We start from the raw sequence: 72,089 nt of genomic DNA, 5'->3' as shown, positions 1-72,089 counted from the left end.
CGGTGAGGCCGCAGCGAGGCCGCAGCGAGGCCAGCAAACACACTTCGCAACGAGAACGTTATTATTTTAACGAGGCAGGAACAGTGGAACAAGGTGATCAGGTCGATCAAGGGTTCTGTGATGGCTGGTCCGGGGCAAGAACTACCGCCGTCGACCCGGTGAGGAGTGGTGGTGGTGGCGGCGGGCAGGACGTCCCGCGCCTGCTGGGGGAGCCAGAGATCTTGCTGGTGTGTGTCAGCGCCACATTACAGTATTAATCAAACTAGTTACGAGAAAATGTATTATTAATGTGTACATGAAATAAAACAATTGAATTTGCTAAATTTATTTTTATGAATTGTGTTATTTATATATAATTATGATTACCGATACTGATTATATATATATATATACACTGATTATATATATATTATATATATATATATATATATATATATATATATATATATATATATATATATATATATATATATATATATATATATATATATATACAGCTGGCACCTTAAGCTGCTCCTGCTGCTGTTTAAGATTCAGATACCGGGAACAAAAAAAGTTCCAAGTAGCACGGGCTATGGCGAGCCCGTTGTGGACTTACCTGGCACAGGAGCGGGGCTGTGACTGGCGTCCCAGGGAAGGACTACACACTCACAGTATGATACTAGACAGGTGTCTCTGGTGTCCTTTCTTATTGCGGGCGCTCATGGTATGGTTGGCAGGTCTACGGCCTTTCGCTTTTCTGGTAACGGGGTCGAGACTCCAATGGTCCAAGTGAATGAAATATTACCCGCGTTACTGTGGTTATAATTATATATATATATATATATTGTTTATATATCTTACTTTCTATATATTATGAATATACCTTACTTTCTATATATTACGTATTATATTATTATTATAAAGAAATACTAAATACTAAAACCTTAAATATGAATACTTTTGTTATAATAAGTCAGTAATCAGTATAGAAACTCGAGATGAGAATTACTATTAAAACTGGCCCCATAGTGTACATATACATGCATCACACACCATCATGCACTGTAACATGCGCACCACACACACACACACACACACACACACACACACACACACACACACACACACACACACACACACACACACACACACACACACACACACACACACACACACACACACACACACACACACACACACACACACACACACACACACACACACACACACACACACACATACACACACACACACACACACAAGGACCAGCCTGGCCACACACGTGAGAACCCGATAATGTTAATTAGACACGAGCATCTATAATGGGCAACCGTCCGCTCTGTCGTGGCCTCAGATGTGATAAGATGAAATATACACCACCACTGGCACACACACCACTGGCACACTCCACCACTGGCACACACCACCACTGACACACTCCACCACTAACACGACACCACCACCGAGACGACACAGACACGACGGCAACACCGACACAACCCCACCGACACAACACCACTGACACGACACCACCGACACGACACCACCGACACAACACCACCGACACAACACCACCGACACGACACCACCGACACGACACCACCGACACGACACCACCGACACGACACCAACACCGACAAACTGGGCACCACTGAAACAACACCAGTGCACTCACCATCACCGACACAATAATGAGGTGTGCAATACACGTTGTTTGTGTTCTGCTGCTGATGCCGCCCTAAGCCTCCGTGGCAGGGAGATGAGCGCAGCACGGAGGGGGACCACACACACACACACACACACACACACACACACACACACACACACACACACACACACACACACACACACACACACACACACACACACACACACACACACACGCACGCACACACACACACACACGTGTCAGCCTCGCCACACACACACACACAAATATAGAATATTGATATGTTATGAAACAAAAGTTGCAGTAGCCGTATCTATCTCTTAGACAGGAAATTAATGGTGAAGGGACGCGCGCCTACTGACAGACAGACGGTGATATGTGGGTGTCTCCCATGGTAAACACAGGCGGGCCGGGAGGCTGGTGTTGACCTGGCCGGGCCAAGGGTCAAGGCGGCCCACAGCTGAACATGGCAGCGTTGTTACTGCCAGCGGCGGTAGTCTACTGTGCCCGTGATATTCCTCCCGGGAGCGGTACACGTGATCAAACAATCCCAGTATACCCATTATGGCTTTTATTTCCTTGTATACCCATTATGGCTCTCTCATCTCCCAGTATACCCATTATGGCTCTCTTATCTCCCGACGATATTTCTTATGGCTACGTCATGTGCGTTCGTGAGCGCGCGATCCTGGGAACGTCTTTATGCGTACGGGTTGTTATTGTATGGTTCGTGTGCTTGTATGGTGTACTGTGCATGCATGCTCACAATCAACGAATGGAATGAGAAATAAATTCCAAGCAGCCCGACAGGTTACAGCGACGCTATCAAACTACAAATTTTTTAAATTCGTGTATATTGTCAAGGTATAAATTGCAGGAGGTTAAGAGGCGAGGGTTTGAGGCGTGCGGCGCAGGCCTCCCGTGGGAGACGCGGCCGGGGAACACACCCGGGACCCACGTGCTCCTCACCGAGCCTCACTCACCTATGAGGACGACGGTGAGGTACCCCATGACGGCTGGGTGGTAGCGGGGGTGAGGGCCGACACTAGCAGGCGCTGACGGAGGGGTCTTCCTCTCACGGAGCACCGGCGCCTCGCAACTTGTGTCGTAGAGATGCCTTCACCTGCGCGTCTCTCACCACTGTTTCACAAGTGTTCCGTTCACCAGCAACACGACTGTCTGTCAACCACACGCTACCACAAGTTGAGTCGTTCCCACTACATCTTCCACCGTCTTGCCTGTCTTGGCCTCACTAGTCGCAGCTCTGTCTATACCTCTCGCCGTCACTCTCTGTGTTGGGCTGACTGTGGCGGCGGTGGGGTACTGTCTGCCAGCCTCGCCTGTCCCTACTGGTGGTGGTGCTGGTGTGTGGTGGGTGTTCTGCACCACGCCAAGTGGTTATCTTGTGAAAATTATTCCAATATTAACACAATTGTTAATATTCCAATATTAACAATTGTGTCAGATATGTAACAAATTACTTGTTAAGATTGCGTGTGAGGTGCGAGAAGTATGCAAGAGATCACATTCTAATGTGTGCATATGTAAGGTGAAGACTTGTAAGGTTAAACTTCAAAGGGAAGTTCAGAATGCACATAAACGACGTAATTATTACTGAAAAGTTAACTCGCTCATTCAGTGAACGATGTCAGCTAATTACTGAATGAGCCAACTGCAGTATACCACGACTGCTTAGCCTGGGAAAATCGCCAGCTCAAAGCAATAATTTTAATCAACACAAGTCATGGACAGTATTAAACTATGATCTGTCACTCTAAGGTCTATCCCCATTCCGGCGGGTAACTAAGGACCATCGCCTGGTACCGAGGACTTCCCCGTCACCACTCACAAATTCCTTCCCTCCTGTGACACACGGCCCCCGCAATAGACTGTCACAGCCCCGTGTTCACTAAATGACAAACACCGTACCACTGACTCCTTCCCACTTACTCAAGCGCTCCGCCAGATTCTGAGTAGATCCTGAGGCTCAACGGCTAGGCGGCGTCAGCTGCAGCCTCCCTTAGAACGTTTGCTCTCGCGCCGGAGCGAGTCGTTGGTGCGGCTGACCAATGGGAGAGGAGCGCGGGAGGAGTGAATGAGAGTGCCAACCTGGGCGGGAGAGTTGGATACACTCCGCGGGTATAGCACGCCACGTTTGACTTAACACATTACTCGCCTTTCTCTACACTTGGTAAACTTATGTACTGCATATGTGGGCGTTGAGTCACGGCTCTTGGGTCCCGCCTCTCAAATATTATTCGATTGATGCATTGGTTCCTTAATCGTATTTAAGCGTCCACGGCAGCGCTGTTATGTAAACAATGCAGCACTGTTATGTAAACAAGACAGCACTGTTATGTAAACAATGCAGCGCTGTTATGTAAACAAGGCAGCACTGTTATGTAAACAAGGCAGCGCTGTTATGTAAACAAGGCAGCGCTGTTAGGTAAACAAGGCAGCGCTGTTATGTAAACAATGCAGCACTGTTATGTAAACAATGCAGCGCTGTTATGTAAACAATGCAGCACTGTTATGTAAACAAGGCAGCGCTGTTATGTAAACAATGCAGCGCTGTTATGTAAACAATGCAGCGCTGTTATGTAAACAAGGCAGCGCTGTTAGGTAAACAATGCAGCGCTGTTATGTAAACAATGCAGCGCTGTTATGTAAACAAGGCAGCGCTGTTATGTAAACAAGGCAGCGCTGTTAGGTAAACAAGGCAGCGCTGTTAGGTAAACAAGGCAGCGCTGTTATGTAAACAATGCAGCGCTGTTAGGTAAACAATGCAGCGCTGTTATGTAAACAAGGCAGCGCTGTTAGGTAAACAATGCAGCGCTGTTATGTAAACAATGCAGCGCTGTTATGTAAACAAGGCAGCGCTGTTAGGTAAACAAGGCAGCGCTGTTAGGTAAACAATGCAGCGCTGTTATGTAAACAATGCAGCACTGTTATGTAAACAAGGCAGCGCTGTTATGTAAACAATGCAGCGCTGTTATGTAAACAATGCAGCGCTGTTATGTAAACAAGGCAGCGCTGTTAGGTAAACAAGGCAGCGCTGTTATGTAAACAAGGCAGCACTGTTATGTAAACAATGCAGCGCTGTTATGTAAACAAGGCAGCACTGTTATGTAAACAAGGCAGCGCTGTTATGTAAACAAGGCAGCGCTGTTAGGTAAACAAGGCAGCGCTGTTATGTAAACAATGCAGCGCTGTTAGGTAAACAAGGCAGCGCTGTTAGGTAAACAAGGCAGCGCTGTTATGTAAACAAGGCAGCGCTGTTATGTAAACAAGGCAGCGCTGTTATGTAAACAAGGCAGCGCTGTTATGTAAACAAGGCAGCGCTGTTATGTAAACAATGCAGCGCTGTTAGGTAAACAAGGCAGCGCTGTTATGTAAACAAGGCAGCGCTGTTATGTAAACAAGGCAGCGCTGTTAGGTAAACAAGGCAGCGCTGTTATGTAAACAAGGCAGCGCTGTTAGGTAAACAAGGCAGCGCTGTTATGTAAACAATGCAGCGCTGTTAGGTAAACAAGGCAGCGCTGTTATGTAAACAAGGCAGCGCTGTTATGTAAACAATGCAGCGCTGTTAGGTAAACAAGGCAGCGCTGTTATGTAAACAACGCAGCGCTGTTAGGTAAACAGGGCAGCGCTGTTAGGTAAACAAGACAGCGCTGTTAGGTAAACAAGGCAGCGGGATGGAGGCTCGACTCTCCCCTAGGGGTCCAAGTAAATATATATATATATATATATATATATATATATATATATATATATATATATATATATATATATATATATATATATATATATATATATATATATATATATATATTTTTTTTTTTTTTTTTTTTTAATATGATCGAAAGGGTAAGATTAATTATTCTAAAATGAATCTTCCCAATATTTCTTATGTTTTTCTTCATTGTCGAGGAAAGTTTAAAAATTAACTCTCCAAAGTTCATTTCCACACTTTAGTATGGTGTGACGCCTAATGATGTGTTTCGCAAAGCACTCCGTACATTTCCAAAGAGAACACCCACCGAGGGCGGGGCTGAAGGCCTCGTGGAGTACGTCAATGCCAGACTTCAACCAACAATTACTGATATCCGGCACAAGAATTTATATTAATTCAGAGAGACCCTCCGCTCTGTGTGGTGGTGTACCCTCTACTCTGTGTGTGGGCTTGTTCTATATAACCCGCTAATAATCACAGCCCGGTTGATCAGAATCTCTTTAGTGATGCCAAGTAAGTTCTCTTGAACGCCCAAATAGTTCGTCTAGTTATGTCACTCATATTTAGTGTTTAAATCCCGCGTGCCCTTAACGTTACTCAATTGTCACTTAAAAATACTTATTGCAAACTAACTTTTCAACGGGGGTATTCTGCACATCCTGCCATGCCTTCTGGTCTCGTGTGATGTTATCTCTGTGTGTGCAGGTTTGGGACCAGCCTCTCTAAATATTTTCCATTTGTAAATAATGATGAATCTCTCCCGCCTACGCTCTAGAGAATAGAGATTTAGGCATTTTAGTCGGTCCCAGCAATTTATGTGGTTTAGTGGGTGGATTGTAACAGTAAAGGATTTCTTCACGCTCTCCAGGTCAGCAATTTATCCAGCTTTGAAAGGGGCTGTTATTGTGCAACAGTATTCCACTCTAGAGAGCATTAGCGTCTTGAAAAGTATCATTGGTACGGCATCTCTAGTGTGAAAGATTCTTGTTATCCAACCTGTCATTTTTCTTGCAGTTGTGACGGCAATTTTATTGTGTTCTTTAAAAGGTAAGGTCTTCTGACATTACACCCAAATCCTTTTCCTTGCTTTTTCGTTCTTTGGTATGATTTGACTGCGTTTTGTACGTGGTTTCCGTTTTTATATTTAATTTTTGTTCCATAGCACAAGAGCTGGAACTTATCTTCATTAAATACCATATTTTATGTGGCCCATTGAAAGTCCTGATTTACATCAGTTTGGAGATTTGCCGTGTCCTCTATGTTGTCCACTCTCATAAAAATCCTGGTGTCATCTGCAAAGGATGATACAGTACATGTATACAAAGGATGATACAGATACAGTTTGTGTCCTTGTCTGTATCCGATATGAGCAAGCACAGTACCCTGGGAGACTGAGCTCTAAACAGTTGGTAGCGATACTGGTAGCACTCGAAATTATTGACAACACTGAAGTAGACAGCTTAATTATTTCTGACTTCCTATCCTCACTACGAGCAATAAACAGTTTGCAATCAAGTAATAACGTGCTTGTCTTGGAAGCTAGACGTAGATATATAAGAATACTTAGCAAGAGGGTAAATATAAAAATGTTGTGGATTCCTTCTCACATTGGCATGCAGGAACATGACAAAGTTGACGCCCTTGCTAAGGCTGCAGTAAATAAAGACAGTATTGAACGGAATCTTGAGTTATCAAATAGGTCCCTTAAAAGTGTCATTAGACGAGAACTCCTGGATGGATTTGAAGAAAGTAGAACAGTGCAAACTGGAACTAGCAGGTCCATTATTCATCACAATGAAATGTGTGAAGCAAAACATGTGTATGGGGCAAGTAACAAAGTCAGTAGACTAACAGATGTTGTCACAGCTCGTATAAGACTTGGCTACAAGTATCTCTGGCAGTTCGGCTTGTATTTGGATCTAGATGATGTAAAGTGTAAAGTGTGTGGACATAGGCAGGGACACACACTCGAACACTATATCTTGTATTGTTGTAAAATTGAGCCTTTTAGAGATAAATCTAAGCTCACTCTGTATGATATGGCAACCTATCTTATTACCATGGATAAATTACCTGAAATCCTTGCACTGTACCAACATTTTGCTTCCAGTAGATGAACGACATATGAGATTCAGAAACAAGTAGTGTATTGTGAGGACTAATAATAAACAGAAGCTCCCCTATGACTCTGTAATATCCCCATTGGTCAAACTATTATGTATTAGCGATAAGACCTACCATTAATGTATGATGACTTACTGTAAATATGTAGCTCTTGTAATAGCACTTTCTCTGTAACTAGCTGACATTGTAACTATAAGGTGTGAAGGATAGAAGAAATTGTTTCTGTAATAATCTAATGATGAGGTCTGATAAAGACCTTTTGTGCCCTCTGTAATGCTTTTGCGCTACCGCTCACAGGATGAGTATGGGGTGCACAATAAACTAGCCGCCTTCGGCGGCAACAATCATAAACGGTTGATGATCCAGCCTTTACTTTGTTGACTATTATTGATGGCCCATTAGAAGACCTGATTTCCATCAGTTGGAGGTTTTCTGTGTCCTTTACAGTTACACTAACAAATCTGGTGTTATCTGCAAATGATGAAGCGGGACTATAGTTTGTGTCGTGTTTATATCAGAGATGAGACTGAGAGCACCTGGCCAAGTACCTTGTGGCTCCCACTGTCATGGTCGATCATCCAGATTTTACTTAAAATGTTACTCTTAGTTCTGTTTACATACTTCGTTCTGCTTTGTAAGTTATTCTTTTAGTACTTCTGTGCAATTCTGTATGAATATGTAACGCCAGGAGTGTGAGCGGGAGTGCATGGGAATGGTGTCAGTGGTTGTGTTCAGGTCCAGTTTAGTCTCACATCTAACATACGAGGCGAGGCGAACATCAGAGATACGAGGCGAGGCTCACATCTAACATACGAGGCGAGGCGAACATCAGGCTCTTATAGAACTCACTTGGGGTGTGTTTAAGCACTTCACCGGAAACATTATTTTGGTGTAATATAACCAATTTCTTCGTTGTCATCTGTGAATGTTTTATTTCTCTTATGCAACGGCTCAATAGCAGAATAAACATTTGGATGCCTTTCAATTTGTGAGAGTTCAGTCCCTGAGCCCATTATGTGCCTCTGTAACCCTTTCCACTACCGCCCACAAGATGGGTATGGGGTGTATAATAAATGAACGAAACTATCAATATTTTTTGAAGGCCTTTTGCTCTCAGTCTCTTCGGGGATTTCATACTATTCTTTCCATTTTAGCTCTACTAAAATGCTATTTTAGCTCTACCCACCCCACACATCGGAAAATTAATAAACAACCACGTTTCTTAACTTTCAGACGTGTGGGCTGGGGATGAACTCGCCAGCCTCGCCTCACCATTGACTGACTGCTGATGTTCACCCACACAGCCTTGCGTGCGCTCTCAAGACGGTGCGGCCAAGTCAATCAAATAGACTTGGCTCTGCCAGTTTAATACCTTACACATTAGCACATATCAGGTGTTAATAAGACGGGGATGGCACGTGGTTAAGGTGGGTGTGAGAAGCCCGGAGGATTCATGGCGAGTATTTACCCAGGCCGGGTTACGGGTTACCTGTCAAGCATATGTTTGACAGCATCGAGAGGGATAATCTGTCCGTTTAGTATGTAAGTATATACCTTACGGAGGGATATATACAGCCAACGTCAAACTAATTATATAAGAAACGCTTCGAGGCGACTAGAAGGGACGGGTCACGATAGACAGGCTGCGCTCCGTCACCACCGCCACACCTGTCAATCTTTTCAGAAATTGAATTCAAAATTATGGTGCTTTATTGCTTTTTGTGAGCGGCCTTCTCCCGCCCCTCCGGAGGGGAGCTGTTTCCCGACCCCACGCGGGACCCCTTCCTCCCTACCCCTTCCAGGGGACCCCTTCCTCCCTACCCATTCCAGGGGACACTCACCCTGCCGGAGTCCCAACAATTTTGTTTAATTTAGTTCATTTATTATGCACACCATACCTATCCTGAGGGCGGGCGGTGGAAGGGGTTACAGAGGCACATAATGGGCTCAGGAATTGAACCCCACAATTCCTTAAGCTGAGCAAGTTGCGTAATTAACTAGTTACACACTTCAATGTATACTGACAATAGGTACGAGACCGACCACAAGCAAGTACAGGCTCTAAGCTTAGCAACTTACGTGTGTGGTGAGCCAGTTTCATAATTTGATTTGCTTATCCTGGCCTCGACCCCATCTGGTGGGCGGCGGTGGAGTTAATCACCCACAACTAACACCTACAGTTTGCAAACTGAGGATTTGGCAAAAATTCAGATATTCTACTATTTTCAAATAAATATTTACACGTTTCTTGAACATTTGCTTTCCAGCTGTCCTTAAATTCATGCATCTTTTCGCACTTTATCACACAGTGACGGAGGGTGTGGGAATAATTTTGCTAACACGGTTTAGATTTAATCAGGTTTACATCAACTAGTAGTGCAAACTCGTCATCATATATGTACACCCTTACACACACACACACACACACACACACACACACACACACACACACACACACACACACACACACACACACACACACACACACACACATCGTGGCACCGGGCGGGCGGTCCGCCTCGCTATCATAACTCGCTATATATTTCAAATTCCTACAACTTCTCCCCTCACCTGCCCCCTCTCCATCACGTGATGTGGCTGGCATTGCTGCCCATCCACGCGTGAGGTCAGGGGTGGGGCGCCGCCCCCTTCACCAGATACCATCTCACGACGCGTTCTTTACCTCATTCTTTCATACCCGGTACGCCAAGGTGCATAGTGCTCCTGGCTCTCTGGGGTTCGAATCCTTCTGGGGTGTGGCATTTTCGGATGCATATTGGCTTGGGAACCATTCAAGCTTGTTCGTATTTGTGTTGCTCACCTGGGCCTCAGAAAGTGAGCTGATTCGATGACACATCTGCGCCGAAGTTGACCATCGAGCATTGTCGGATGTTGGGTAAATAGTCTCAGTCTCAGTCTCTCTCCCTCTCTCCCTCTCTCTCTCTCTCTCTCTCTCTCTCTCTCTCTCTCTCTCTCTCTCTCTCTCTCTCTCTCTCTCTCTCTCTCTCTCTCTCTCTCTCTCTCTCTCTCTCTCTCTCTCTCTCTCTCTCTCTATATATATATATATATATATATATATATATATATATATATATATATATATATATATATATAGTTAGGCTACTCTTGTTGGCGTAACTTGGACACGACTCAAGCATTACTGGTGGCAGCTACGGGATACAACAGCTTGGGGGGTGGGGGGTGGGGGGGACGGTGACCAATAATGTCCAGGGACTGATATCACCTGTCTTCTGGGTGAGGGCACCCTACTGTCCTTCATGCTTGTCTGTCAAATTACCGAGAGACCAGATAGGGGGAATAGTGTGACTGATTCAGGAATGTTTATACACACGCACACACACACACACACACACACACACACACACACACACACACACACACATACACATACACATACACATACACATACACATACACATACACATACACATACACACACACACACGCACACACGCACACACACACACACACACACACACACACACACACACACACACACACACACACACACACACACACACACACACACACACACACACACACACACACACACACACACACACACACACACGCGAGTAGGGGGATGGGTGGCCGAGTGGACAGCGCTGTTGACTCGTGGACTAGGGACCACGAGTCTCGACCGAGGTTCGATCCCCGCACCCGGCGGAGACAGATGGGCAGAGTTTCCTTAACTCTAATGGACCTGTTACCTAGCAGTAAGTAGGTACCTGGGAGTTAGACAGCTGCAGCTACGGGCTGCTTCCTGTGTGTGTGTGTATTTACCTAGTTGTGTTTGCGGGGGTTGAGCTTTGCTCTTTCGGCTCGCCTCTCAACTGTCAATCAACTGTTTACTATTTTTTTTACCCCCCCCCCCCCTCCACACACACACGCACCAGGAAGCTGCCCGTGACAGCTGACTAACTCCCAGGTACCTATTTACTGCTAGGTAACAGGGGCATTCAGGATGAAAGAAACTTTGCCCATTTGTTTCTGCCTGGTGCGGGAATCGAACCCGCGCCATAGAATTATGAATCCTGCACGCTATCCACCAGGCTACCAGGCCCCTTGTGTGTGTGTGTGTGTGTGTGTGTGTGTGTGTGTGTGTGTGTAAAAAGTTAGTAGTTAGTAACAGTTGATTGACCGACAGTTGAGAGGTGGGCCGAAAGAGCAGAGCTCAACCCCCTCAAGCACAAATAGGTGAATACAACCCCCTCCCCCCCCCCCCCACACACACACACGGGGAGGAGCTGAGTGTTGGACGCGTAGAGAGGGGGAGTGATGGAGGATTTAATCCTTGGAATTAAAATGAAATATTTCAACAAATACAGGACGAGATTGAGAGACAAAAACAAGTGCTCAAGGGCTATATTCAGGGGGAAATCAGGAAGATGGGGAGAGAATGGGGAACCATGTGTATAATGCTTGACACGGAGCGATGGAAGCATTAATACGAATGTGTGGGATGGACTAGCGTGTACGGGAGGATCAGGCAACAAATGGGTACAAGACAGTGAGGCTAGACTACGGAATCTGGAGGAGCAGCTTCAGAAAATTGCTCTAATACAGGACACTGCAGAAGATACAACCAGAAACAAGCGGGGAAATGATAGGGACACAGTAAGGGCTGCAACACTGGGGGGGGGAGAACCAGCATGCAGGTGGATCACACAGGAGGCCAACACTTGTCACTCATGCAGTATGTGAAGCAATGGCAACATTATAACGTGAAAGTATACAGATATAAAGCTTTGAACTATGAGAAATATTGAAGTGTTTAAATGTTGAGATGCAGGAAACGAGATTGAACTCACACTCCGAATTGGGCCCAATAATAAACGTAGACTTGTTCTGGTACAATTTTCTAACGAAGATGCGGTCGACTACATATTAAGACAAATATTTACTAATGGGCAGCGAAGGTAATTATAATGTGTTTATAATAATGAAGGTGAGAAAACTGACCCACAGTCGTGACCCCTCGCCCCAGCACCCCTCCCCGTCTCACACACCCCTCAAATCAGCCCTCCAATCTTTCCCCTCCTCGTCTACCCCCAACAACTTCACTACCCCCCCTCCACCCCCTCGGCAACCAATCCCTTCTCCTCCATTCCCCCCCCCCTCTCCACTGCCTTTAAACACCCATTCTCGTGCCCCACTCCCACCCTGACGCCTCGCCTCCCACCCCAAAACCCAAACCTGCCCCCTGCTTCCCCCCTGCCCCTAGCACACCCTCGTTCTGACTCCCAACCTCACTCTACCTCTCAGAGGCATAGGCTCCCCAATACCTCTCAGACCCACTACTATGCACTTCAGACACCTATTCGCCCCCCCCCAGGACTCCCTAATTGCCCAGACCCCATCTGCCCCCCCCCCATTTCCCTGGCTCCCAGATCCCCCCCCCCCGCCTCTCGACCCCCTTCTTCCTGGGCACTCCTCACGGCCGAGTGGGAAGCGCTCTGGGATCGTAGTCCTAAGGGTCTGAGTTCGATTCCCAGTCGAGGCAGAAACAATCCGGCAGAGTTTCTATCATCTGATGCCTATGTTCACCTAACAGTAAATAGGTACTTGGTAGACACCTGCTATGGGCTGCATCCTGGGATGTGCGTGTGTTAGAAATATGTAGACAAAATTGAAAAATAAGTCAAGAGTCAGTACATTAGACAACCGACGGTTAGAAAGGCGGGGTCCGAGAGCTAACAGCTCGATCCTGCAAGCACAAATAGTTAATACACACGTCGTAACTTAGTCACAAATAATGCAGTTTACAAATATTCTTCACCTCTCTTGTCGGCAACAAGTGTCTTTTCACACCAATTTACCTCTTTTGTTATTTTAATTTAAACCCAAGTTGTGTGAGGCAACAGAGCCACATATGTATGCAAGTAAAAAAAAAAGTGGATTATCTTGGGAGGTGACACAGGACGCCTGAACGGCGCCAAATTTAAAATGCCAATCGCTCTCACAGGCCGGACGGTTAACGGCAGCTGGCTAGGGGGAGGGGGGGGTGCCCAGTATAACCTGGTGCTCCGCTGTTGGCGATGGAAGGATTAATGATGTGTGTGGAGACGCGTGAGGGCGAGGCCGTTCGTGTAAGGGTTGAGTGCCTCCGTGTAACTTGGTCCTCCAACACCTTACCAAGTACACAAGCACACGCGCACATATTTCAACTCATCCTCCTCTTCTGACACTATTTTCTGTACGTCGTCGACCGGACCATGTTGTAACGGAGCCCCAGTAAGCCACTGTTGTGCACTTTTTATAGTCCGGAAAAACAAACTTAAATCCAAACTTAAATATTCCTAGGCCTAGTATAGCACATGCGTGTACTATGTTAGTCCTCAGATATTGTGCAATTAGGCCTAGGATACTTGGGTATTATTAGCAACAAACATAACGTTCCCGGCTGGTCCAAATTCAGTATTTTAACATTTAATTCGGCACAAGAAACGTCTACTGTCTGGTGGTTCATGACATATTTGTACTTTCCACCACCTCGTGGCTGGAAGCTAGTACTGTCATTTAAAGGGGATGGGCTGTTATATTTATTCTAAGTGGGATACCCGCCGGTTCCCGGGTCGACCCGGGCACCCTAGATCTCTCTCTCTCTCTCTCTGTTTGTATCTGTATCTCACTCCCGTCCCTCCCTCGATTTAAGTCAAACGTGTATGAATATACTCTGGCTTCCTGTGCCCCGACACAATAATTATATAAATTACTATAAGAGCACGCTTCAGCTTCAGTATGTCATTATAATTAACAAAAGATACAAAGACTACAATAGTTCCCGGCTGACTTGGAAGCTGTGGGAGGCTTCCCGAGAACAAGAGTTCTCCCTGATAATGCAATTGCTTGATGAAAAACGTATTCGGACCTCTTCCCATTTCTGGCGTCCTTGGGAGATCGAGATGTTGGGCATAAACTCCAGTTTCGATCTAGATTTCAAAAATGCCTTCAATTTGGTGCGGAGGGATGCTGTACTCCGTGCGGTTCATAGTCATTTCCCTTCCCTCTACCCTTTTGTACATTCATGCTACAGTATGGATCTTAAGCTACTTTTTGGCGAACATGAAATTGACTCGCGAGAAGGCGTCCAACAGGGTGACCCCAATGCTCCTCTCCTTTTCTGCTTAGTCATCAAACAAGTCACAGAGGTCCTGTCCAGCGAGCTTAACATCTGGTTCTTGGATGATGGTACCCTAGCTGGTTCCCAAGACTCAATCCTGGAGGACATCAGAAAAATCCAGGAGCAAGGTGCAGTTTTAGGCCTCACCCTGAACCCTTTTAAATGTGAAATAATATGTTCCAACCAGGGCATCGTAGAGAGAATAGAGGGTCTTCTGCCAAATATCCATAAAACTAAACCTGAAGACAGCACACTCCTAGGAGCTCCCCTGGGGTTGAAAGCCATCGATGAGGTCCTTGATAAGAAAATCGCCGACCTAAAGAGGATGGATGGGAGGATTGAGGATATTGATGCTCATGATGCACTCTACCTCATCACCAGATGTCTGTCCCTCCCCAGGTTAACCTACTTTCTGAGGTGTTCACCATCTTACAGTAGCCAAAAACTAAGTGAGTATGACCGGTTACTGAAATCAATGCTAGAAAAAGCCCTTAACCTCTCTCTCGATGACCTACAGTGGAAACAAGCCTCTCTTCCCGTAAGACTTGGGGGCCTCGGAGTTCGAACAGCAACGCAAATCGCTGTTCCAGCCTTCCTGTCCTCCTTATCAGCATCCGACGACCATGTGAAGGAAATTCTACCTGCCCACTTACATCAGCTGGCAGGTGTACATGATCCCAATTTTACACGCTGTGCCACAGAGTGGGCCTCTCGTGCAGGCCAATCACTTTAACCACCATCCCCAAAAGCCCACAAGCAATCCAGCTGGGATGGCCCCATTGTAGACCAAGTTGCTGCAGAGTGCCTGGGTGCTGCAACAACACAACACGACATTGCTCGCCTCACAGCAGTAGCAGCACCACATGCAGGGGATTTCTTGTTAGCAACCCCAATGTCGGCAACTGGCACGCGTCTCACACCACACGCCCTCCGAATTGCTGTGGCTCTCCGCCTTGCTGCCCCAATCCACACCAGATATAGGTGTATTTGCAGCGAGGTGGTGGCTGACAGGTACGGCCACCATGGCCTACTCTGCCAAAGCACAGGGGGATGGCACTCGAGGCACAGTGAAGTTAACGACATCATCAAGAGGAGCCTCACCACAGCTGGATGCCCAGCTGAAAGAGAGCCCCGTTACCTAACGCCCCGTAACTCTGATGCTCTTATTGGTCGCCCGGATGGTATCACAGTGAACCCCTGGAAGAATGGCAAGCAGTTGGTATGGGACTACACGTGCGTATCAACCCTGGCTAACACCTACATTAACCTCAGTGTTGCACAACCAGGTGGCGCTGCCACCCACAGGGAAGCAGCCAAATCCCGTAAGTATAGAGAACTGGATCACCACTACAATTTTGTCCCCATTGCTTCTGAGACACTCGGCGCCTGGGGTAAAAGTGCTACCAGTTTTTTGGAGGAACTGGGTTCTAGGCTCATTGAAACAACAAGGGACCCAAGAGCTGCAAGCTTTCTTTTCCAGCGCCTCAGTGTGGCGATACAGAGGGGAAATGCGCACTGCATCCAGGGTTCCTGCCCGCCATCTGAGGAGCTGGAGGAACTCGACAACCTATAATAACCATCTTTGTAACCCATATGTAACTCCTTTTTTGTAACAAAGTTCAAATAAAGTAAATATATATGTGTACATACAAAAGAATGGGGGTGGTAGGAGAAGATAATATTAGTGTTCAGTGAGAAACCACAAGGTCTCCTCTGAATACTTTTTATTTTCTTCTCCGAGGCTATGGGTCCCCACATTGGCACCAGAGGTGGTACCCAACATTCTTTATTATAATAAAAAAAAATATATATATATATATATGAGTGTGTATATGTATGAGTGTGTAAAAAACTGGTATTTTAATTAGAGGGAGGCTGGCTGGTCTGGTATCCAATAACACTAATAAACGCTCCCAAAACTCCAAACAGAAATATGTAAAGAGCCTTTAATTCCCAACATTATAATCTCGAGCACACTATTATGTTTCGTTTAAAGTTACGATTGTTTGTCGACACGAGATTCGTATTTTTCCAACCGCAAAGGAGCAAACCGCTTGTGGTGGAGAGCTCTCGAGTCAATAGTAACCCGAGGCGAGCCTTGCGTCACCGCCAAGTTTGTTCCACTTAACACTCCGTAAAAATTGCAACCATTTTGCCTTATAAAGTTACGAACCCAAGCAACCCACCAAACCCATCAAGGCCGATGCATGGATAATGTCAATATTACACAGTTTCATTCTTACCGACATGTCGCATTTTAACGGATTGGTTGATCCGTTCAGAATGTCATGCATTAGGCTACAAGACACGTGTACGTTACTCAAGCCTGCTTGCGAAGTTACCTATGTGCATCCTGAGCCTTCATGCTGTGAATACTGTAGAGGCTTATGGAATACTGTAAAGGCTTATGGAATACTGTAGAGGCTTATGGAATAATGTGTAGAGTTATCGGGTAGGGAATGCAAGCGTCCGAACACGTGGAGGCGGCGTCAGGCGGGCGTGTTATGGAGGGAACATCTTGTTTGTTTTGACTGCGGCATGAGGACGTCTGTAACCTGTTGATCCCGCCACCATGAACCACTCACTACGCTCCTCAATATCTCCCAATAACAACCAAATATAAATATATCTATATATAAATCTATATCCCTAAGAGAATGTCTCCGTCTGTTCTAGGTTGGAGGTCACAGCTGGGATGGGGTCAGCCCGTCCTCTCCAGCGTTCACGTCATTAAAATTATGTACTAAACAACTTTGCTAACTAAATTTTCAATTTTACATCCAGCAAAAGACATGTAAAACTTTAAAACAATATAGATTATTCAGATAATCTAAAAAAAATGGCATAAAGTATAATGTTATGCTAATCCTCCAGTACAGTTTATGATAGTACTGCACATTGTGAGATGCCTCTTCACATCTGACCATTTTACTCATCAATATTGTTCTTGCTCAGATCACCTAGGTGCACAGCACGGCCACATCTCTCTCTCTCTTTAAAGAGCGACATCATTAGTGCACGCCAACTGCGTCTTCGGGCTCAAGCAAAGACCTATTAAAGAACATCGCCATATGTTCTACACATATATATAGAACATATAATTTAATAATAATAATTCTTTGTGTCGGGGGACAGGAAGCCATGCAGAGTGTATTCATACACGTTCCTTATATCGAGGTCTCCGCCCCCCCCTCCCAAGGTCGTATTACTGACCCCCCACAACAAGATGACTCCTGAGTACCTACTTACTGCTTGGTAAACAGGTGCATTAGGTGAAAGGAAATATGCCACCCATTTCTGTGTCGCCCGGGATTCGAGCCAGAAATTCTCTATTGTGAGTCGAGATCGTTGCTGGACAACCCATTCTCCTGTTTAAATAATTTTTGTAACTGTATTATAGTACAAAGATTGCCGTACTAAACAATTAGATAGTAGAACTTTGTACTATGCAAAATGTGGCTAAAAATACAAGTACTATATTGTATAGCACACATGTACTCGAATCCTTATTTTTACTTATCTTTTTTTTTTTATTTGTTCAATTACATTTTTATTTCATTTTCACTTATTCCTATTTTACTTGCATTTCATGTTAGTTATTTTTTATCTAGTACATATAATTGCTCCAAATTTTCCTTATTCTTAGGAACGTACTTTTTTATTTTGTTTACAATTTATATTGCATCACAAATTGTACCTTTGCCATTTTAAAATCAAAGAGCCTTCTTATGCAACCTAGTATAGACCCAGAACTAAACCTCTTATCAATTGTCATATTGATAAGAGATTTATTGCTACGATTGTCATATCTATGATAATCATCACTTTAATTATTAAAATTGCAGGTATTTTACAGCAAACAGTGTAAACAATGTATTAACACATTATCACAATATTTTTGTAATTAACTTGAATGTAAGATCTCTCAGCAAACACCTTGATGATATTAATGCCCTAATTCAAACAGTTGACAACAAATGCCCCTTTATTATACTTACTGAAACGTGGTTGAAAGAGGATACAACACAACTCTTAACATACCAAACTACTTGTCAATCCACAACTGTTGTCGAAGCAATACAGAAGTGGTGGTGGTACTGCTCTTTACTACCACCAAGAACCGACATGCTTAAAAGTAATTAGAAATAGAGACTCCTGTGGTGAGTATATCTTTACCCATTTCAGAGTCTAGGGTGCCGAGGTTTCCTTTTCTTTTCTACTGCTCCTTTCCTTAAACTGTTGTTTATTAAAAGCTTGTATATACAAATTTACGATTCAACTGTTTCTACAAGTCCCACCATGATTTTACATTTTTTGTTAAAACAGCCGAGTAAATGATTCATAGAAAACAATGCTTATACATTTATGGTAAACTTGCTTAAATTAATAATCTGACGCTTGTTTGAAATATACTCTTAATTTTTTTTTGTGGGACTCCTGGTTCAACCCTGAAGCTGAGCGGACGTCTGGACACCTCCGCCTGGGAGCCGCCTGTTCACGTCTTGTTTTCGCGTTTTGGCTTTGCTACTACCGTTTGGTATCCCTTTTCAACGGTCCGATTGTACGACGCCTGGCGCACATATCGCCTTGGGTCACGGGATAGTTGATAGATTTTTTTTTGGCGTGTTCTGGCTGGTTCTCCCGGCGGGGTGACGGTGTTCGGGGGCTGGCTTGGCCGAGAGGTGCTGGGGGTTGGCGGGTCTTGGTGGGCTCCTGGTGTGCCCTCAGTCGTGGTGGGCGGCCGGCTTTTGCTCTGCCGGAGGACACTGGATGACTTTTTGCGTTTTAGTTGGGGGCAGAGTTTTGGTTTTGCTACCTGGTGTTCTCTGTGTGGAGCGGGGCCGGTGCTTGTCACCCTGAGGGACTTCTGGCACTCCCCAATCATCTGCCTGACTGTGCGTTTATTTTCTGTATGGCATATTAGTTTCTAGTGATTGACGTCACTCGTTTCGCGTTTTGGCTTGGCGTTTCACCTTTCCTGGCTTTGCGATTCACCCTTAACGAGTACGCCGGGGCGCATCCGATCCCACGATCGTCGTCGCCCCTAAATCAACAACAACTCGAATTTTTGTATTTATTTATATACAAGAGTTCTTACATTCTTGTAAAGCCTCAGGTCCTTAATCATAAATTTCCACAGAAATACGGCCCGCCAAATCGTTTAACAACCAGGTATACCCATTCACCCCCAGAACTGAGAGGTATAAGCTACGAGGAAAGGCTACAGGAGCTAAACCTTACGTCCCTGGAAGAGAAGAGTAAGGGAAGACATGATAACCACCTACAAAATTCTCAGGGGAATTGACAGGGTGGACAAAGAAACTATTTAGCATGGGTAGATCACGAACATGGGGACAAAAGTGGAAACTTAGTACCCAAATGACCCACAGACATATTAGAAAGAATTTTCCCGTGTTAAGAGTAGTTAACAAATGGAATGCCTTGGGCAGTGATGTGGTGGAGGCAGACTTCATGCATAGTTTCAAATATAGATTTGATAAGAGCCCAATAGGCTCCAGAATCTGCACCAGTTGAGAGGCGGGACCAAAGAGCCAAAGCTCAATCCCGCAAGCACAACTAGGCGAGTACTGCTGGGTGAACTGAGGATAGTTAAAGATTGGCGCCCAGTCAATCCTCCCCGGCCAGGATACGAACCGAAGCTAAAGCGCTGGCGAAGCGCCGGGAGAGTGCTTTACCAATTCGCCACGGGGACATAATAATTAACTTGAATTTACCTGAGGGCCACCAACACACGAGTGGCCTCGACAAGGACAAAGTCGGTTGCTTGTTATGAATCCCCTTAGCTTCTGGATATAATTTGCTAACAACCGTCCCATAATTAATGTCAGTTAAAAAAAAAGAGGACTCTCTAAGTCAAGCAATGTTTCTTGCCTCGTTGTTTGATATATTTAATAGACAAGGCAGATGGTGGCAGCGTAGTTAATCCTATGTAGCATTTCCTTAGAAGTGTACCTTTTGGTTCTGGTGTAAACCATTAGTGGTACTGTAATATTTTATGTACAAATTTAGCAGGGTTACATTATTAATATTTTATTTTTAGTTCATATGTTAGTGATGTTACAATGGTGGCAGTGGTGGGATTCAACAATTGACACAGACGGGAAGTTTAACATGAGTTTATTGAGAACAAATTATGCTATTCACCACTATAAATTCCCTACTTTAACACTGGCAATTGTTACGGGATCCAGACATGCAAACGTATCAAAGATCACACACATTACCTTGAGACCACTCTCTGCCTCAGTCTGGTGGATTCACTCTGTCTCCTGAGGCTCGCCTGATGACCTGCAGCCTCACACTGCCTCTGACACTCCAGCACTCTCTCCTAACTATCATACAGGGGTATATATACAACTGAAACAGGAGGGGGGGGGAGAGTTTTACACTGTTGTGGGAAAGTCTGGTGTGGTCCTGTTCCCAGCTGATTCAGCCAACTCAGAAAAAGTGTTTTGCTCACCTAAATATTTGGTCAGCACATCAGGGCGTCAGCTTCCCATGATGTACAAAAAAGCAATCAAGCTGTACCATTAAGTTGTTTGTCAAGACCATCAGGATTATTCATAAACAGAAACAAGCTGACTAATGAGGAGCCAGAAAATATTTCAATTAACTCTAGGGAGCCGGTCGGCCGAGCGGACAGCACGCTGGACTTGTGATCCTGTGGTCCCGGGTTCGATCCCGGGCGCAGGCGAGAAACAATGGACAGAGTTTCTTTCGCCCTATGCCCCTGTTACCTAGCAGTAAATAGGTACCTAGGTGTTAGTCAGCTGTCACGGGCTGCTTCCTAGGGGTGGAGGCGTGGTCGAGGACCGGGCCGCAGGACACTAAAAAACCCCGAAATCATCTGAAGATGACCTCAAGATAGCTGAATCTGAGGTCACAGGCTGATCTTACCAGGACGTTCCCATGGTGAGTCATGGGTGTACTCTCCAGGCGTTACATGGCCCTTAACCCGTTCCTGGTACAAGAGTTGACCAAGTTCTGGAATGATGTTTGTTACCCGCTGTTGAACTTTCTCCAATACGGCTACGACTTTCTGAAGATTAGGATTCCATGCTTGGATACAATAATCGAAATTAGAGCACACCAGAGATTTAAACACAAACTACCTTCTTTTCGGTTCGTTTCTCCAATTACTTTTTATATGAAAGTCGAACCCAGATCCGAATTAGCCAATGGTGGGCCTGCCACTGAATAGACTCGGTAGAATAGAATAGAAAGGTGGCCGCCCCATGCTCCACCACAGTGTAAACAATGATTTGTGTTAATATTTTCTATTAGATAAGCTGCAGAGCCCTAAAATTCCCATAGTCCGTGCTACTTAGAGCTTTTTGTTCCAGGTAGTGAATCTTTAACAACCCTAAAATTCCCAGACAGCCTGAAACTGCCGTCAGCGTTACTCCAGAATACAGGATTGTTGCCATTTTGCTGTTGTAGTTGTATATCTCACCTGCAGGCCGCCCTCAGCCGTGGTGGGCTCCTGGTGGGCCCTCAGTCGTGGTGGGCTCCTGGTGTGCCCTCAGTCGTGGTGGGCTCCTGGTGGGCCCTCAGTCGTGGTGGGCTCCTGGTGCGCCCTCAGCCGTGGTGGGCTCCTGGTGTGCCCTCAGCCGTGGTGGGCTCCTGGTGTGCCCTCAGCCGTGGTGGGCTCCTGGTGTGCCCTCAGTCGTGGTGGGCTCCTGGTGTGCCCTCAGTCGTGGTGGGCGGCCGGCTTCTGCTCTGCCGGAGGACACTGGATGACTTTTTGCGTTTTAGTTGGGGGCCGAGTTTTGGTTTTTTACCTGTGTTCTCTGTGTGGCGCGGGGCCGGTGCTTGTCACCCTGAGGGACTTCTGGGACTCCCCAATCATCTGCCTGACTGTGCGTTAATTGCCGTATGGCATATTAGTTTCTAGTGATTGGCGTCACTCGTTTCGCGTTTTGGCTTGGCGTTTCGCCTTTCCTAGCTTTGCGATTCACCCTTCACGGGTACGCCGGGGCGCATCCGATCCCACGATCGTCGTCGCCCCTAACTCAACAACAACAACAACAACAACACCGGCGTCACGCGCCGCCAGGTCCTGTGTAACTCACTAGTGCACCAATAATTTGGAAAAATAAAAGAGGTGGCTGTCGTCGCCCGGGCTTTTCATAGTGATTTGAAACAGTTCTGCGTTCATTTGACAGCGCCTCCTAAAATGAAAGTACTTATGGTAACTATTTGATGGAAAGTACCAATATGTAGTGATGGACCACCAGAAAGTTGACTTTTGTATTAGTGAATTTGGACATACGGGAAACATTTTTAATGGCAATATAAATGTAAGATCTAACCTAACCTAATCTCTTCTAGCAATCCTAGGCTTTATACATGCTATCTTAGGCCTAATATAGAACATATATATATGTTATACTAGGCCTAGGAATATTTAAGATTGATTTTTAAGCTTCATTTTTTCCAGACTAAAAAAATGTTAAGTACAAAAAGTGATTTATTGATGATCCATGACAATATATTAGTACTTTCGACCACATAGTGACCTTACGTACAGTACTATCATTCCAGGAGGATGGGCTGGAATTTGCATACTAGACAAGTAGGGAGTAATTTCAACAGCACAGTTCGCATCTTGATTATGCAAGTGAAGGAGTAACCGAGTAACAGTAGGCTTATGCAAATTGATGACTAGGCTTTTAATCTTGGTGAATGTGCATGTGCACAGTGAATCTTTTAGTTGAATTCTTATTTAATTCACAATCAGGTCTTATATATATATATATATATATATATATATATATATATATATATATATATATATATATATATATATATATATATATATATTATTTAGTGCCTACTGGATTGGGGGCCAGACCAGAATGACATAATGATATAGACAATTATTCGAACAGTTCCATGGCACAGACGTAACGAGACTAGTGTTTACAAAAATACAAGAGGGATATAACAAACTGTGTACTTTAATATTATATATATTTATTTTTGGCTTATGGTGGCAAAAGAAAAGACAGTTTTTTTTCCAGCTCAGCCGTGACGGATGAGGTGGTGATCCCTGTCATAAGTCTGTCTCGGCCGTCAGTGTCACAAGTCTATCTCAGCCGTCAGTGTCACAAGTCTGTTTCAGCCGTCAGTGTCACAAGTCTGTTTCAGCCGTCAGTGTCACAAGTCTGTCTCAGTCGTCAGTGTCACAAGTCTGTCTCAGTCGTCAGAGTCACAAGTCTATCTCAGTCGTCAGTGTCACAAGTCTATCTCAGTCGTCAGTGTCACAAGTCTGTTTCAGCCGTCAGTGTCACAAGTCTGTCTCAGTCGTCAGTGTCACAAGTCTGTCTCAGTCGTCAGTGTCACAAGTCTATCTCAGTCGTCAGTGTCATAAGTTTGTCTCGGCCGTCAGTGTCACAAGTCTATCTCAGCCGTCAGTGTCATAAGTCTGTCTCGGCCGTCAGTGTCACAAGTCTATCTCAGCCGTCAGTGTCACAAGTCTGTTTCAGCCGTCAGGTCACAAGTTTGTCTCAGTCGTCAGTGTCACAAGTCTGTCTCAGTCGTCAGTGTCAGCCGTCAGTGTCACAAGTCTGGCTCAAGTGTCTTCCAGTCATCGTCGTAACACTGTCACAATCCGTTTTAAGTAACAGTGACTAACATTAGTCCTGTCACTCAAGCTGTGCTGCAATAAAACTTTGTCTTGTTTATGTCAAAATCATCTTGTCTTGTCACTTGTCTCTTCCAATCACTCGGCTCAGTCACTTGTTTCCCCCAATCACTCGACTCTTCAAGTTGTAGTTACACTAAAATCTCTCAGTATAAGCCACAATACTCTAACAGTTACATTAAAAGGGAGTCACAGTCAATAGGACCGTCTCAGATATAAAACATCATGTACAGTCACTAATGAGCCACAGTTAGTAAGTTGGATGTCTGCTTTAGGTAGTGACAGTCGAACTGTCATCATGTTTTGGCTGTCATTTTTATATATTTAAGGTCAAGTTATGTGGATATCCAGTCATAATTACTGTCATTGACATACAGAGGGATTCATTCACCGGGAGATGTAACCCGCTTTTCGGTGCATATACACATAGTTTACTGTAGTCTTTGGGAATGTCTAAGACTAATGCCTTCTGGCTGGTCGGTCAGTAAGTACTTGTGTGTTAATTGCCTCTAGTGGTTGATAAGACTTAAGCCCAACATCACCACCACGATTGACGCAAGTCTTTCTCAGTGAGGTACTTTCAGGTGTTCATTATCTAAATCGACTCTCATTCATTCACGAGTCTGTCTCAGCTAAACTCAGTCAACAAATTTTCTGAAGCACGGCTTACAGAGCATGGCGTGACGCAGTGGTTGACGGGAGCGTCACTCGGTGGGTTAGGTACCATTGGATCTGGACGGTAGAATTTCCATTTACCGTCCTGTCCTGTAAACTGGAGTTTACCGTGTGGATAGCCTCGCCCTTAGCAACACATTGGACTCAGTGGAGAGCATCAGCCGCAACAGACAAGCTCCACAGCCTCGGTACTTAGATACGAGTCACATCCTATACAAGGTTCTCCGACGCATTGTTAAAACATACCTAACCTCTTCTAACTCAACCCTAACTACTCTAACACAGCCTAATCTAAACTAAACCATCCTAACCTAACCATTTGACAATCAGAAAGCCTTGTCGAACTGTCTTGTGAACAATTTGCCAATGTTGACCAAACCACACACTAGAAAGTGAAGGGACGATGACGTTTCGGTCCGTCCTGGACCATTCTCAAGTCGGTGAAGTCGAATGGTCCAGGACGGACCGAAACGTCGTCGTCCCTTCACTTTCTAGTGTGTGGTCTGGTCAACATACTTCAGCCACGTTATTGTGACTCCTCGTCTGCAATTTGACAATAAATCGTGCGTATTCCATGACAGTCTTAACGAGAAACATCTTCACGAACAGTATCATCTAAGAGGGAACACATCCTCAGGCAGTCATTATCTTGCTTCATAATCAGTCACTACCCCGGCCACACCACTCTACAGATGCCAGAGTGACCCGTATAGAGCCCACTCACCGTCGCAAGGCTCGCCTGCTGCCTTCCTGCGCCCTCTACCTTAGACAGTTTGACATAAATAAAATTAGGGAAAAATAAGACGGCTAATGGAAATTACTTTTGTGTTGAATAATATAAAAACAAAACAATTTTATTACTGAAGATGAGTTAGAGCCAATGTGTTAATAAAAATATTTCGGGCATCAATTGATAACAATGATTTATTAACAGTCAACAATAGCACCAAGAGGGGACTTTAATCACAGTTACAGACGTTCTCCCACAGTCTCAGTCGAACACTCATATACTCAAAATGATTTGTAACAGAGAATCCTTCGTCAACAAAAATACAATCACAGATGTCACCAGTAGTCCCCATTGTTGCTGTGTTTACGGTGTTGCTTGCGAGCTCTACCACCCAATATGGGTGGCGCTGTGGTCGTGTCATCCCGAGCAATTATTTAAGCAACGATATCTATTTACGAAGTCTATCGACACTTTTGTCTATGTACATCAACATTTATATCTGTATGAGACCAAGTCACAAGAGATATCTTTGTGTCTTAACCTGTAAATCTCTGTTGTGCATATTTGAGAATCCGGTTTCATTATAAGTATCGTTGATAAACTTCGCAAAATGAACTTAAGTGTGTTTACTGCAAGTTGCCAAGAGCTTTCTGTACTTCGGCAAATACATCATCAGGAGAGCTGAGGGCCACGATGGTGCTGCACTTGTCCTTGTAGTAGTCGATGACGGGCTTGGAGTGCTTGTGGAAAGTTGCCAGTCGCTTCTTGATGGTCTCCTCGTTGTCGTCGACGCGGCCGGAAGTCTTAGCGCGGTGCAGGAGTCGCTCCACCATCACCTCGTCGGGGACCTCGAAGTACAGCACCTTGGTACACGGCATGATCTGCACGACATAAGCCATACTTTATAGTATTTGTTAACCAAAGTCACAGTAGCGTAATGTATCAATGAGAAAATTGTGGATCACAACAATGGGTCTGTCCGTAGTTTGGGTGTCTAGGGAGGCCAGTGATGTCAGGTCCCTCTCACCGTACTGCTCAAACATTTTACTGTTTATGATAAATATGACGAGGGGGCAACTACACCTTAATGTGTACTCAGCTTCACGGTTTATATTCAATGACAGTTAACTTTAGAAAAGAATAATAAGATCCAGGACTGAAGTATACTTGCTGGATGGTCATTAAGCACTTGTGTGGCCTTAATCACCCTCCAGCGGTTGACAGGCCTTTAACCCAACACTAAACCACCTAATAAGGTACGTATTACACTGAAAATTACGTTAAACAAAGTTTTTAGTAAACTAAGGCGTAATTTTTTGTCTAAGACAATATTTTTCTTGTCAAAAAATATATAACCAAAGAAGAAAAAGGTGAAGTAAGGCGCTGCATGGGTCCATAAGACTTCTGCAATTTCATTAGTTCTTGTGTTACATGGGCAGTGTGTGCTGGATGTTCTGCCATGGTGCCAACGACGGTGGAATGTACCTAAGTGTGAGCTACCTGTTAAAAGTTGGTTGAGATTGTTTGATATGTGATGCTTCGCTGATGTCTAATCTTCTATTGTTGCAGCTGTCGACTATTTTGGTGTTGTTCGTTAGGATATCTCAGATGATAATCTGATTGTGTGTAAAAATGACGTTCTTTGATGGAGCCTTGAGGTTATCTTAAGGTTATCTTGAGGTGATTTCGGGGATTTTAGTGTCCCCGCGGCCCGGTCCTTGACCAGGCCTCCACCCCCAGGAAGCACCCCGTGACAGCTGACTAACACCCAGGTACCTATTTTACTGCTAGGTAACAGGGGCATCGGGTGAAATGCCCTATGAAATGAAATTGAAATGGAGTTGTCTTGCCTATATACTGAGATCATTGGGTTGACAGTCCCCAAGAGGGTATGTGAAGACAAAGATGACATTCATCTTTTTCCAAGCCATTTTACTTGGCATCGGGAGAGTTCTTCACGAGGAAGTCGGCGGCCTTGTTGCTCTTGGAGTAGAGAGTCAACTCTATCTTCTGGTTTGTGTCGGTAGGGATCACATTTCTATCAATAATGTCTGTCAGGACGCCTTTCTCCGTTTTGTGAGCTGTGGAAAAGAAGTTACAGTAAGGTCGTTAAGAGGATGAGACAGATTCTGTAGTCTTGATGGCTTCATCAGAGGCAGCATGACGGTTCAACTTCCTTTTAATGACATCTTCGACATATCCGTTAAGGCAAGGTAATTATCAGGAGAAAGCAATAAGATATTACGACTAGCACTTGGAAGGGAAGATGATATGGATTTGGGACAGGGCGCAGGAAAGGGATGGTGCCCAACCATTTGGACGGTCGAGGATTGAGCACCGACCACTGCCCACAGACGATTGCTGATGCAGTGGTCAGAATACCAGTGCTGTTGATGGGGAAGTGTCCCTGGCGGCCTGGGTTCGAGTCCTCTGTGGGGTCATAGTGTTAAAGTGTTAAAGTGATATATGTGCTTGGAGACCATTCAAGCTTTGCTCACACACACAGAGTATATTATATATATATATATATATATATATATATATATATATATATATATATATATATATATATATATATATTGGGGGGGGGGTTTATGTAGATAAAAAGTGGATATAAGGAGTAGAGTTGAGGAGGAGACAGAGAGGAGTGAGAGGGGATACTGTACCGACTGCTCGAACTGGACGCCCTGGGCCTGTTCTCGAGGATAACCGTCGATGAGGAAGCCTTTGGAGGTGGAGACCCGCGCCAGCATGGCCTCCGCCAGCAGGTCCAACACCACCTCCTGTTGGTCATCAGTAACTGTCACCACCACAATCTCGCCCCTTCAACCAACACAATTACTATCCACAATCTTTGAAAATAAAATAATTTTCGTTGACTTTATAAACAGAAAACGAAACCACAACACCCAAATACACGTGAGATTACATATATATAATATATGACTAAATTATGAAAGTGTTAGTAAAGTGGAACATGTTGAGGTGGTAGCTGACCAGAGGGACGAGGTCGCCCTTCTCCATGATGGCGTTGAGACTCTTGCCCCGCTCCGAGCCCGAGCTGACCTCCTCCCTCAGCAGGTCGCCGGAGGAGAGGTGGGTGTAGCCATACTTCTGCACGATCTTGTCACACTGCGTCCCCTTCCCGCACCCGGGTCCTCCTGCACAGTCACAACACATTATTACTGTAAATACTCCATCCCTCACACATGCGAAATGGAAGTGACAGCATTTTGTAACCGTTTTGAGTGCCACTCTGCTTGTATAATAATAATAGTAATAAGAAAATTATTTGAAGCAATAAGGCGACTCGAACCAACGTTCTGATGTCTACTAGACGCACACCTTAACCCTTGTACCATGACATGGGATAAATTATACAACCTGGGATTCAACCGAATCCACAGGAAATCTGGAGGAACTTGTGGGAATCTGGAGGCCCTTACTGATGTAAACACATAACCCCCAAGTACTGTGGTGAAGGTAAAGTTAGTGTGATATCTTCGTGTAACTGAAGCCGGGTGATGACCTACTTTACCTACACCACAGTGTTTGGGGGTTATGTGTACGCTTCAATAGGGACCTCCACACTTCCTGTGGATTCAGTGGAATCCCAGGTTGTATAACTTATACCATGGAATGGTATAAGGGTAAGGTGCGCGGCTGGGAGTACCTTGATCGCTAGTTCCAGTCATCTCATTTCTCTAATTATTTTTTTTCAATAATACAAATAATATATTACTAAAATGTATTCTTACAAAATATATACATAACAATAAAATTAATTTTTGTGCAAGCTGTGTTTATATATATCTTCATCAAGGCATGTACACATATTATCTATTTTGCTTGTGTAGTTGACCAGATACTGTTAGAGGTGAGAGGTGTTGGCACCGCGTGGCACCAGCTGTGGCACACCGCTGCACCTCTACTGTAGCTTCTGCCAGGAATCCCAGGCACGTCTTGCCTGGCCTCGGGAGATGTGGGTGTGAGCAAGAACCTGTCGTAGCCACCTCTAACCACAAATTTAAGGCTACATTCAACAAGGCATGCGAACGACAGACTAGTTCAACTATGACGCAACTGGCACAATAATGGTGGTAGACGGGGGACAGGGAGCTAGAGCTCGTACCCCTGTGGTCACTGCTAGGTGAGCAGCGTAAGGTTGTCCACAGTACTGGTGACTACTGCAGCGCCTCACCCAGCTGGTCAGGTCAGTCTTCACATACACTTCTTGTCTTCAACATGTCCATTGTCTATTGAATACATACATGGGCCAGGACTTTACGTGTCCTCTTACGAAACCTGTACATCTTTCGTAGGTCATGGCAGCTTAGTCTGTATTAAACAGTTCATGACCTTCGTAGCTTCACAACACATGGTTATCAATGTTTTAAACAACGGGTCCAGCTAATTACCCAAAGCCTCCAAGCATTACATTAATAATGAAGAACTATGACATATTTACTCACTATAATATTGTGTTCAATGTAGAACATCAAAACAAAAATTATCTGAAATAATATCATTTTCATAACGAAATTAGAGGAAACTAGGTGGCAGGTGACGCCACAGGAATTCGACGATCCAAGCGACAATGTTGTGGCTTTGGGTAATTAGATGGACCCAATTTCGCTATAAAATTATATTATTTCAGAGTAAAAATATGTTTTTCATGTTCTACATAGAGCATCAACATTACAGTGAGTAAATATATCATATTTGTTCGTTACATACCAGGAGGCTTTGGGTAGCTTTGGGCAATTAGCTGGACTGTAAACAAATTATGCCGAGTGATGACAGATGTACAGGTTTCGTAAGTAGAGACTAAACTGGTTGATGACTCGTGGCTCAGGCCAGGTAAGGGTGAGGCTGGTGCTTGTAACATCACACTGTCAAGCTCCTCAGGTGCAGCACAACACTTAATTGATTAATGCTTCCTTTCATTCACTTTTTCCTTGCCATTAACCTCTCACTCCTCATTATCTTCCCTCCCTCCCCCTTCCAAGAGGCCAAAGTTGACGTACCCAAGACGAAGATGACAGGTAGTTTGGAGTCCTTGAGGGGCTTCAAGTCCAGCTGTTTCCTCTCTACGGGAGCCTGTGGACGACACAACACTAAGTCTTACACAATGATATTAACATTCAAACATTGATAACGTATTTACACAGAGAGTGCCATCACAGAATACAACGTCACATTGCCGGCCATGAGTCACATTAACGTGGCTGAAGTATGTTGACCAGACCACACGCTAGATAGTGAAGGGACGACGACGTTTCGGTCCGTCCTGGACCATTCTCAAGTCGATTGTGATTATTGCATGTTGTTATAGATTCAGCTACTGAGAACAAAAAGTTCCAAGTAGCACGGGCTATGGTGAGCCCGTAGTGGGCTTACCTGGCACAGGAGCGGGGCAGTAGCTAGTGCCATGGCCATGGCGCTAGTTGTGTCGATGATTGCAGAAGAAGGCAATAAATAGGCGGAAAAGGGGTGAGAAGAAAATCTTAAGAGGAAGAGAAGGCAAAGCAAAGGCAGGGAAGGTAAGGTTGATAAAGTCGTCGTCGTCCCTTCACTTTCTAGTGTGTGGTCGTGTCAACAACGTCAGATTAGTTAGATAATAAACGCAGCAGGTACAACAAGGCTGGTGGGTGGGGCATGAAGAGCTAGACCTTGCTTTCCCGTTGTCACCGATAGGCAGATACTGATAAGTATATAATATATATATATATATATATATATATATATATATATATATATATATATATATATATATATATATATATATATATATATATATATATATATACACACACACACAAACACTCTGAGTGTAATCGACTGTAAACAATCGATGGCTAAAAAGGCGGGATTCAATGGGCATTGCTCGATCCTGCAGACACAAATAGATGAGTACAAATAGGTGAGTATGAGTGTATATACACATACACACGCAGTCTGGGGGGGCTGGTGGCTGAGTTGGCAGCGCTTGGTACTCGTAATCCTATGGCCCGAGGATCGATCCCTGGCGATGGCGGAAACAAATGGGCAGAGTTTCTTTCACCCTGATGTTCCTGTTACCTAGCAGTAAATAGGTACCTGGTAGTTAGCCAGCTGTTACGGGCTGCTTCCTGGGTGTGAAAAAAAAATATTAATTGACAATTGGAGGCGGGCCGTAAGAGCCAGAGCTCAACCCCCGCAAGCACAACTAGGTGAAAACACACACACACAAAGTGACCAATATTCTGTTTGTATTCTCCGTAGTTTCTATGTTCACAAAGAGCTCTGCCTCTCAGCCCATCTTTATCTCACCATTTGTGCCACTCAGCCAACCTCTAACTAGAAACGTGGCAAAGAAAAGTAGGGAAAGAAAATGTCGACATGTCTGAGGCACTGGCTGACACGCGGGACGCTTCTAATTCAGAACCGGCGGCAAATATAATACTGGAACGCCTCTCCTCACTCCTAAATAAACTAGACAGATATTTTCCACATATATATTTGAAGGGGACTTGAAGCCGAGTAGAAATCGTTTTCCTACAGATATTACTTCTGTTAATGATAATATTCGGAAAGACTAACTTGACCTTGTGCTGGTGAAGTCTTGGAGAAGGAGTCAGTTATTATGTTGTGGTGTGAGACATCCAGGGCGTACTAGGGGGTTGTAGGCCAAGCTCCGCGTTCCACTTTACTTGTCCTAGCGACATTTTTGTGTGAATCAGAATTTTCCAGCTTACTCTCATGAAATATAAAGCAAGATCTAGATTAAATGTGGAAGGTGACCTTGGATGTGTCTGCGCCAACACTGCTCCTCTGCTTCCCAAGCCAGCAGACCAAGAGCAGCGTCTGCCATCTCACTTTGCTCTTGAGACCTTATTAGTAATATTATAAAACAAGTTTTCCTTTGGTTTTGCTGCGTTATACGTGTTAAATAGTGTCTAAAGAAGGTACATTAGCCTAGAAATTAATACTGCACAGCCACAGGTGAAGAATGTGAAATTGTTCAATCATTTTCCTTTCATTTGCTGGAAACACATGATTAAAATATGCAGTTATCTAGTAGTTAATGATATGTATATATTTATACATGTCAATGTTGTTGTGCTCGGAGTGGAGTTACCATCACAGGAGCACATGGATAACACTAATGATCCCCAAACACTACGTGGAGGAAAACACCTTATTTCAAAAACCTTATTAATTAATTTGATTCAATAACCTTATTAATAAGATTAATTAATATCTTATAATTAAATCTTAGAAGTTTATTTGTAATGTGGTGGCGGCCCCGCCCAGTGTCAGACATTACTCTCTCACTGAGGCGGTGGACGGGTGGTTATGACTCCTGTGTTGGCCTCAGTAAGGTGTTTGGTCTATGTGTTTAACAACTTTTGTGCTGTTATATCTCTGTTGAAATCTTACTTGGTTTGTAACTGTGCATTGTGATAGGTAATGTTGCAGTGATTTGTTGGACATTTCTCCACAGTGCTGACATTTCCTCTTATTCTCGAACCTGTAAACTTATTTTCCCATGAACATATGTATTGAAGCCTGATGTGTGTGTGTGTACTTCTGTTCCTCTATTGTTCCCTGTCAACAAAATGTGTACTTCTGTTCCTCTATTGTTCCCTGTCAACAAAATGTGTACTTCTGTTCCTCTATTGTTCCCTGTCAACCAAATGTGTAGGTCGTAGTTGGTTGAATTCTTGTAGCAACCCGCAGATCCTGACGCTGCAGCTGCTGTGTTGTGGTCACTGTACATCTTCTCTACTGCTCTGTCTCTAAATATTCGTTTACTCAGTGCTAGACTGTGGTACGTAACTCCTCCTCTTTGTTGCAAGTTTTGCTGCTTCATCTGCACTGTCATTTCCTGGTATTCCAACATGACTTGACGCGCAGTTGATAAGTATCAGATAACCTTGACGTTTGAGTGTTTGCATTAATGTTATGACATTTGTAATCAGATGTTATCATTTAAGTGTTCTTGTACCAAGGTTTCAATGTCAGTGCTGGAATCTGCATGTATGATAGCATGTTGTCGGTGTTCAGCCAGGGCATGTTCCAAAGCCTTTTGAATGGCTAGCATCTGTGTTTGTAAAGTTGAACACACGTTTGAGTCTCCAACTATATAATCTCCTGCCTTAACTGCAGCTTCTTGTTTCTGCTGGTCTACTTTATTTTTTTTTGCTTCACATACCGTCTTTGAAGTATGTGAAGCTTTCAGATATCAAGTTTGCTTCTATATTCACCTGTGCAATGTTTCGTAGCAGATAGGGACTAGTCTCATGATTTCTTCCTTGAAGAAACATAAGTCTTAAAGACGGCTCACAGGGATTCCCACACAACGAAGTCTGCAGCAATATCGTCGACACCCATCTCAATGATTGTATTTGTGATCTCGAATGTATTGATAGTGTTTATTGCACAATGGGTTCACCTGTTGCTATTGGAAGCTCTTCTGTCCCGAGTTAGTGCTCCAGTTATTATATCTTTAAGTGAAATGATTCTTGGTCTATTCAACATCTTGGTTAGCATGCAGGCAGCAAGCCCGTTTATCCTTGTTTCAACCCATGTTAGTTTAGTTTCCAGTCTTAAGTGTAGTATTTTAGTTCATCTGGGAGCCTCTGTTATGACTCGCATTGCATCATTTTGGATAACTTCAACCTTTGCCCACTGGTCAGGAGAAAGAGTAGAGTAAAGCAGGCGCAGCATAATCAACTAGGGAACGAACGGCGTGTTATGTAAAACATTCTTAACACTCTTGTGTCTCGCTCCAAGACAGGGCCCTGTGATTGCTATTATATTCAGTTGTGATTTTGCTTTCTCCTTCATATATTGAATTTGCTTGTTGAATGTCATTTTAGAATCTATCCACACTCCGAGATATTGATATTGTGTTATCTAATGTCTTGTATGTGTAGGTGTGTCCGGAGTGCTGCCACCTAGTGTCTTAGATTCCTGTCCAGACATTTTAGTTCTAAAATGTTGCACTCAGATGTTACTTTATCTAACGCCACTTGTGCTTTAGTCAAGCATGAAGGACCTGTGACGACTAATGCTATATCAGCATAGCCTACCAATTGAACCCCTTCCCCCTTCTGCAAGCGTCACGGTGACTCGATTTTCTACTCTGTTCTGCTTTCCCTGTGAGGGACAGCAGAACCTCACCGCGAACCTCTTTTGGTTCACGGTAGAACCTATTATGTCCACTACGACAACGTTTAACCATCCCCAGAATGTAACCCACAACAGGTACCTATTTATTTCTAGGTGTACAGATGCATCAGGTGAAAGGAAACATTACATAAGCGCTACTGCCCTGCCGTGGGGGATCAAACCTACGATCCTGGGCTGTGAGGCGACGACGTAGCCCACTGTGCCAGGGAGTGTGTGTGCATATTTCAGTGAGCGAGAGAAGGAGGCGGTGTGTGTGAGCGGACACAACAGTGACCACCAGCCCGCAGGGTCAACACTCACTCCAACCTCACTTCCGGGTCCATCTTTTCAACCATTTCATCTTCAAGCTACACACGAAAAAGCAACAGGAAAAGTAAGAGAGGGGTGAGTAGTGAGGAGGAGGGGCTGGTGGTGCACCTCCTGCTGCTCCACCCACAGGTACACGAAGGGTTGAATGTGCCGTGCTCCAGCAACACACAAAACATGATCATGTCCTGTTTTTAATTTTACGGGACTTTTCATGCCATTTTTCAGGGGTGGAGAAAATATTAAACAATAAAGAAGTTATTTGTTGTTGTTGTGGAAAGTCACGTAGGGGATACTCGTGCCTACCTGACTGTCTGCCTGCCGTCCTGTCTGCCTGCCTGCCTGCCTGCCTTCCTGTATGCCTGCCTGCCTGCCTGCCTTCCTGTATGCCTGCCTGACTGTCTGCCTGCCGTCCTGTATGCCTGCGTGCCTGCCTGCCTGCCTGCCTTCTTTCCTTCCTTGCTGCCTTCCTTTCTGCCTTCCTCCACCGCGCCTGGTTCCTGGCAAAGATATCTGCCGGCATGACATGTGCAAGGTCAGGGTGCCAAAGTCATTTAGTCTGCCTGGTAGGACACTCCAAGGTTAGCCCGTTGGCACCTGTACTGCCTGCCCAGCCCAGCCCCAGCCCCGCCCAGCCCTGCCCAGCCCAGCCCAGCCCCGCCCAGCCCTGCCCAGCCCAGCCCAGCCCAGCCCCGCCCAGCCCTGCCCAGCCCAGCCCAGCCCAGCCCCGCCCAGCCCAGCCCTGCCAAGCCCCGCCGAGCCCTGCCCTGTCGTTCCACAGTGTGTGTGTAGGCGGGGGAGGGGGCTGGAAGGTGGCAACACTGCAGACCGTGCTAATGGTCCGGGCTCACTGCTTGTAGCAAACACTCCTATATCTTGCAAGCAAATACTGGCTCTGGCTGCGCCCCCACCCCCTATCCCTGTGTGAGTATGTGTGCTCTGAGCCAAATCGGAGCTGATGTCAGTCCCCGGATATTGCTCACTCGCCAAAAACCTATCCTCGATTCGCTCGCAAGTCACTGGGAAGAGTCTCCCACAATTGTTGCTGGGAAGTCTCTCCCGTAAGACCGCTGCCTGTCTGAGCTCAGCGACCGGACTTGTTGGACTAACTTGCTGAGCTCACACACACATGTCGGTGTGTGTGGGGGGGGGAGACCGGAGGATCAGGCGCTGACCACAACTAACGAGGCCCGCACGGTTTAATTGGCTAGGATTATTTCAGCATAAACTGTTCTATTTTCAGATTTAATAAGTGGCACCAGTGGACACTGAACCGCCTCTGCTGCCGGCTGACACAACAGCTCCAGTGGTGGCCGGGGTTTTAAGTGATCTTATTTGCATATGAAAACAGGAACTAATAAAGCAACACAGCTTAACGAAGCTTAATAGAAGGATCCGATCCAACCGAATTTGAAGTTAAAGACGTCCCAAGAGCAAAATAAAAACATCTTAGGTTACAAGACTCCCGTGTATGTATCCTCCCATGTATGTATCCTCCCGTGTATGTATCCTCCCATGTATGTATCCTCCCGTGTATGTATCCTCCCATGTATGTATCCTCCCAAGTATGTATCCTCCCAAGTATGTATCCTCCCATGTATGTATCCTCCCATGTATGTATCCTCCCATGTATGTATCCTCCCGTGTATGTAGCCTCCCGTGTATGTAGCCTCCCATGTATGTATCCTCCCATTATGTAGTCTCCCATGTATGTATCCTCCCATGTATGTAGTCTCCCATGTATGTATCCTCCCATGTATGCATCCTCCCACGAATGTAGCCTCCCAGGCAAGAGAGGCGTGGCCGGACACGCAACAAAGGGTTAAGACAGCCCGCGGTAACCCAACACCGAATAAATGAAGAACTATGTTGGCTTCTCCAGGAAGTGCCAACCTTGCTCTCCGGTGTGTGCAGGCGACACGCACGCACGCACGCACGCACGCACGCACGCACGCACGCACGCACGCACACACACACACACACACACACACACACACACACACACACCACACACCGCGGTCGTGTGAGGCTGGACCAAAGAGCCAGAACTCAACCCCCGCAAGCACAATTGGAAAGTGAGTACACACACACACTGGAGAGTGGAGGCTGACTCCATACACAGCTTCAAGTGTAGATATGATAGAGCCCAGTAGGCTCAGGAACCTGTACATTAATTGATTTGACAGTTGAGAGGCGGGACCGAAAGAGCAGAGCTCAACCCCCGCAAGCACACCTAGGTGAATACACACGGGGAACAGCTCCCAGTAATAGGGGAGGACAGCCAAGCAGAAAGACTGACAAATATTGAGGTAGCAGCAGAGAAAGTAAAGGGACAACCGGCACCGCAAGGTGAAACACACTGCTGGACCAGACAATACCACCATCTGGACCTTACAAGAGGCAACACAGGCTCTCAGCTCGGAGTCTTAATCATTCACTACCGAAGGAAGCGTTGTCTAGCTGTTGGAAGATGGCAATTATAGTACCAAGATACAAGAAAATATACGGGGGGGGGGGTGAGGGAGGGGCTTAATTACACATCTGTATCACTGATAAGCATCACATGCAAAGTATTTGAAAGAATAATAAGGATAAGATTAGTAAAACCTTTACAGAGGATTAGTTATGTAAACATACACCAACATGAGATAAGTGTAAGCGCTTGTGACACTACACAAACCTGAGAGGAGAAGGGAGGAGCTGGAAGAGCACTGAGAGGGTAAGACAACAATGTTATTATCAGATATTATCTGATTATTATCTGATATTATCTGATATCTGATTATTATCTGATATTATCTTCTTAGGTGACTTCAACTTGCCTAATCTAAGATGGGGAATAACAAACAATTATACCAGGAAATCTATAGACATGACCAATCACAGATTAGAGAACTACGTAGATTCTGTGACAAATTTTACATAATAAAAGTTGTTGAGAGAATGATTAGGAGTCAGGTCACCAGTTTCACGGAGACCAATGACCTTCACAACCCAGGCCAACATGGATTTAGAGAGGGAAGATCATGCCTCTCACAGCTACTTGACCACTACGACAAAGTCACTGAGGCATTAGAAGAAAAACAGAATGAAGACAAAAAAGTCCAAAAAGACCTGGGTAAGCTGCAGTTAGTGATGAATTAGTCTGAGCAACAGGCTACTGAGTTCCTCCCCCTTAACATGTGTAAGGTGATGAAGAACAGGGGCCAGATTCACGAAAGCACTTACGCATGCACTTACGAACGTGTACATCTTTCCTCAATCTTTGACGGCTTTGTTTACATTTATTAAACAGTTTACAAGCATGAAAACTTCCCATTCAACTGTTGTTATTGTTATAAACAGCCTCCTGGTGATTCGGAACTCATTAACTGTTTAATAATTGTAAACAAAGCCGCCAAAGATTGAGAAAAGATGTACACGTTCGTAAGTGCTCGCGTAAGTGCTTTCGTGAATCTGACCCCTGGTGCCTGGACACCAGTAACACAGTACACAATGAAGGGGAAACTATCTCCTTGTAGCGACTACAGAAACACACCTGGGAGTCTATATAACACCAAGCCTAACTTCTGGGTTACATGTGAACAGGATAACATCAGCAGCTTACTCTAAGCTGTCGAATATCGAAACAGCATTCTTGAATCTAAATACGGGGGCACTCAGCTCACCGTACACCATCTACGTGAGAGCCTTCATAGAGTATGCAGTCCCGTAATGGAACCCACACCTCAAAACGACACAAGGAAACTTGAAAAACAAAACAAAAAATGTTCGCAAAGAGGCATGACTCAAGTGAGTCACAGAGATGCTAGAAACTATTATTTTTTGCATAAGAATAGCAGGAAAATGAAATAAACTAAACGAACTTGGTGTTATATAGAAAATGAAATAAACTAAACGAACAAACGTTAGTACGAGAGAAAGTTAGGTCGGGAGTGACTGTATTAGCCAACTGTTGACTAAAAAGACAGGGTTCATGAGCTGAAGTCTGATCCTGCAGCACAAATAAGTGAATCCTAATAGGTGTTGACACAGTGAAGGGCGGAGTGTAAGAGACAAAGCTGGACCTACGAGCACCGCTAGGTGAGGACACGTCACAGGAACACACAGCTGGGTGTGAACGCCGGCCCCTTACCAAAATACTCGCACGGTGCGTCTCCTCTTTTTTGTCCCTGGTGGTGTGCACTCACCCCAGCGCCACACTTGCGCCCACACCTGCGCCCACACCTGCACTCATACCTACACCTGCGCCCACACCTGCACCCATACCTACACCTGCGCCCACACCTGCACCCACACCAGTATTCCTTCAGCCACCTCTCCTTGCCTTGCCCACCTAGAGATGATAATTTCGAGACTGGGGAAGAATGTGGACACGTTGGTATACCCACTGTGGGGTCGAACCCGTCACCACCTTGCCACCCACTGCCTCACCCCACCAGTTACCACCCACTGCTTCCTCTTTACTTTCTTATTACGTTCCTTACGCTTTGCTATGTTCCTCTGTTCAACGATCCAACGATTTGTTTTCAAGCTGTTTACTATCACACTATCTCCCGTGACTCCCGGTTCAACCTTGACGACGAGTGGACGTCTTGACACCTCCTCCGCCTGGGAGCTGTCGGATCACGTTGTGTTCGTGATTTTGGATTTGATACTGCCGTTTGGCGTCCCTATTCAATGGTCCGGTTTGTACGACGCCTGACGCACATATTGGCTTGGGTCACAGGATGGTTGATAGATTATTTTGAACATTTTCTGGCTGGTTCTCCCGGCGGGGTGACGGTGTCCGGCGCCGGCTTGGCCGAGAGGTGCAGGGAGTTGGTGGGTCTTGTTGGGCTCCTAGTGGGCCCTCAGACGTGGTGGGCTCCTGATGGGCCCTCAGCCGTGGTGGGCGGCTGGCATCTGGTCAGGTGGAGGGCACCGGATGACTTTTGCGTTTTAGTTGCGGGGAGAGTTTTGGTTTTACTACCCGGGTGTTGTGTGTGTGTGGGGCGGGGCCGGTGCTTGTCCCCTGCAACCCGTTCTCGCACTTTCGTACAGTCAATATTGACTTATTAAATAAGTGCATATGTGACATACTAATTTATTGTGAATATTTTAGTTTACCTTGAAAAGCTTCATAGAAAACACCGACCTTACCTAACCTTTTTAATATGTTAAGATAAGCATCTTATTGCTTCGTAATTACAATTATTACTTAACCTATACCTATAATAGGTTAAGTAATAATTGTAATTAAGAAGCAATAAGATGCTTATCTTAACATACTAAGAAGGTTAGGTAAGGTCGGTGTTTTCTATGAAGCTTTTCAAGGTAAACTAAAATATTCACGTTAAATTAGTATGTCACATATGCACTTATTAAATAAGTCAATAGTGACTGTACGAAAGTGCGAGGGGCTCCCCAATCATCTCCCTGACTGTGCGTTTATTTGACGCGAGGCATCTTAGTGTCTGGCGATACGCATCTTCGTTTCACCATTAGGATTTGCGATTAATCCTTCACAGGTACGCCGGAGCGCATCCGATCCCACGATCGTCGTCGCCCCTAAATCAACGACAACACTGTCTTCCGACCTCCTGCCACGCGTGTTCCCGTCCACTAATATAGAAGGGTTTAACTGGTTTTGTTCTAATTTATTTAGTACATGATGGGGTACCTGGTAGTGCCCGGGCATCTCTAACCCCTCCCTCTCTCTCTCACCTCTCCCCCACTCTCTCTCTTCCTCCTTCCTCTGCCGCAAACTCCCCGCCTATCTCAGTTCTCCTCTCTCCTTTACACAGGAGGGTAGAGATGGCTCGTGATTCCTGTCAGCAAGCTGACAGCTTTCCCTTCCCATAGCTTATGGTAAGCATTATGCTGCTGGTGTTCCCTGGAACACCACCTGCCAATAGGTTTCACTCCCGGCTCCCCATTACTTCTGGGTGAACAGGGGCAGAAAATCCTCGCTTTTTTTCCCGGGGCGAGTGACAGCATTATGTATGCGGTGTGTCATGTGTGTGGTGGCATGTGTGTGGTGTGTCATGTGTGTGGTGGCATGTGTGTGGTGTGCCATGTGTGTGGTGTGTCATGTGTGTGGTGGCATGTGTGTGGTGTGCCATGTGTGTGGTGTGTCATGTGTGCGGCGTGTCATGTGTGTGTGTGGTGTCATGTGTGTGGTGGCATGTGTGTGGTGTGCCATGTGTGTGGTGTGTCATGTGTGCGGCGTGTCATGTGTGTGTGTGGTGTCATGTGTGTGGTGTCATGAGTGTGTGTGTGGTGTGTCATGTGTGTGTGTGTGGTGTCATGTGTGTGTGTGTGGTGTGTCATGTGTATGTCATGTGTGCGGCGTGTCATGTGTGTGTGGTGTTACGTGTGTGAGTGAGTGTGCTTGTGTATGTACATATATTAGACCAACTACTGACCATCCTCATGACGCAACCCCTGGAAACTGTCTTAACTGTCAAATGCCTATTTACTGATAGTTGAAAAAGAGGTATGAGGTGAAAGAAAATGCTGCCCGTTTGTTTACGCTCCCGCTTGGATTCGAATCTGTGATCTACGGCTGAGAATAGAAAATTTAACGAAATTACTGAAAATCAGCTAAAACTCTAAGGAAAACACATACCAGTTTTCAAAAAGATCGCAAGGAGGTCGCTATAGATGCCGATATTCTTAAAGCGTGGCACTGGGGCTCATCGCGATTGGCCTGTGACACAAACAGTTCCCTCCCTCGTCCTTTCCAAGCGCTGTCTTGAAAGATTGGTGAGGTTAACCCCAAGCATCTGCTGTTCTATTTTGGACAAACAGATTTGGACCTGGTTTTATCCAGGTGGGTTTTGAACTGCATTAAAGTGTTAGCATATAAGTTTCGGCGTTTAGACGGTTCCTTTATGAATAAGCATCTTCTGTTTTCAGTCCTACAGTGAGGCTTGTTGAGCTTAATGCCGTAGAGCCTTGATTGTGTTACATCTGACCTTTTAAAGAAGTTGTCTGGATCAATATACTATAAAATGTTCATTAGTATGAGAGAGAGAGAGAGAGCGCAGACAGAAGAAGGGAGATAGCTTTAAATCCAATAGAGAAGAACCTCAGAGAGACAGGGGAACTTGTTCTTCTATGAGCAGTGAACAAGGAAGCAAGATGTTCAAGTTGGTGAGGCAGGTCCTGTGGTAGTGATCAGACCAAGTTCATGATACCACCCACCCCTTGCGGCGGAATATTTACATGTGTATACATGGCCCAGTCACGAGACGGAGCCAGACCTCCAGCCCCGCCTGGGTGATGGAGCCTGCGGTCACCTCATCTCCACCTGTTCAACTCCTTCACCAGTGTTTTCCTGCACCCCGCCTGACCACACTGAGAGTTACACCCCCCCCCCCCCCCCCTCGCCTCCACTGTGGTGTGGCAGTCATTCATGGAATTTGGCATCATTCCCGACCATGGAGTGTGCTCACCTAGATGTACTGGCAAGGTTGAGCATGTGTTGGCCTACATGTACTCACCTAGATGTGCTTGTAGGATCTAGCATCAGCGCCTAGTCTCGCCTTCTGAACATTTCTTTGTTTAATGTAATGACTCAGGTTTGTACGCTTTTGCTGTCATCCTTACCACTAAAGTTGTGTACCGAGTCAACTCTGCCATATTCTTTCTGTGTGTGTGTCCTTGGTTATTTGTACTTACATAAAAGAGCCTGCGGGGGGTTGAGCTTAGACTCTTTAGTCCCGCCTCTTAACCTTCAATATATTTAGAGTACTGGTTTAAGAGCCTATTGAACTCTGCCATATCAATGTTGAAGGAGTCGGCTGCATCACTTCATAGTTCATCTATTTCTTCACTACGTTCATAATGAAACTAATTATTATGTGAACATGTCCTTAATTCCACCCAGGCAACTCCACTAAGTATTGTATATATCTAGATCATGTCTCTGTCTCTTCTTTTCTAGCGACGCAAGGATTAACCCTTTCTGTCTTTCTCCAGGTTCAGGGGTTCAAGTAAGTTTATTGAGTTAATAATATACATCCACAAAGGATAGTAGATTAAACTATTTCTACCCCCATCCCCTTAATTCTGGGTCGAGCCTTGTTACAAACTTCTACACTTTTTGAACTTCATATATACTCTTATATATACTCTTTGAAGTGGGACGTCGACGATGGGGCTGTAGACCCTCAGACTGGTCTCGTGCTTCTAATCTTCTTCCGTGCTCGCTCCAGGAAATTCCTCACCATTTCAACCTGATTATTTGCGAATTCTTCTGAGGAAACATTTAGAGAGGTTTGGTCAAATAACGTTGGCGTGCGGTAGCCTGTTGTCCGGGTCTGGGGGCGGGAGGACCACCACCACCAGCCTGTCCACGCCCACACAACGGCTTCCTCCATGACTGGTAATTCTCGTGATATAATATCCGTAGATATACAATATCAAGTTTGCCTCTTGCCAGAATATACGTAAATGTACAAATTACGTTGCTCTTGAGAATACATCACAACTGTTATGGACGGTAAACTAGCCTAGTGTTATCATAATGTTTGGTACTGGGTTGTTAAATATAATCCATGACTAATTGTGTACACGATAAACACAGTAAATAGCATATCAGATGGTGATCACTGTCACTGCCTTATCGCCCGAGTCGAGAGACTTGCTTCGTCGCTAATGATAAGACATTTTTAACCAAATTAATCTTCAAAAAGTATAGTACTATACATTTTATTTAATACACATTATACTATTTGTATATTTTGTATGCCAGCTGTTGTTTAACAGGTATTAGTTGATTTAAAATAAGCAAACCTTATAGAACAGAGTTTTAGTTGCGCTGGTCAGCGTTTCTAGCTGGCTCCTTAACTGGCGATCCCTAGTATAGTTAAAGAAGCCCTGATTTAGCGACTTTCCAACTGGTCGTCCGAAATATTTAGCCCTTTTGCCTTTTGGTGTGTTGCTTCCTTCTTTACCCTTGGTGGCGAAGGCTGGTAGCCTGTACCTCACGACTTCCCGAGTCGCAGCTGGGACATTAGAGCGCGCCCTTTCCTCTCGCAGAAAACGGCGTTTCCATCCTCTTTTTATGGTGTTCTGTAAATGTCTGCCTGGGGTGTTGACTCCCATGGTCTCCTTGGCTATTTCCGCACTATAGATCCCCTTACAGCGCGGGACCCAGTTGTTTATGACGGTCCGTCCTTTTATCTGGAGGTTCTGAAGGGGTAAGAACAGTGTAGTGATTAAATTGACTTCGACTTCTGGTTCAGGGGCTGACTGGTGTTGGAAAGGTCATTCTCTGGTCGCTCGGAAAAAGTAATGTATGGGAGATGTGAGTGGAATGAGAGTTATTTAAGAAGCTTTTGTGACACATTAACAAGAAATTTAAGCAAGAAAGTTAATGAAAAATTATAAGATTAGTACAGCAATGTACTTCAGTGTACTACTAGGTTATATTACTACAGCTAGGGAAGCTAGGTTATATACTACAGCTAAGGAAGCTAGGTTATATTACTACAGCAAAGAAAGCTAGGTTATATACTACTGCTAAGGAAGCTAGGTTATATACTACAGCTAAGGAAGCTAGGTTATATTACTACAGCAAAGAAAGCTAGGTTATATACTACTGCTAAGGAAGCTAGGTTATATACTACAGCTAAGGAAGCTAGGTTATATTACTACAGCAAAGAAAGCTAGGTTATATACTTCTGCTAAGGAAGCTAGGTTATATACTACAGCTAAGGAAGCTAGGTTATATTACTACAGCAAAGAAAGCTAGGTTATATACTACTGCTAAGGAAGCTAGGTTATATACTACAGCTAAGGAAGCTAGGTTATATTACTACAGCAAAGAAAGCTAGGTTATATACTACTGCTAAGGAAGCTAGGTTATATACTACAGCTAAGGAAGCTAGGTTATATTACTACAGCTAGGTTATGATACTACAGCTAGGGAAGCTGTCAACGTCAAGAATGAAGACAACCAAGAACAAGACAGAAGCTGCCCATCCCTCTACCTCCCCCATCCTTTCCAAACCCCTTGGACATCAAGGCTCAAATGTATTCTACACTACAGTCCCGCCCCACAAGACCCCGCGCCTCCGTCTGTCGTAGTAGATCCCGCCGCAGATGGGTCCTGACTCTGTTCTCTCCTGCTACAGCGCCTCCACTCCTTAACTTGCCCTCGTCCAATACACTCCCACCAGCCCACTGCCTATCTTTGTATCTGTGTGGTATTGGTATTAAAGTCTCCACAAAGCTTACTGACCAACCAGCAGCTACACGTTACACTCCTGAATACAGTCAATACACTTCACCGTGTATGTACACTTGTAGGTGTATATATCCTCATTACATTATACACGCATGATGATGGAATTAAGAATACAGTATATAATGATGACTTGACAACATTCATTATATAATGTATTGCGAATATTAAAAATAACATAGCCTAAAAAAAGTTATCTTAAAACTTAAGATATATAAGATAGCCTCTTATAAAATAAAATATTAATCATTTATACAGTGACGTATCATGGTGAGGCAGATATGAGTCAGGACCAGCAACAGGTGGTAATAATCAAATATTAATCAGATTTAAGAAGATTAATATGATTTGAATGCAATATTAAAAGTAGTTTACATAACAATTAGGAATTTGGTAAGTTTCCTACTTATAATTAAGTGTATTGCATTCTAAATAGGATATTGTAATATACATTTAATACACTTCACCGGTGTGTGTGTGTGTGTGTGTGTGTGTGTGTGTGTGTGTGTGTGTGTGTGTGTGTGTGTGTGTGTGTGCTGCCAGTAATGAGAGCTTGCTATTAGATTTTGTATATAATACATATAAACTAACGCATTAGGCTACTGTTTGCTCTTTACTTTTTAATTAAATTATAAATTATTCGCCAAGTGCGCGCACGGAGAACAGGGACTGGGAGATGTACGTGTGTACACATGCGAGACGCCGTGTACGCATGCGTGTGAGGTGTCCTGTGTGTACACATGGGTGTGAGACGATGTCTTTGTACACATGCGAGACGATGTGTATGTGCAGGTGTGTGAGTCGCCATGTGTGAGAAACGCCGTGTGAGTACACATAAAATTTTTAAATAATTTTAATTCATTGTGGCGGGTGACAGTCATACATACATACAGTGCATGTTAGGCTTATACAGAGGTTCCCCCCCCCCTCAGGGTCGAATTACTGTCCCTCCCCAAAATGCAACCCAACAAGCACATTGGACTGCAGGAACATAAGATTTCATGCCCTTCCTAAGATTGCAGTAAATAAAAACAATGTTGGACGTAATCAAAGCCTATCATCACTCAGCAAAAATCTGCTATTAGAACTATAACAAACTCTGTCTTCAGACAAAACACAGCCCCTCTGTTCAAGTCCCTTAATATGCTAAACATACACTTACTCCATACATTCTCATTTGCTATCTACATGCACAAAACCTTGTTCCTAAATGATAATCTTGATCTGAAACTTGTCCTTGATAGGTGTAATAGAACCCATGAGCACCACACCAGAAATAAATATATCTTTGATATCCCCAGTCAGATTAAATCTGTGCAAACACTCCATGCAAATAAAAGGGCCCAGTCTTTGGAACTCGCTCCCTGATGAATTAAAAAAGGTTCCAACCTATGTCTTGTTCAAAAGTCAGACTAAAAAGGATCTAATTACAGTACATCCTCATAGTTTCCTACCTTGTGCTTCAAACTCACACTGTTCTTGTAGTACCCACTTCCCTAATATTAGTACTAAAGACTAATTAAGTACTTCATCTTTACCAGAGTAATGACTCTCAAATGGGTGTTCGACTTTACAGAGATGCTAGCCGTTCAAAAGGCTTTGGAACATGCTCTTGCTGAACACCGACAACATGTTATCATACATACAGATTCGAGAACCGCCATTGAAACCTTGCAACAAGAACACATATGTGATAACATACATCTGATCACAAATGAAATCACATCTGATCACAAATCATTAATGAAAACACTCAAACGACAAGGCCGATGGGTACTTTTCAACTGGGTGCCAAGTCATGTGGGAATAATAGGAAATGACATTGCAGACGAAGCTGCAAAACTTGCAACTAAGAGAATAAATGTAGACATTTACATACCACAGAGTCTATCACAGATTAAGAAAGTAATTAGAAACAGAGCAATGCAAAAGATGTACAGTGACCACAACACAGCAGTCGCAACATCAGGATCTGCGGGTTGGTACAAGAATTCAACCAACTACGAACCCACTAAGTTTGATGAAAGGGAGCAGTAGAGCAACAGAAGTACACTTACATCGCATCAGGCTTGGATACCCATGTGCATGGGAAATAGGATTACAGGTTCCGGAAGACGAGAGGAAATGTCAGCACTGTGGAGAAATGCCCGACAGACCACTGGAACATTATCTAACACAGTGCACAGTTACAAACCCATTAAGATTTCAACTTAGATTCAACAGAGCAGAAGTTGTTAAACCACATATGGCAAAATCTTACTGAAGGGACCATACGAGTCATAAATACTCATGCTCCGCCCAAGTAAAACAGAAACAAGCAACACTTTAGTGGGCCAGCCAGAGGCTTAGGACCCGCGCAGGAATATCCCTGCGAAAAATTAAAAAAAAAAAAGTGTAATCACCTCTGTCAATTTATATTGTTGATATAAAACCCTTGCTACAATGTAGTTTTTCACCTTACCTGATATGTTAGATTAAGGACTGGCCCGAAACTCTATGCGTGTTATGGCTTTGCAAGAATATAAAAATATCACTAATGTAATCTCACCAACCCATTGTACCTATATGTAAATTATTATTATTATTATTATTATTATTATTATTATTATTCCTGAGTTATCAAATAGGTTCCAAGTGCCATTAGACGAGAACTCTTGGATGAATCTGAAGAGAGCAGAACAGTACAAACAGGAACTAGCAGGTCCCATTGTTGATCACAGTGAGATGTGTCAAACACAACATGTGTATGAGACAAGTCACAACATCAGTAGACTAACAGACGTTGTCACAGCTCGAATAACTAGATGAAGAAAAGTGTGTTGACAAAGACAGGGACACACACTAGAACATTACATCTTCGGCTAACGAATCGAGATAAATCTAACCTCACGTTGCATGAAATGGCAAACCATCTTATTACATCCCGCCAGACACACAACGGAACTATGAAGTTGCTACAATGTTCGAAATTGTAACACCTAACAAGTTGTAAGAAGTATCTAGCAAATTGTTACAACTTTCTAACACGTCGTAACAACTTTATAACAAGATGTAACAACTTTGTAACACTTTGTAATAAGGTAATAATAGGGACCATTACGTTGTGTTTGCAGGAATAAGATAAATTACCTGAAAATGAAAACTATCCATGTTTCGCTTCCAGTACATAAATGATATTTGATATATTATAAACAGCAGTTTTCCTATGACCCAATACCTCCATAATTAAAACTGATATTTATTAAGAGAAAGTACCTGCAATTAATGTATAATGTATAATTGTAAATACATACCTATTAAAATGGAACAATCTCTTAACTAGCTGACAATATAATTATAAGGTGTTCAAGATAGATGTAATTAAGGATTGACTGGGTGCCAATCCTTGCTTCTCTGTTCACCCAGCAGTGAATGAGTACCTGGTTGTTAAACGATTTGGCGGGTCGTATTCCAGGGAAAAATTAGGAGTAAGGGCTTGCCCGAAAGGCTATGCGTACTAGTTAGTGGCTGTACATGAATATAACAGCTCTTGTTTAATAAAAAATAAAGACCTTTTGTGCCCTCTGTAATCCTTTTTGCGCTACCGTTCACAGGACGAGTATGGGGGTGCATAATAAACCCCAGCAACAACAATCAATCATCCAAACCAGCTGACTGCTAGGTGGACAGGAGTATTGGATGATAGGAAGCGAGCCCAACCATTTCCCGCCCAGGAATCGCGATCTCATGGCCCACACATGTCAAACGGGATATGTGTGAGACTCAACCTTCGTGCAGACGTGTGAGAAAAGCCGTGTGTGTGTGTGTGTGTGTGTGTAAAGGTGTGTGAGAAACACGGTGTGTAGGTGTGTACACATTTGTGAGACGCCATGTGTTTGTGAGACCCCAGGTATTCATGTGTGAGAGACGCCGTGTTTGTACACAAGGGAGACGCCGTGTATAGATAGATAGGCTAGACACACTGTATGTACAGGCGTGAGCTACGCCGTGTATGTACACAAGGGAGAGACACCGTGTGTGGATGTGTGAGAGGTGGTGTGTGTATATACACGGGGCGCGGTGAGGGACACTGACCATGACGGAGAGCAGTGGAGCACCGGCAGGAGGAGGAGCAGCAGCGACCGTATCACGACGGGAACAGAGAGCGACTGCCAGTGGACCTGAGCTTACTAACCTGGTTGGCCGCCTAGCCTGCCACCCGCCCAGCCAGCCACCCAGTCAACCAGTCAACCACCCAGCCAGCCAGCCACCCAGTCAGCCAGTCAACTACCCAGCCAGCCAGCCAGCCAGCCACCCAGTCAACCAGTCAACCAACCAACCAGCCAGCCAGCCACCCAGTCAACCAGTCAACCAACCAACCAGCCAACCAGCCAGCCAGCCACCCAGTCAACCAGTCAACCAACCAACCAGCTAGCCAGCCACCCAGTCAACCAACCAACCAGCCAGCCAGCCACCCAGTCAACCAGTCAACCAACCAACCAGCCAGCCAGCCACCCAGTCAACCACCCAGCCAGCCAGCCAGCCAACCAGCAAGCCAGCCAGCCACCCACCCACCCAGTCAACCAGTCAGCCAGCCAGCCAGACTGTACACTACATTGCAACCCAGTTTGGCCGTTAGACTGCCACCAGCCTAGCCGTTCTGTCCTTTCTCTCGAGTTGTCACAACGTTGCAAAAACTGATGTACTAAATTGCCCGAACTTAACCTAACCGAGGATCCAAGTACAGAAAACGTGACATCGAAGGAAGCTAGGTTATATACTACAGCTAAGGAAGCTAGGTTATATTACTACAGCAAAGAAAGCTAGGTTATATACTACTGCTAAGGAAGCTAGGTTATATACTACAGCTAAGGAAGCTAGGTTATATTACTACAGCTAGGTTATGATACTACAGCTAGGGAAGCTGTCAACGTCAAGAATGAAGACAACCAAGAACAAGACAGAAGCTGCCCATCCCTCTACCTCCCCCATCCTTTCCAAACCCCTTGGACATCAAGGCTCAAATGTATTCTACACTACAGTCCCGCCCCACAAGACCCCGCGCCTCCGTCTGTCGTAGTAGATCCCGCCGCAGATGGGTCCTGACTCTGTTCTCTCCTGCTACAGCGCCTCCACTCCTTAACTTGCCCTCGTCCAATACACTCCCACCAGCCCACTGCCTATCTTTGTATCTGTGTGGTATTGGTATTAAAGTCTCCACAAAGCTTACTGACCAACCAGCAGCTACACGTTACACTCCTGAATACAGTCAATACACTTCACCGTGTATGTACACTTGTAGGTGTATATATCCTCATTACATTATACACGCATGATGATGGAATTAAGAATACAGTATATAATGATGACTTGACAACATTCATTATATAATGTATTGCGAATATTAAAAATAACATAGCCTAAAAAAAGTTATCTTAAAACTTAAGATATATAAGATAGCCTCTTATAAAATAAAATATTAATCATTTATACAGTGACGTATCATGGTGAGGCAGATATGAGTCAGGACCAGCAACAGGTGGTAATAATCAAATATTAATCAGATTTAAGAAGATTAATATGATTTGAATGCAATATTAAAAGTAGTTTACATAACAATTAGGAATTTGGTAAGTTTCCTACTTATAATTAAGTGTATTGCATTCTAAATAGGATATTGTAATATACATTTAATACACTTCACCGGTGTGTGTGTGTGTGTGTGTGTGTGTGTGTGTGTGTGTGTGTGTGTGTGTGTGTGTGTGTGTGTGTGCTGCCAGTAATGAGAGCTTGCTATTAGATTTTGTATATAATACATATAAACTAACGCATTAGGCTACTGTTTGCTCTTTACTTTTTAATTAAATTATAAATTATTCGCCAAGTGCGCGCACGGAGAACAGGGACTGGGAGATGTACGTGTGTACACATGCGAGACGCCGTGTACGCATGCGTGTGAGGTGTCCTGTGTGTACACATGGGTGTGAGACGATGTCTTTGTACACATGCGAGACGATGTGTATGTGCAGGTGTGTGAGTCGCCATGTGTGAGAAACGCCGTGTGAGTACACATAAAATTTTTAAATAATTTTAATTCATTGTGGCGGGTGACAGTCATACATACATACAGTGCATGTTAGGCTTATACAGAGGTTCCCCCCCCTCAGGGTCGAATTACTGTCCCTCCCCAAAATGCAACCCAACAAGCACATTGGACTGCAGGAACATAAGATTTCATGCCCTTCCTAAGATTGCAGTAAATAAAAACAATGTTGGACGTAATCAAAGCCTATCATCACTCAGCAAAAATCTGCTATTAGAACTATAACAAACTCTGTCTTCAGACAAAACACAGCCCCTCTGTTCAAGTCCCTTAATATGCTAAACATACACTTACTCCATACATTCTCATTTGCTATCTACATGCACAAAACCTTGTTCCTAAATGATAATCTTGATCTGAAACTTGTCCTTGATAGGTGTAATAGAACCCATGAGCACCACACCAGAAATAAATATATCTTTGATATCCCCAGTCAGATTAAATCTGTGCAAACACTCCATGCAAATAAAAGGGCCCAGTCTTTGGAACTCACTCCCTGATGAATTAAAAAAGGTTCCAACCTATGTCTTGTTCAAAAGTCAGACTAAAAAGGATCTAATTACAGTACATCCTCATAGTTTCCTACCTTGTGCTTCAAACTCACACTGTTCTTGTAGTACCCACTTCCCTAATATTAGTACTAAAGACTAATTAAGTACTTCATCTTTACCAGAGTAATGACTCTCAAATGGGTGTTCGACTTTACAGAGATGCTAGCCGTTCAAAAGGCTTTGGAACATGCTCTTGCTGAACACCGACAACATGTTATCATACATACAGATTCGAGAACCGCCATTGAAACCTTGCAACAAGAACACATATGTGATAACATACATCTGATCACAAATGAAATCACATCTGATCACAAATCATTAATGAAAACACTCAAACGACAAGGCCGATGGGTACTTTTCAACTGGGTGCCAAGTCATGTGGGAATAATAGGAAATGACATTGCAGACGAAGCTGCAAAACTTGCAACTAAGAGAATAAATGTAGACATTTACATACCACAGAGTCTATCACAGATTAAGAAAGTAATTAGAAACAGAGCAATGCAAAAGATGTACAGTGACCACAACACAGCAGTCGCAACATCAGGATCTGCGGGTTGGTACAAGAATTCAACCAACTACGAACCCACTAAGTTTGATGAAAGGGAGCAGTAGAGCAACAGAAGTACACTTACATCGCATCAGGCTTGGATACCCATGTGCATGGGAAATAGGATTACAGGTTCCGGAAGACGAGAGGAAATGTCAGCACTGTGGAGAAATGCCCGACAGACCACTGGAACATTATCTAACACAGTGCACAGTTACAAACCCATTAAGATTTCAACTTAGATTCAACAGAGCAGAAGTTGTTAAACCACATATGGCAAAATCTTACTGAAGGGACCATACGAGTCATAAATACTCATGCTCCGCCCAAGTAAAACAGAAACAAGCAACACTTAGTGGGCCAGCCAGAGGCTTAGGACCCGCGCAGGAATATCCCTGCGAAAAATTAAAAAAAAAAACAGTGTAATCACCTCTGTCAATTTATACTGTTGATATAAAACCCTTGCTACAATGTAGTTTTTCACCTTACCTGATATGTTAGATTAAGGACTGGCCCGAAACGCTATGCGTGTTATGGCTTTGCAAGAATATAAAAATATCACTAATGTAATCTCACCAACCCATTGTACCTATATGTAAATTATTATTATTATTATTATTATTCCTGAGTTATCAAATAGGTTCCAAGTGCCATTAGACGAGAACTCTTGGATGAATCTGAAGAGAGCAGAACAGTACAAACAGGAACTAGCAGGTCCCATTGTTGATCACAGTGAGATGTGTCAAACACAACATGTGTATGGGACAAGTCACAACATCAGTAGACTAACAGACGTTGTCACAGCTCGAATAACTAGATGAAGAAAAGTGTGTTGACAAAGACAGGGACACACACTAGAACATTACATCTTCGGCTAACGAATCGAGATAAATCTAACCTCACGTTGCATGAAATGGCAAACCATCTTATTACATCCCGCCAGACACACGACGGAACTATGAAGTTGCTACAATGTTCGAAATTGTAACACCTAACAAGTTGTAAGAAGTATCTAGCAAATTGTTACAACTTTCTAACACGTCGTAACAACTTTATAACAAGATGTAACAACTTTGTAACACTTTGTAATAAGGTAATAATAGGGACCATTACGTTGTGTTTGCAGGAATAAGATAAATTACCTGAAAATGAAAACTATCCATGTTTCGCTTCCAGTACATAAATGATATTTGATATATTATAAACAGCAGTTTTCCTATGACCCAATACCTCCATAATTAAAACTGATATTTATTAAGAGAAAGTACCTGCAATTAATGTATAATGTATAATTGTAAATACATACCTATTAAAATGGAACAATCTCTTAACTAGCTGACAATATAATTATAAGGTGTTCAAGATAGATGTAATTAAGGATTGACTGGGTGCCAATCCTTGCTTCTCTGTTCACCCAGCAGTGAATGAGTACCTGGTTGTTAAACGATTTGGCGGGTCGTATTCCAGGGAAAAATTAGGAGTAAGGGCTTGCCCGAAAGGCTATGCGTACTAGTTAGTGGCTGTACAAGAATATAACAGCTCTTGTTTAATAAAAAATAAAGACCTTTTGTGCCCTCTGTAATCCTTTTTGCGCTACCGTTCACAGGACGAGTATGGGGGTGCATAATAAACCCCAGCAACAACAATCAATCATCCAAACCAGCTGACTGCTAGGTGGACAGGAGTATTGGATGATAGGAAGCGAGCCCAACCATTTCCCGCCCAGGAATCGCGATCTCATGGCCCACACATGTCAAACGGGATATGTGTGAGACTCAACCTTCGTGCAGACGTGTGAGAAAAGCCGTGTGTGTGTGTGTGTGTGTGTGTGTGTGTAAAGGTGTGTGAGAAACACGGTGTGTAGGTGTGTACACATTTGTGAGACGCCATGTGTTTGTGAGACCCCAGGTATTCATGTGTGAGAGACGCCGTGTTTGTACACAAGGGAGACGCCGTGTATAGATAGATAGGCTAGACACACTGTATGTACAGGCGTGAGCTACGCCGTGTATGTACACAAGGGAGAGACACCGTGTGTGGATGTGTGAGAGGTGGTGTGTGTATATACACGGGGCGCGGTGAGGGACACTGACCATGACGGAGAGCAGTGGAGCACCGGCAGGAGGAGGAGCAGCAGCGACCGTGTCACGACGGGAACAGAGAGCGACTGCCAGTGGACCTGAGCTTACTAACCTGGTTGGCCGCCTAGCCTGCCACCCGCCCAGCCAGCCACCAAGTCAACCAGTCAACCACCCAGCCAGCCAGCCACCCAGTCAACCAGTCAACCAACCAACCAGCCAGCCAGCCACCCAGTCAACCAGTCAACCAACCAACCAGCCAGCCAGCCACCCAGTCAACCAGTCAACCAACCAACCAGCTAGCCAGCCACCCAGTCAACCAACCAACCAGCCAGCCAGCCACCCAGTCAACCAGTCAACCAACCAACCAGCCAGCCAGCCACCCAGTCAACCACCCAGCCAGCCAGCCAGCCAACCAGCAAGCCAGCCAGCCACCCACCCACCCAGTCAACCAGTCAGCCAGCCAGCCAGACTGTACACTACATTGCAACCCAGTTTGGCCGTTAGACTGCCACCAGCCTAGCCGTTCTGTCCTTTCTCTCGAGTTGTCACAACGTTGCAAAAACTGATGTACTAAATTGCCCGAACTTAACCTAACCGAGGATCCAAGTACAGAAAACGTGACATCCAGCCAATTTTGCTAGCCGTTATGATGTTTAGTACATCATGTTTTAACCGTTGGGGATTTATACGTCAAAATGCGAGGAATTATCCGAGAGGCTGAGTTGAACAGACTGCCGCCAGCCACTTAGACTGGACAACCTTTCCTCTCAAATAATACAGCACATTTTGTACACTATGATCCCGAAGAGACAAATACAGGATACTGTGAGAAGCAGCGACTCGCTAAACAATCTGTACTATGGAATCACTGCGTATTTTGAGGTCAAAAGCCTCAACAGACAAAAGATGATGCACTAGCCATCTTAGCGGCTAGCAAAAGTTAACCTTTCGTATGCGTGGGTCATCGGTTTGGTCAGGACAACTTAGAACAACATTTTCTGTCCGTTGTGACAACTTGAGAGGACGGGCTAGGTGGGTGTCTAGGGTTCGCGCATTTAATACCTCGTGTTTCATCCGTTAGCCATTCAGCCCAACCAGCCACCAAATCAGCCATGAAGTCAGTCACCAAGCAGCCAGTTACTCAACCAGTCGCCCACCCACCCAACCATGTAAGCCAAGCAGCCAGTGTGCCCAACTGCTCTCCCACACTCCCCGGGAGGTCAACACGGGGCCTGCCAACTGCAGCAGGTGCAGTGTTGAAGAGCTCCCGTGGCTGCCCGGGCTGGCTCTGGCCTCACACCCAATTCTCCTAAGGTTTCAAAACGTCATGAAAAACGTCAATTGAAAGTTTTCTCTCCTAACCTAATCGAGTAAGCCGGAGGACTCAAACAGAAAACGGGACAGTACGTCACTTTCATGAGCCGATTTGATTTCAAATTACGTCCATTTTTGGCCATAGCGCGCATACGGGCGAAAAGCGACATTATTTTTAAGCGAACGGGTGACACCTGCAACACCACTCCACAAAAACTGGAAATCAAAGGGGAAGACGATAGATCAACGCCTCGGGATCAGGTTTTGTCGCGTATTTAAAATATTCACCTCTATAGTTATTTCATATGGGTGCTGTGGCATAGTAGTCTACGTCCTCAGCTCGTAATCGGTGGACTCGGGTTCAATTCCCGGCCAGAAGAGGAACGATTGGGTACGTTTTCTTTCACCTGACGCCTCTATTTACGTAGCAGTAACATAAGTGTCCGGGGTTAGGCAACTGTTGTGGGTTGCATCCTGGGAAAGGTCAGTGGCTGGTCTCGGACCTAGATAAGCCTAAGTACATGCTTCCTGTCCCCGACAACGAGAATTAATCTCAGTCTGACACTGTTCTGGGAGACAGACTATACTGAACAATGTCCACTAGCGCTCCACTATATCAGTATAACAGGCTTCAAATCCCCGAAAATAGTATGTTAAATACCAACATAGCAAAGGACTTAATATACAGACACCACACAGTAACCATGTGGTGTAGGGTTTCCCGCGCTTACACTCACAACTGATGAATTTCGAACACTTCCGGAACAACCCCTTCACTGGTGAAATTTGTTGAACTCACAACGCTATAAATGCTTCACCTACGTACTATAAATATAAATAATCGCCAACAGAACCTAAACACCTAGCCTAACCAGTGTCTAAATATGTACAGTATGGTAATATAAAATAATATTAATTTATATTTGGGAAAATTCATGTTTTGAATATACAACATGGTAAAATTTATGAATGCCTCTTTGGGGTCGATCGCTGGATGGAATGGACTTGGTCTGAGGACGGATTGTGCAACCAGCAGTACAGCCCGTCCTCTAAACAAAGACTCAAAGTCCATTCCATGCACCCGTCAAACCCCCTGTTTATGAATGAAAAATGGTTTACACGACTCATAACTGTTGACGTTCGCAACCCGTCTTCGACTCAAGTCCATTACATCCAGCGGTCGACCCCACAGACGCATTCATAAATTTTTACATGCTGTTCATTCAAAATGGGAATTTTCTCAAATATATATTAATATTATAGTATATTAGCATATGTTAGGTCAGGTGTTTAGGTTCTGTTGGTGATTATTTGTACTATATTATATGTAGTACGTGGGTGAAGCTTTTACAGCAACCCGTCCTCGACTCTGGAAAAGTCCATTACATTCAGCGGTCGACCCCACAGACGCATTCATAAATTTTTACATGCTGTTCATTCAAAACGGGAATATTCTCAAATATAAATTAATATTATAATATATTATCATATTGTGCATGTATCAAAAGGTGCGGGTGTTAGTTGGGGATGGGACGAGTGGGGTGAACCACATGCAGACACAACTGGGTGATTGTCACATTCTCACGCTGATCAGCCACATTCCCTGGCCAGAGCCAGGTGTGGCACTGCATGCATCTCACAGTTCCAAGTCAGGTGTGACACAGAAAGAACAGTGTGCCATGTATCACCCACAGTGCAGTTCCACGTCAGGTGTGACACAGCAAGCACAGCGTGGAATGTATCACAGTGCAGTGTCATACCTTGTGGTGGTCGCTGGGGACCCATCCACCGACCTCCCCCCTGCGACCGATCACACAATAACAACAATGATCTCGTACCAATCTGATAAGAACACAGTTTAATTATATACGGCACAGCTCAAATATAACATTATTAATGTCTTGGCAATTCGATATTAGTTAATAGATATGCAAACAAGGAGAGGCTTGATTAGTGCATTTGCTCTACTTAATCATTTTTACACAATAAAAATAAGCCAATTAACATGGCACACTAACAACAATGGACAAGTAACTAAAGAACTTATCCTAGGCTATAATAGGATTAATAAGACTAAGAATGCTTAAGTTTGTGTTTTGGACTTTAGTACCTTCTATATAATATTACAAAAGGTGAACATTGATGGCCTCAACAGTCCATTTTTGTACCTTCCAGCATATAGTAGTTATAAGTTCTATTATTGTATGAGGATGGGTTGTCTGGTAATACAGATTCTACTGTCATTAAGTTATTTGTTTATACAAGAAGGTACAATGATCGTGAAAGTACATATATTAGTGATAGCTGTGTTCTTGTAACATCTCAGGTAAATTCAGGTAATGTCCCTGACAGAGTTTTTTCCCCAAGGTCTTAAAGCTAACACAGAATTTCCAGTGAAATTAATACTAGAAGGCGAGTCACTACTGGATAATAATAATAATAATAATAATTTGTATTAAAAAATATGTGTACAAAGAACATAAGAGTAATGTACAATTTTAGGGACAGAAGTTACACATACTCACGAAGCCACTATTACGCAAAGCGTTCGGCCAAAACTTAAAATATAGAACAAATTAACTAAAGGTGTGAGGGGGTAAAACACTTAATACTAAAAGAGAGGCTAACAAAATGAGAACGTTGAAGGAAAATAACAAATGATTATAAAAAAGTGATACTTAAGGATGACAAGCATAGCCTATTACATTATTGAGTCAGGAGTTCTAGCAAACAGCATTTTTTATATACAAAAATGTAAGTAATAATAGGTATACAGTAACAGAATTTTAATTCACATAATTATCTACCGTTATAAAGAGGCGGTAAAAGAAATTTTCCTGATCGAGTTGTATTTTTAGGTAGTAAAATAATTGGTGAGTTAGTAGCGCAAAATATTAGGTGAATTAGTAGCACAAAATACTGGGCGAGTTACTAACACAATATACTGGGCGAGTTAGTATCATAAGGTGCGACACTATTGTAATGAAATCAGGTACTTCTTTGTTCTGCTTTGAAATAAAGTATAGGTTGGCCAATTTTTTAATTCATTTGGGAGTTAGTTCCATGTTGATGGGCTTGAGGGCAGTTTGAAAGATAGAACCCTATGCTCAAATATTGTTCCCCTCTTCCTTCCCTCCCACTAGTATTCATACAGACAAGGAGCAACGGTTTAAAGCTCAAGAATCTACAATGTAGGACAGAAAACAGATGTTTTTTCACCCATAGGGTTATAAACCCATGGAACTGCCTACCCGCCGAAGCCGTAAATACCAAACTTATTGCTCAATCTCAAAATCCAGCCCAATAAAATCATCGGGACAAATAGGAGGGGGCCCTTTGACAAACCGCCGGCTTCCTGTCCTTATCAAGGCCACTAGATAGTGTCCCCTCAGGTAAATTCAGGTATTTTAAATTGTCTCCGAGATCAGATGACTCGACACAAACCTTCACTACCCTGATACAGTTCCCCGGAAAATGTTCAGGCTATCACAGGAACCACCGCCCACACATTAGCCCCCAGTGGCAAGACCTAAGAGAAATGAGTGTAGGTATGTAGGATGTAAGCCAGTATTCTCACCATGGTAGAGGGGAGCCCGGCGCCGGCAGTGTCTCCGTGTCAACAAGAGGTTCTGTCCCCTGGCGGGGCGACCGTCTTGTCTCAGGACCTCATTCTTCACGCCCGGTGTCAAGGGCGGAGAAAAACGAATATAGAAAGTTTGTAACAAACGTTAATGTATTTTAAAATGTAATGTTATGTGTATAGCTTAAAATAGTATTATATTTTGTTGAAGAGAGAGGCCCCAGCTGGGAGGGAAGAGCGCACACCAGCGAGGCTGGACAGGACCACTATTGATCTTGTCTCTCTTGGGCGGGAAGCTTGATTATTTCTCGGAGATGAGCGCAGCAAACACGGCTCGTATTCAAAGAGTTAATAAAATCTGTTCATAAGATTATTGAACAAATTAAATATAATGTACTATAATTTTGTCTATCTCAACCGTAGCCCATATAATGTTGATTAGTGACTTAAATTGCAGAGGATGAAGGAATGTTTGATACTCAAAAGAAATTAATGTGAGTAAGTAATTATCATGCATTCCTCAAAATACAATACTAAAACTGCAATGAACTCAGAATTTATCAGATTATTAATATTTATCAAGAGAGAGCAGCAGCACTTCCTTGCATTGTGGAAGATAACCACCTTTTCCAATTACTACTCATCCCTTCTCACCCAATAAGAGGAACTGAAGATTTTTTATTTTTTTCCTTTTGCTAACGTTGTAATAACATAAGTCACTTCTGGTACAGTATTTGGCCTCTGTACAGTACAGTATATGCATTCCCTAATGACAAAGAAATTAGTGAAATACTGACAACACTCTGCAACTGTTTTTAGTGAACCCCCCTAAACACACTGAAGGTTGACAACCCAAATGAATTCTCCAAAAACATGACACCTACCACAGCTCAATAACATGAGTACCTGTACTCTTGTTGATAGACATTAGTAGAAGTAATAACCAATTTGGGTTCAAGAAAGTTTCAGGTCATCATACATATTGGTAATTTTAATTTAAAAAGTAAAAATATTTTGTTAATGTTTGGGGACAGACTGAGGAATTTAAAATAATTGTAATACTATATAAAGCCTAGTAAATTGTGGTGCTTCATTACTTTTATAAAGAGTTATCTAAGGTTTAACTGTCTTCAGAAAGACAAATTATCTATTGTTGTGTCTTCCAGTATAGCAATGTGTGGTTCCACAACCAACCTTGAAGTTACCTTGAGGTTACCTTGAGGTGCTTCCGGGGCTTAGTGTCCCCTGCGGCCCGGTCGTTGACCAGGCCTCCTGGTTGCTGGACTGATCAACCAGGCTGTTGGACGCGGCTGCTCGCAGCCTGACGTATGAGTCACAACCTGGTTGATCAGATATCCTTTGGAGGTGCTTATCCAGTTCTCTCTCTTGAACACTGTGAGGGGTCTGCCAGTTATGCCCCTTATGTGTAGTGGAAGCGTGTTGAACAGTCTCGGGCCTCTGATGTTGATAGAGTTCTCTCTCAGAGTACCTGTTGCACCTCTGCTTTTCAACTGGGGTATTCTGCACATCCTGCCATGTCTTCTGGTCTCATGTGATGTTATTTCTGTGTGCAGGTTTGGGACCAGCCCCTCAATTATTTTCCACATATAGATTATTATGTATCTCTCCCACCTGCGCTAAAGGGAATACAGATTTAGGCTCTTTAGTCGGTCCCAGTAGTTTAGATGTTTTACAGAGTGGATTCTAGCAGTAAAGGATCTCTCTAACCAAAGAGGGGGTTGTTGCAAACGAGGAAGAGTTAAGAGGAACAGGGGAATGGGCTCAGTTCAAGTTGTTCAGAGGAATTATTAGCATCAGGAATCAAGTGTGATCATAAGTCTATTAGTTGGAAGACAAGCAGTTGGGACTTCCAGAGTGGGTATGCTCCCTGGCCTGGCTGCCTACAACAAGTACCTTGGGGGTGAAAAGAAGACCGAGGCAAATTCATAAAAAAATAAACAAGGTCTTCACATCCCAGTGTCTTAAGCCACAAAGGAACCCAGCAAAGTGAGCAGGTGTGGAGTAAGTACCCAGAAACAATAACGTAGGAATACCGTAGTATATACAGGTCTCTATTGGGGAGTTTGACAGTACACTAGGAACCAATAAGGGGTGCTGATCCTTATCAGCGCTCGCTGGACCATAGTCTAGCCATACCAGCCAAATGATTAAGCCAGGCAGTACTAAACCTCATGTTTTACCCGCCCCTCACCAAGGTTGTCCCTGAATAAGCTGTGACACCTCTACACACAGTTCTCAGATGTAGAACAGGGAATACATGGATCATGTGTACTGCAAATACATGAGTGGTTAGGAATTATAGGACCAAGTTTTTCCTCCCAGTCTTCACTCTAGACCAGAAGTGGAGCTTCATGAAGCCCACTCAGCTGCCCTATAGATGCCTGCATAATTTGTTGCACTCAGTAAAAATAGCAAACACTTCTCTCAATACATTAAATTTATCACTATGTTATAAACATTTATTCAAACTGGAATTAATGAATTATGACACTTCATCAAAGTTGTTGAATACTTATTGCATTCCCACAAATGATGAGTGGAAGCTGGCAAATTTCTCTTTCGTTAGAGGCAGGACAATGAAAGGTATAGGGCAAACCCAAAGATATAAGGAAACAAGGCAAGAATGAAAGCATCGAAAATTCTCACAAACAAAACCACAGTAAAGAGATGGGGTACCAGAGCAAGGAATAATTACTTCAAAATGATAACGGAAGCAGAAAATCAGTTTGAAAATGACATTGCAGCTGAAGCAAAGACTCAACCCAAATTGCTCCAGTCCCACCAGAAGGAAAATATTAGTTAAGGAACAAGTGATGAAACTGAGGATAGGACAGGATTCATTCACTGAGAATGAAGAACTCAACAGGAGGTTCCAGGTCTTGACAATAGAGCAACTAGATCCTGAGTTAAGGGGGATGAGAAAACCAAGCAACACTGATTCAGATATAACTGGAGACAAAGTAAAGAAAACACATGATGGAGCTAGGCACAACTAAGGCTGTGGGACCAGATATGATATCCCCATGGATACTAAGAAAGAGCGGAAGCCTTGTGTTGGCTACTTACAATAATATACAGTATAAGAAGTCACTGGATACAAGAGAATTGCCACTGTTAAAAGACAGTCAATGTAATGCCAATATACAAAAAGGAAAATAGATAGGGGGCAATAAACTACAGGCCCTTGTCCCTTACTTCTGTATCATGCTAGGTAATCAAGCAAATAAGAGGCTAGTAGAACATCTGAGGAGAAGGAACTTTTTAAACACAACACCAGCATGGTTTCAGAGATGGGAAATTCTACTTCACAAATTTGATAGTTCTATGAATGAGTGACAGATTAGACAAGACAGAGAAGGGTGGGTAGATTGCACACACACTATTTTTGAATTGTCAGAAAGCCTTCCACACAGTACCCCACAGGAGACTGGTACACAAAATGGAGAAAGGCAGGAGTGACCAGAAGGTACTCCAGTGGATAAAGGAGTACCACTGCAATGGAATAGATATTATCACAGTAAGAGGAGAGGCCTCAGAGAGGCAGGATGTTGCCACTGGCATTTCACAAAGGTCTGTTGTGGGACCAATCTTAGTCCAAAATCTATGTGAATGACCTATTAGTGGGGATAGATTCTTTCCTCTCAATGTTCACTGACAGTGTAAAAATTATAAGAATACAATCATCACAAGGCATACAATGGAAGACTGCATGAAACTACAAGTGGACCTGGATAAAATTAAAGTATGGTCCATCAAGTGGCTATTTGAGTTCAACCCAAGCAAGTGCAAGGTAATGAAGTGAGGTACTGGGAACCACAAACATGGGAGAGGAAATCATATTGGAATCAGACAGAAAAATACTTGGGGATTGATATTACCCTAGCCTGTCCCCAGAAGCCCACAGCAAAAGAATATCTTCAGCTACATAAGGAAGGTTGGTTAATATAGGAAGTGCCTTTAGGAATCTGAACAAGTCATTTAGAATCTTGTATATCATTTGTTACATCAATTCTGGATTATGTGGCACCTATGTTGTTCTTTTGTTAAACCCAAAATGAAGCTAGAGAAAGTTGAGGTATGCCACCAAACTAGCCATAGAACCGAGATGTATGAGCTATGAGGAAAGACTACGGGTGAAAACCTCACATCACTAGAAGTTGTGATGAAGGAGACACGATTACCACATACAAAATGCTCAGAGGAATAGACAGGGCAGACAAGGACAGACTATCAAGCAGAGGTAGTACACAGACATGGTAACAAAGATGAAAACTAAGTACATACCCAAATGACACAAAGACATTAGAAAGAAATTTTTCAGTGAGAGTAGTGAACAAATGGGATGTACTAAAATTGAATTGGTGGAGGCGGACTCCACACACACCTCTAAATGTGGGTATGATAGAGCCCAATATGCTCTGAAACCTATACACCACTTAATTAAGTGTTGAGAGGTGGAATGCTAGAACTGTGGCTCAGCCCCGGCAAACATAATTAGGTGACTATTGTTCAACAATAATTTCAATGGGTGCTATCCTTAAAACATTACTAAGAGAATGGCCATTAGCTGTGATATTAGCGAGTGGCCTGGAGAGGCCATTCCAGACTGACAACCAGAGCACAGCTCCATAGTCTCCCGAGACTGATGGATTCTTACTAATAGTCACTTTTAACAAGTCACATCTATTTAATCATTAATGAAAAATAATAGAATTGTATAGTATCAGGTCAACAAACTCTTAAATATTGATATTATTTTAGTTAGTTAAAAGTATTAAAACTGCATTAACGGGTAAATAAAATGTATTAGTAGCAACACCCATATTCCATATCTATTGACAACACTAATAAATCCTTAAGGAACACAAACAATAATAAATGGCCTTTTAAAATTTACATAACTTTCATACAATTGATACAAACATGAATTCTACACCTCAATGGGATACCAGTTATGTTGTATGGTTCATCCAGTTATTAGATACGGTGCTGAATGCGAGTTGTTGCTGGAGACAACAACACTCCTGCCAGCGTGTTGCTGGAGAGCCCCGCCAGCGTGTTGCTGGAGAGCCCCGCCAGCGTGTTGCTGGAGAGCCCCGCCAGCGTGTTGCTGGAGAGCCCCGCCAGCGTGTTGCTGGAGAGCCCCGCCAGCGTGTTGCTGGAGAGCCCCGCCAGCGTGTTGCTGGAGAGCCCCGCCAGCGTGTTGCTGGAGAGTAGAAATGGTGTTTTGGCACCGTGCCGATGCTGTGTAGGAATGACCCATGATTTACCAAGAAAGGTGAACTCGCCGACATGAGGACGATAGAAGATAGACTCGGGGAGGGAACCTTGAGTGGTGTACAATAGAAGATAGAAATGGACTCACCACGAAAGAAGATTGCAGAAGTTTTATAGTGTCCTGTACGAAAGTGACACCTGCAGTGTTATATTATATTATATATATATATATATATATATATATATATATATATATATATATATATATATATATATATATATATATATATATATATATATATATATATATATATATATATATATATATATACATACACACACACACACTTAGGTAATTACACACAAGTACACTTGGTGAAGGTTCTGTTTAGTGTTGTTTACCCGCCCTTTTCTTTCAGGTTAATTATTACTGGTAGTTCTTAATAACTTACCAATGACTTGGGGTGGGATCAAGTAAGAAGAGGCACTAAGGCCCCATATACAGTTTGATAAGTAAAAAACCTGGTTACATGACTGACGCCGTAACAATGCCATTAACTACAGTACTTATATGTATTAATTTATAATTATATATTAATAAAATTCCATTACATTTTACAATAAATTATTTATTCACTATACTGTACATTAATCTCATGTTATCATATAATGTACCTGTATTTTAATACAAAATTTACATCAAAATATGCACAAACTCAATAAGTGCTCAGACTGCATTAAATTGAGCTCCACAATCACAGTAGATATGCAATACTATATTCAAAAACTATAATTGTGTAAAGTTCTTAATACATGTATATAATTTAGAGAATACAAATACTATAGTCCAAAATTCTTCACTCACTATTACCATACTCCTCTGCATAATAATTTTTCGTCAAAAACCATACGTTACTTCACAACAGAAATGGTGCATCATCCAGCAGCAATCACCAGTCATTAAAGTCTTACAACAATTAGTGGAAGCAGTTATTGCCCTTTAATAAAACCTTTTCTTCAGTTAACCTTTTCAGAGCAACCTCCACTGAACAAGGTATGGGTAAAACCTTTCCCCAAAAAAATCCTGTCTGATGAAAACCATCATAAATCACTGTTCAATCAAATTGCACAAACGCTTTGTGAACAGTATAAACTTAGTCAAATATTTGTTAAATATAAATGCATTATTTCAAATAACGGTTGCCACATACAGTATGGTGAATGGTAAAGTTTATTAATGAAATGAATTGCTCAAGTTTGATTTATTGTGGAAGTGATTTATGTTGATTTTCATCAGACATGGTTTTTGGGGGAAATTTTTACCCATACCTTGTTCAGTGGAGGTCGCTCTGAAAAGGTTAACTGAAGAAAAGGTTTTATTAAAAGGCAAATAATTGCTTCCACTAATTGTTTTAAGACTTTGACTGGTGATTAGCTGCTGGACGATAGTTAAGAAGTACACTTGGTGATGGTTCTGCTTACCCCCCTGTTTCCTTTAGATTGATTATTACTACCAATTCTTGATAACTTACCAATCATTCAGGGTGGGATCGAGTAAGAAGAGGCATTAAGGCCCCATATACAGTTGTTATAAGTAAAGAACCTGGTTACTGGCTAGGTGAGACCATAACAGCAACATACTGCTGCGGTAATGATGATGAATTTTAGCATGATTGGAACGCTAATGTATTAGCACATGAAAATGTGGATAGGCAGTGATATATATACTGGTACTGTATATAAACTGGGTTTGGCTATACAGTATATAAAAAGGTAGACGGGATAGTTCCTGCTCGTCAATATGGAAATACACACTTAGGAGCAGTGTGCCATAACAGATTAATTCAGCCTGTCCAATAAAAGAAAAAAACAGAGGCATTAAGATTTCATCAGATCAACATTTATGTAACAGTATCTGTTGTTAAGTGGGAAAACTAATTACCTTGAGTAAAAAAAAATATTCTGTAGTGTTCTTTATGTTACATAAATAATCAAAGCAACACACACTTGTAATGCTTCATCTTTTATACTCTATTTGTGTTGATTATCCCTTGGACAACAACTGCGTTAGTATAGCGCTGCTCATAGGTCGAAATGTTCATAAAATTTGGTAAATTGGGTAGTGCCTTAGACATCCAGCACTAATCAACATTATATTCTCTCAGTGATACCTTGAACATCTGGCATTATAAACACATTTTGTGCCTGTACTCTAGAACATTGGTTTCCAAATACTGTTCATTGGTTTCAAAATGTGCTAAGCTTACAGTTAGTCTTGTAAACTGAAAATTTATACATACATGTTTACAAACTGAACAACTTCAGATGATGGTTCTGCACAAATTACAGCACAATTATTTTTCAAAATTTATTACAAAAATCAATTCCAGTAATTTTCACGGTCTATACTGGTCAATCATTTACACACATTTACATAACATTTATGACCATATACTGTATATATAAATACATTTTAGAAATATTGATAAGCTTTTTAAAACTGATGTCCCACAGTCACTGGATATAGCATACTGAAAATGTTTGGTGCCATTATTTAAGGACATACATTTCCAAACATTTCTACAAACATTCTTATACCAACATCAATGTTCTATCCCTATAAAAAGGTTTGCAAAAGAGAAAATTAGTCATGTACAAACATTTGACGCATCTCTGAACAAGCAGCCAAAAGGTTATTGTAGTTAACTTCAGACAGGGAAAAATGGCTGCGTGCCCCCCCCCTTCCCCAAATACAAAAGTGCCGAGTAATAAATTTTACTCTTATTGAAAGTACCCTATAATTAAGTAACTTCTCAAATTACTGTAGAAAAAGTATTGGACATTAATTAGTTTATTAAAACACAAATGACAAAAGAATTACTTTTGATGGTCAAACGAGTAGGTGTTTTAAGAGTAGTCCTCATCATCATCTATCGTCTGTTGCTCTTGCTGTTGCTGCTGTGCTGCTGCTGCCTGAGCCTGTAACATCTGCCACTGCTGTTGATCAACCAACATTTGTTCTTGACGAGCCTAAAAATATATTTTTTGGCTTTAGCTAGAATTCTGGTAATGCTCTGCAATACAGTATATAAAATACAACATTCCACACTATTTTAGTCTATTCAAATTTTGTTTTAATCTATTTTTTATACTTCTGCTTTTGAGTATTTTGATCCATCTTGTACCTTATATGAACAAGTTCTGAATTTCCTTATTACCTATACCAGAATTTCCTTTGTTTAATTTGAAATGGGGATAATCAAATATACTGCAGCCCATCTTCAGTGAGTCAGTGAGCGAGTCTTCCAGCATCATTCACCTGTACCTGTTGACTACTACAGCCCTTGTTGATTCTGATGTTCAATGTTCCTGCAGCCATCTCTGACCAGGCCTCCTGGTTGCTGGGATGATCAACAAGGCCTTTCAATGTGGCTGCCCACAGCCTGATGTATGAGTTACAGCCCGATTAATCAGGTATCCTTTGTAAGTTCTTGTCGAGTTCTCTCTTGAACACTTTAAGAGATCGACCAGTTATGACCCATATATGTAGGGAAAGTGTATTGAAAAATTTGAGCCTGTGATGTTGATCGAGTTCTCTCTGAGTACCTATTGCATATCTGCTCTTCAGTAGGGCTATTTTGCACATCCTGCCATGCCTTCTGGTCTCATGTGGTGTTATTTTTGTGTGCAGATTTGGGACCCCATATCTATGTCACCTCAACACACATACCTTTAGCAACTCTGTCACTCTGCACAGTCCTTTTATTAACTATGAAACTAGCTAAGCAAGTTAGCGCCTTGATCAGCTAAACAAATACTAGGGTTTGGTTCATGAGAACATTGTGTGTGTCTAACCTTCCCACAATCCCTCACAGGATGGGTACAGGCTGCATAATAAATGAACTAGACTCCTGCATACCAAGGCTCAACTTTCAATACTTCAGTATAGAGGCACAAGCTGAAGGGAAAACCATAAGATGAGGCGAGAGGGAGAATAACACCTGGTCAATAGACTAGGATGTGTAGTAGTGGAAAAAGTTTCAGATGCACATAATGGCTCAGGAACTGAACACTAAAGTTCATTTAACACTTTCGCGCTTTAGATTAGAGATAACTCGTCGCCGTTTTTTCTTACGATTCCGCATAACAGCCTACTTTTCTCGTCCATCGAAAAAATATTTCTATAAATTCCATTTTTTATCCAAAATGGATGGGGATACTCTCAGATTATATACGTTTTGTAGAGAATTTATTTGCGATTTTTTTGGTACCAGAATGAATATTATATCACATAAACTTCTATGAGTAAAAAAAAAATACACAAAGTATGTTTGGGGGTGTGGCGAGCGTGTGGCAGTGGGTTCCCTTTAGCCGTTGATATATCCAACACGTGGGAAATATTTGTATGTGTTATGTATATGTCTGTGTAGGGAATTTTACTGCGATCACTGTCATACAAATTATAAAATGTTTCAACAAGTATAAACATGACAAACATCAAACGAACGAAAACAATGCATTCGTTTCTGCCGCGAACGCATACTGAGCGACATGGTTCTATATTTGGCGCTTCTCTTACACATGCTTTGTACAAATGTTATACATTTCATCTTATAGAAAATTTTATTGCGAACACATTGGTATAAAAAAGAAATACGTACATAGAAAAGTAGGGTCAGGAAACGTATAAACTTTCCAAGCATGATTTCCCCCGTGTTTTCGCCAGTGCGCTCGCGGCTAACTACTCTCCACTTCACACACTCTTGCGGGTGGGCAATTACCTATATTAAACATTCATATGCATATGTCCGTGTAGAGAATTTTATTGCGATTCCAATGATACCAAAATTAGCGATGTAGGACAACTGTAGGCTTCACAACCATTAAGAGAGTGGAAACATTTTGTTGCTGTTTGGCGCTCTCGGCGAGTGATCTGCATAGTTTTTTATTTGGTGTTGATACTCCTTATGCTTGGGCGGCATTTTATAGGTATGCTCTTATAGACAATTTCATTGCGAACACAGTGATACCAAATTTAAATACGTGCGCCTTCAATTATTGTCAGGACAGTCAAAAGAGTGCACACGTTTTCGGTCTTACCGCAGTAGGCGCGCGAAGTGCCGAAAGCATCTGGGGTATTGTTTTTTTTTGAGCGCCGAGAGCGCGAAAGTGTTAACTAAGCAAGTTACAGCCTTGAGCTAGTTACAGTTTTGTTAACATATATTGAGTCTGTTCACAGTTCCTCAAACAAATGTATATTTGTGGTGAGCTAGTTACATATTTGCCTATTTTGCACCCCTGCACTCATCCAGTTTGCAGTGATGGAAAGGTTACAATCACATTCATGAACTACCTACAGTAGACAAATTTGGGATACTTCGCTAAGATGTAGAAACAAAAGCTTTTAAAAATATTACATGCATTGTCACTAAAAATGGGAGGTAGAACTTATCACAGCATTTAACAAAATTGGCAAACTCCAACACATTCTTCACAAATGTATACTTTGTGAAATAATTATGGAAAAAGGGAATACTGTAACAAACTGATAAATATCTAAAAACACACCTTTGCAAAGAGCTCTTGTTGTTGCCTCAGGAGTTCCTCTTCGGGGATTCCAAGATTTTCTAAGCGTGTACTTTTTCGTCTCTTCTTGGCAGCCATAGCTTTACAGTCCTTCAATACTGCCTCAGCATCAGCACGGTAGTCTCCAAACCCAAGTTTGTCCAAGGCTGAATTTATATCATAAGATTTAAAGTTTTTGTTCTCATTCCCTACTTTAACAAATGTATAAAACAAGTAATGAACTGTATATTAAAAAGTATGGCATGGTAAATATTTGAGTACACTTAGCCAGTATGACTATATAATGTACGAAATAAATTTGTGGATTGTCTTTTAAAATGCAAGTTGAGTGTATACTTTTTGGGAGACGACATCTCGGATGTGCAGGCGACAAGTAGTCTTCAATAAAGTCTAGTTACAAACAGGTGTTCAACATACACATATTTCATTATATACGGTAATAACTATCAGTTCTGTATAAACATTACTGCATATTAATACTGTGAACTTATAGTCACCATACAAACATTACACTAGCACAGTGAACTTCTACAGTCACCATACTTGTCACATATTCAACAAATACACACAACTACTCACACATTAATATATGTTCTGCATTTATAGTTTTCTTCTGTTGTTGATTGCATATCTCATTAGCTTCAGATGATAAGAGATGAATAAATTCAGTACAACAGTTAAGAATAAGTTCACGCGCTTCATTTGCCACTCGCACATTTGGAAGAAGCTCTTTTATCATCTTGTTCATTGCAGCCCGAGGGATGGTAAGCTCGTCATCAGGCTGATCTGTTGCTACATTCATGGCTGAAATAAGTAAGGCAATTCAAAATAGTGAAAGCACATTTATATAACACTGAATAATAATTGAATATTAAGGTATGCCATAGTATTCTGAAACAATAAGACAACACTGGTATACTGTATTGTACCACCATCAAGCTGTGCCACACTTTTGTTGTGAAATGTTGCCTGCAACTAGTCACTGTGGAATATGTTAAACTTAGGTAGTCTGGTACCTTGTTACCTACCTTGCATGTGTTAGCTCGATTTTTCCAGTGATAACAATGAATCATCAGAGGCCAAAGCAAATCAGCCACTATCTAAACTAGAGACATCAGGTCTGGATGTGAATAAAGTGTACACAAACACTGCTGACAATGCAAGTATAAACTCTTGCAAACATGAAAAAGTATCAAAAATTGAATATTGGAAGGGAAGGGAAGGGAACTATCAGGGGAAAGCACTAAGCCATATAGAAATTGGAAGGTCTTAAAATTGGAAGGGACGTCTCTCCGTCCCAAGCGGAACGGTCAGGGACTGAACGCCGACCTGAACGAAGCGAGACCGTCGCTCTACCATCCAGTCCAAATGGTTTGGCAGTGGTAAGATACTCGCCTGGCGTTCCGCGAGCGCTTTGTCATGGGTTCGTATCCTGGCCAGGGAGGATTTACTGGGCGCAATTCCTTAACTGTAGCCTCTGTTTAATTTAACAGTAAAATGTGTACTTGGTTGTAACAACGATTCTTCGCGGTGGGGATCAAATTCCAGGGGACCTGCCCGAAACGCTACGCGTACTAGTGGCTGTACAAGAATGTAACAACTCTTGTACATCTCTCTCTCAAAAAAAAAAAAAATAAAAAAATGCAAATTTTGCTATTTAACT

General features: G+C 43.2%; 3 protein-coding genes across 10 annotated transcripts in view; all 3 read right to left on the bottom strand.

Moving 5' to 3' along the window:
• Positions 1-3,565, bottom strand: part of LOC123745887 (protein APCDD1) — a 163,067-nt gene extending 159,502 nt beyond the window's left edge. The window contains exon 1 of the mRNA XM_045726998.2: positions 2,635-3,565. Coding sequence (XP_045582954.2) covers positions 2,635-2,662 — 28 coding nt within the window. The 5' untranslated portion in view covers positions 2,663-3,565. The remainder of the gene's footprint in view (positions 1-2,634) is intronic.
• Positions 3,566-25,900: 22,335 nt separating this feature from the next.
• On the bottom strand, positions 25,901-54,808 carry Ak1 (Adenylate kinase 1). Of its 6 annotated transcripts, none has more exons than XM_069321792.1 (6): positions 54,721-54,786; positions 43,989-44,387; positions 30,752-30,824; positions 28,722-28,885; positions 28,391-28,507; positions 25,901-26,605 (listed from the first exon to the last, which is right to left on the bottom strand). In XM_069321792.1, the coding sequence occupies exons 1-6, from the start codon at positions 54,721-54,723 to the stop codon at positions 26,351-26,353; spliced, it is 1,011 nt and encodes a 336-aa protein (XP_069177893.1). In that variant the 5' UTR covers positions 54,724-54,786; the 3' UTR covers positions 25,901-26,350. The 6 variants fall into 6 exon arrangements, with proteins under 6 accessions (XP_069177893.1, XP_045582982.1, XP_069177896.1 ...); XM_045727026.2 differs by lacking the exon at positions 54,721-54,786 and adding an exon at positions 49,516-49,647; XM_069321795.1 differs by lacking the exon at positions 43,989-44,387 and having other exon boundaries at positions 54,721-54,808.
• A 10,640-nt stretch (positions 54,809-65,448) lies between these two features.
• NC2beta (negative cofactor 2beta) overlaps positions 65,449-72,089 on the bottom strand; it is a 7,519-nt gene continuing 878 nt past the window's right edge. For 2 of the 3 annotated variants that reach the window (XM_069321790.1, XM_045727037.2), the window contains exons 2-4: positions 71,006-71,230; positions 70,409-70,572; positions 65,449-67,870 (exon numbers count right to left, since the gene is read on the bottom strand). In XM_069321790.1, coding sequence (XP_069177891.1) covers positions 67,748-67,870; positions 70,409-70,572; positions 71,006-71,228 — 510 coding nt within the window. In that variant the 5' untranslated portion in view covers positions 71,229-71,230 and the 3' untranslated portion in view covers positions 65,449-67,747. The remainder of the gene's footprint in view (positions 67,871-70,408; positions 70,573-71,005; positions 71,231-72,089) is intronic. The other variant, XM_069321789.1, reaches the window with a different exon arrangement.

The sequence above is a fragment of the Procambarus clarkii genome, chromosome 10, assembly GCF_040958095.1.
Source record: "Procambarus clarkii isolate CNS0578487 chromosome 10, FALCON_Pclarkii_2.0, whole genome shotgun sequence".
In the NCBI taxonomy this organism is placed as follows: domain Eukaryota; kingdom Metazoa; phylum Arthropoda; class Malacostraca; order Decapoda; family Cambaridae; genus Procambarus; species Procambarus clarkii.
This window is presented reverse-complemented; position numbering and strand designations above follow the sequence as displayed.

Coding starts and splice junctions, on each gene's coding strand:
- Ak1 (XM_069321792.1), bottom strand. Junction 28,886..30,751: donor ACCTGTCATCTTCGTCTTGG/GTACGTCAACTT, acceptor GTGACTGTGCAG/GAGGACCCGGGTGCGGGAAG. Junction 28,508..28,721: donor AGGGCGACCTCGTCCCTCTG/GTCAGCTACCAC, acceptor GATGACCAACAG/GAGGTGGTGTTGGACCTGCT.